Genomic DNA, 70812 nt, shown 5'->3' on the forward strand with positions numbered 1-70812 from the left:
ATAAAATCTTCAATAGCATGGAGTTGAGACTTAACAAACCTCACTAATCTTTTGTGCTGAAGACTTCATGCTTGTCCAAGCTGATTTTCTCTACAGTTAACTTTGCCCTAGAAACCTGGAAACTTATGTTCTGAACATCGAGAGGAACAGTTAGTTCTGCTAATACAATAAGAGGAGTCCAAACTTCATTACAACTTAGCTTGAAGATTTCTGTATTTACAAGACTAGCTCTGATTAAATCCATTTCTCTACAATGAGTAAAGATTGTTTCCTAAACCAGAACTGCTCAGCTCCTAATGACAGGATAGCTGAATGCCCATCTCATACATACCACATGCTTGGCCTTCAAGTCTAGTAGCCTATCCACTGATGTAGCCACAAAGTACATTAATAGGGAAAGTAGTTAATGAATCCTGATACTTTATTTTTAGCTTCTTTATCAGTCCATTAAACAGGCATGACTGTACAAGAAAAGGTCCCTTTCCCTCCCACTCCTCCAACTAAGATGGTTTTCTGTAATTCTAAAGTTCAAGTTGAAGAACTATGGGGCTTGGACTAGTCGTCAACCTGACAGCTCACTCACTGCTCTCAGGATCTGCAACTGAGTGTGACTTCCACTTCTGCCCAGTCTGAAATGACTCAGAGAGAGAGCAGAGCCCTACTCGGTAGGCATGAGATCAGAGCCTGCTCATGGCCAATGAACAGACTTCTCACATCTGGGGGAGAGACACTTCAGAGCTTGACAATGACTTGCAAGAGGCATTTTAGCAATCAACTACTTCCACCCTTCTGCAATAAAAAGTGGGGGGGAACTATATGCTCTCTCTGGTGTATGCTTTAACTGTTTACATCTTGCACACTTTTCAGAACAAAAGAATTATAAACCAGAGCTGGGTGCTTAACTCTGAGATCACTCTACACAAAACAGCAAAGCTTTCCTTTGGAGACTACGTCAGGATCAGCAGGCCCATCCACAATGGGACTTCCTATATAGCCTACAAGGCTTTCAGCAACCAAACCCCACAAATTGTGCAGACATGACACTTCACAACAGCAAATCATGTGCCACTAGTTCAAAGGTTACCAAAGTTAATCTATTAATAGGGCACCAAGGCATATTGCCACTTGTAGCAAATCTCACGTAAAGACACAGCAATCTCTAGCTAGATGTGTTAACATTTAGCCTAGCTTACCAAGGAGTAGGGACTCAGAACTCAACAGGTTTTGCTGCTCACGCCATGCAGCAGCATGTTCTGTAAGCTTGGTGAGATGAATGATAAGAGCTACCAAACACTTTAGACACAAATGCTTTTCCTGCCCAGCCAGAACTGTTCCCTGGAACATTTCCTCCATCTGTCTTCTTCACAATGGATTTATTTTTGCGATGAAGCCCACATATAGCTACATCTAACTGCTCAAGTTTCACCCATATTTGACCTTGATGGAGGAAAGTCACTTGCATTTTACTGTTTTGTTAATTAAGTAGCTATTAACAAATCTTAAGCTAGCACACTAGTAGTCATGTTTCCTTCACGTGAAGAACTGATTACACAGTTATGCCAGCATATCCTGTTCCTGCAAACCACAGCTCAAGAAATAATGTTTAAAATATTATTTCAGTTGGGTCTGCAACTAGGGCAGATGGGGCAGGAAACCAAGGGCTGATAGAGCAGGAGGCCTGCAGCTCTGTACCTCAAGAGGCACAAACATCCAAACCACTTTCTGTGGGATCTGCGGTGTGCAACACAGTCTCACAGCAAAGCAGTTGCATAAAGAATTATCTCCTCCAGTTTTTGAAAGCTCCAAAAGCAGAACTGCTCTGTCAGAACCAGAAAGCAGCAGACTGAGACCACGAATCCAGCCTAGGGTGTGTCTGCAGACATAGAGGCTGCAATGGGCACCTGGTAGCAAGCCCAGCATCAGGTTTGGATTCAGCCTCTTGGTGGGAACCCTGCCCACCTGTTTCAGAACCCTCTCTGCAACACACGTTCAGGATTTCTTGGCTGATTCACAGTACCAAAGACACTCCTCGCAACTGCAGACTGGCTAAAAGGCTTCAACTGCAATTTACACAGAAGTCCCCCAACTTCAGCTGCTTCTGTTAACCTTGATCAACTTGTTGCCTCTATTTTTTTAGGAATTACATCTTCACTAGTCACTGCTGATGTTTGAAGAAAGCTTCAGAAAACACCGTCCTAGCCTTTAAGTGGCTTCACTTTGATTTCCTTTAAGATATTGATGCTTTAAAATAATAATCCAGCTATTGTCTCAGAGAGCTGGCATTTCAGACAGCAGGAAAAGCAGAATTCAGTCAGACAGGCATTTAATAGCTATTTTAAAAGTAATAAAATTAAACTATCTGGAAAAAAAATAAATTGGGGTGGATTCCATTTCAACTTCCACTTGCACAGGGGTGTGTTTTTGTTTAGGGTTGTTTTTTTTTCTTTCCTCTTCTTTATGTAAACCACAGACTCTTCGCTTAAACATTAGATGTTCTTAGGCCGTTTCAGATCACTCCCAGGGAGGAAACATCCAGAGCCTTCCAGCCTGCTCCTTCCTGTTTTATCAATGAAGGGCTAGGACCAATTCTTTTACTCCAACCAGAAGTTAAATGGAAAAACCCCATGCTCCTCATTAGTCACCGAAATCCTGCTGCGAGGAGAGTCAAGTACAGACTTGACCAGACTTTCTCAAGTACTAAGATCTCTCCAGCCAAGAAATACTTCGAGTCAAGCTGGGACAAGGCTCCCTAACAACTCAAGCTGACTAATTACAAGTTGTGAAAACCCCAACTTCTCTTCCTTACAGGGCACATAAGAAGCGGCCATAGAATTCATTAATTCCCCAGCAAGCTCCGAATGCTTCACCCAGCGCGTCCCGAGCCGGGCGGGCAGGGCGCAGGCTCCGCTCCCCCAGAGCTCTCGGGGCGGGGAAGCAGCCCCGCCAAGCCGTTGAGCCAGCCGCCCCGAGCGGGCACCGCGGCCCAGGCGGAGCCACGGCAAAGCCCCCTCGGGCGGAGAGGCCGCTGCCGGGAAGGGAGCGGCCGGGGAGGGGAACACAAGATGGAGGGGCGGGCGGCTCTGCTCCCCTGCCTCCCGCCCTCCGCGCTCCCCAGAACTGCCTCCTTCCTACTCTCCCCTCTCCCTCCGGAGCAGCCGCCGGCACCTCCCGGGCCCCAACGCCGGCCACAGCCGCTCTCGAGCGGGGCGCAGGCGAACCCAGGCGAGAAGAGTCTCCCGGGCCGGGGGGCAGCCGGGACGATGCCATCCTCCCCTACTGCCAGGCCTGGGTGCCGCCACCGCCCTTCCCCAGCCCCACGCCCCCGTTCCGGGCGCTAACCCCACTCGCCTGCCACCGAGAGCCATCCCCGAAGCGGGGATCCCCCTCCGCTCCGGCGGCACTCACCGTTTTCGGCATCTTCCCGGCGGGCTGGGCACGGCAGGTCACTCCTCCTGCGCCGGTGGGCTCTCTCGGCGGACTCCGCGCTGCTTCTAACGGGACTCGGCGCCGCGCCTCTCCGCCCGCCCGCCGTGGCGCAAACCCCGCCCGACCCCGCCCCACGGCCCGGCTCGGCCTCGCTCCCCGCGCCTCCGTTCGGGGCTGGAGCTGCGGTGCCCCCGCCCCGGCCTCTTAAGCAGGGCGCGGCACGGAACAGCCCGGCTCAGCTCGGCCATGCGGCGCCGCCGCGGAGATTCCGGCAGGCCTCGCTGTGGGGCGAAGCCTTCGTGGGCCCCCGTAGAGGAGCGGTCCCTGCGCGGCGGTCTGGGCAAAAAGTGGCCTTGGAGGCAGCAGCCGAGTCCCACCAGGGCAAAAGCTGAGCACTCTAGGTGCTGAGAAAGCCCCCAAGTGTATTCACGCATCAGGTGTCACTGGGAGTGCTGGGCCATGCCAAGAGCATTATTTTAAAAGTCAAGCTGTTTCGTGGGCGGTGGCACTGTTCAAAGGAAGGCCACCGCGCCGAGCGCGTTAGATCCTTTTGTCTCATGCAGTGTGGTTCGTACCCGGGGTGCAGCTCAGGTACCCAGCCAGCAGCCTCCTTGGCGCGGCCAGCAAGCTGCTGCCATGGACCAGGTTTTCACAGCTGTTCAACTAAAAGGGACACGTCCAGTTCTAGGGGCTTCAAAAGCACGGGGGGCTGCGGCTCCTCAAGGCATGGTAGGCAAACCATCTCCAGTCCTCAGCTTTCTCAGAGGCCACCACCATAATGACCTGGTGTAAATGAGCAAGCAAATTCAGGGGTGAAAATAGTTGGAGGAGGAGCTGCAGACAACTTGCCAAACCTTCCCATGCCATCTGTGTTGTGGAATCGCTGAAGGAAGGAATCGAGGTCCAACATTTTTGTGGGGATTTAAAGAAATCATCTCATCTCATTTGCGACTTTGAACATATCTGTTCAACAGTGATCCAAGTCTATTTTCTCCCAGAGAAAAAAAAGGCAATTGTATTTTAAATTTACTAACCTGTGTTCAGAAGAAGGAAATTAAACATTCTCAACAAATTAACGTCTTGGGTTTTAAGGAAAGTAGAAACCTGTCTTCCTATTTTATCTTGAATTTGTGTCTTCTTTTCAAATCCACTAAGCGTGTTCAGTCTTTAATTTGTCTTGGTTGATGGGAAGACCATGCATTTAGCTGTACCTCCCTTTTTTTTCCCAGCATATTGAATAAATGAAGATTGTGCTAACATGAGAACACATAAATTCAGATTTAAAGCAGGAAGAGAGCTCTACTAGGCAGTTCAGCACAGACTCCTGCTGAGTAAACTGTTTAATTTGATTACAGGATTCTGCTGGGATTAATATTAAACTGAAGTATGTTGGGAATTGACATCAGATTCATAATAACACTTTTTATATCTTTAAAACTGCAGTTCATTCAAAAGACCTCAGAGTGCCTTGTAAATAACCATAATTAAATCCTCAGAATCTGCAAAAAAGGAAATTTCTCTCTCTTTTTTTTTTCCCCCCAAGGAATAATGTTGTTGTAAATCTATATGTAATATGGCACAAATAACTTTAAAACCAGAGGCTTGTAAAATGTGTTGATTTGCTTTTCAATGTGTTGTTTCCTCACCAACCAGAGTTATGTGAGAAAGAGAAAATCCAGAATAGTTCTCACCCTATAAAAAAAAAAAAAAGGGAAAATTAAGTTTGTAAGAGACAAGGCCTTGCCTCACTCCACAGTAAAGCAGGAGTAACACTCCAGAGAGCAATAAAACTATTCCTATGCCCACCTGGCAGGAGATGGAAATGGGGGTCCATAAGCTTTGTTTGCATCACCTGAATATGCAGGTTGCTCCTGAACTAGAATCTCTGTGCTGTGTCTACATAGGCAAAATCATCAGTGGCATTGGACTGATGTCAGCTGGAGTAGAGGCTCTTGTACAAAGTTTTCTTCCTTTTCTGACACATTTTTAGACTGAGACTTTTGTAGCCTAGGCCAAACAAGACTGCTCCACAAGAGTGTTCCTCTTGTTTCCTACAGAAATTGATATTGACAGAAGAGATCCAGAGTAATAAATACACTTTCTTGTGATCTTAGCAAATTATAGATGGCATTCAAAGTGCCAGGTCTGGATCCAAGATAGTTAGGTGTGAATTTTCTCACTGAATTCAGGTGGCTCTGTGAAAACGTATTCATTACCATCCCAACAACATCGTCTGTGATAGGTAGAGCCTGACTCTACTTCTACTGGGATTTCTATTCCAACATTCCTGCCTAAGGCTGGGGTAACTGAAGGGTTTAATCATTCTTTTTCACAAAGATGATAGAACTTCAGATGATCAAAGTCTGGCTACTTCCCTGCAAAAATGAAGGAGCCAGAGTTTAGCCTTCTTCATAGTGCTGAGGACAGGAGCCCTGACACAAGAGGAGCCCCATTCTAGTGAAACATCAGATCCAAAGCAACTGCATTCCCCACTCACAATGTGCCAGACATTGGCCATGTGCACAGAGAGTCGTAAACCACATGTCAAACAGTCTACAAACAGCCTGAAGGAGTGAGACAGCAAAGGGAATTCTACAGCATGACAATTTTTTCTCACCCCAGCCACTTCTCATGTCCTTCTTCTCAATTACTCACAGCAATAGTTAAGCAAAATGCCATTCATGCCACTCTCCAAGACAAGGGTTCCCTGTGACATGCATGTGAGTTTCTAGGTTTTATTTCCTCTCCTGCTTCTTCCTTTCCTCTTCCTCTTCCCTGCTGAGAGCACAAGACACCAGGAACATCTGAACCACATGGTGCTCCAGCCTCAGTGTGGTGAGGAATTCCTGCTGTGGAGGTGCTGCACCAGCATCTCGTCTCCCCCACAGAGCTCTAGCGTGGCAGCTGCTGAGGAGGAATGGCCTGGCCCTATCCAGCAGCCGTTTGCTGAGCCCTCCCTCCCTGGCCATGTGTGAGAGCAAGCACACCAGTAGATTCCTGGAGAGACACAGGCAGGGGTTATCTCTCCTCCCTGACTGCAAGATGAGATTCCAAGAGGTAAAAGCGTCTGCTGACTGAAGATCCTCCCTGCAGGAGGCTGTAGAGAGGGGTAACATTACCCAGGGCCTCAAGAAAAAAATGCTATTTCCAGGCTGCTCAGAGCCCAAATAATATTAAAGTACTTCAGAATTAGATTAGACCAGGACATGGGCTAATGACATTAAGCATTCTCCTGGGAGGAGGTCTGGTATTTCACTGGGGATTTATTGTCTTGGTTTCATTTACATCAACCCTTTTGTAGTACCTTCTTTTAAGTAGAAAAGGCATGTAAATTATTTGTTCTGGAACACCAGAATTATTTATCATGAACATTTAAACAAGGAGCCATTTTTCCTTTTTTTGGACTAATGCTGGGTAAATTGAGCTGTGCTTTGCATAGTTTTGACAGAAGATAGAGGTCTTATTTCATCCAGCTTACTGCAATGTAAAAAAAAAAAAAAATAAAGGAAGGTGTTCTGTACAGAAGATGTGTTTTCAGAGGGCTGTAAGAAATTTAGTTTGAGTCTCACAAGCAAAGTGGGGCAGAAAATTTTCACCATATTATGAGAAGTGCACCCTGATCACATGGTAGTCCTGAATTGTCCTCTAAAATCATCCAGTCTGTTTGTGAGCTCTTCTTTGAATGGCAGTTGATCTTCTTTCTCCTGTTTTTGCAGTTTCCTTCTGCTCAGACATTAGTGGATCACTTTTTAAAAAATTATCTTGGTTTGGCTGGATACAGCCTTGAGCAGCTGAGTCTCGTTGAGAGCTGTCCCTGCCCATGGCAGGAAGGTTGGAGTAGATGATCTCTGAGGTGCTTTCCAACCTAGGCCATTCTATAATTCTAGGATCATGGATCATTTTAGTATTTGGTTGTGTTTAGAGGTAAAAATCATCTTCTCTCCCAAAGAAACACAATCACTCTTTCCAAAGAGCCATGCTTCTTCAACACCTCTACGTCTTGAGCATCAGAGTGATCTTCTGTAGTGATTCTCAAGCTGGGAGGATGAGAGGGACAAAGGAAAGGGAGAGCATACCACATCTAGGGAGACAGGATTTTAAATTATTGAAAATAATTGGAAAAAAAATTAATTACGCTCAAATAATTCTTTTCCCACTCAGCTGCTGGGACAAGGCAGAAGCTGCTGGGACAAGGCAGAAGCTGCTGGGACCGTTGAATGTGTGACCCCCATCTATCTGTCCCCTCTTCTGCCGCCTCAAGGAAGAGAGCTCATCACAGTGTATGGTCCCAGCTCCTGGACTGTCCACCCTCCAGAACAGAAATAGTTTAGAAGTACCTGGAATTTTCAGGAATTTGAGTCTGCAGATACTCTGTAAAGCCCTAGTTCCTAGTTCCCTCCATGAGGGTCCTGTGAGGAAAAAGGGAGAAGGCAGAACTGGGGACAGTGTCTCCCTGTATGGCCCACACCACCCACCTCACCCTGCGTGTCTGGGGGTGTGCTGTGTTTGTGCAAGAGCAGACTTTCAAACAGAAAAAGGGTGTGCAAGGTACGCAATGGCCAGGTGGTAAGAACCACCCATCTCCTAGAGTTGTCTCTTCTTCAGTTGCTCTTTCTGTGTTCCAGTAGGAAAAAATGTTCCTCTTGTTTGCTTTCTACACCTTGTACAGCTTGCAGCTTTGGGGGGAACACAGGGAAATCTATTGGATATTCTGGGACCTTACTCCAAATATTTACAGCCCAAATAACAGATGACATAGCTAGCAAGGACAAAACAATGAAAGAGGATATATTTTGCCAGTTCGTGTGAAAAGTACTGATGTAAAAATGCTCTGAAGTCTATGCAGAATTGGAACAATGTGTGAGCTTCAAAGGCTGATCCTGGCACCTTCTCCTCAGAGCAAGGAGATGGGGTAGGTCCTGCTGGTCTCTTCCATCTCAGAGAAATTATTCCTGTGGGTTATGGGAGGAATCAAGCTAGGGCTCTCAGTTTTAGGGGGAAAAAAGATCTAATCTGAAAAGTAGTTCCAATGGTATTTATTCTGACAGGCTTGATGGTGTGATGTGCATCCAAAAGGAAACACACTGACCCATAAGCATTTCTCAAAGGCCATTGAGCATTTACAGTAGTCATGGTCAACTAAAAACAAACTGGAAACAGGGAGCTAGAGGTAAAATGCTACACTACCCACTGCGTTTTAACCCCCTGAGGCAATCCACAAAGCCTGTGGGACACATGCCAGAGCTATCTAGACCAGCAAAACCTCACTGTAAACAAACCATGACAGAAAAAAACAGTGAAAGCTTCAGAATCTAACAAAACCTGTCAGTCCGTTCTTCACCCATCTTACTTTCTCAACAAGGACAATCCAAAGCTTTGTGGGCATAAAATCTAGCAAATCTTGTATTCAACAGGGCTCAGACCAGCAAGAGCTTACACACTAAACTAATAGGCTTTGCTGCAGAAGGGGAGGCAGCTTGGAGTCTTCATGAAAGCTCTTCACAGTTTCAGTACTCCAAAGAAGCACTCTTTCTGTAAATTTTTTCTCTCTCCCTCCCTCTCTCCTGCTTTGCCTGCTTCTTAGATGGCTAATGTGGAGCCAAGATGATGATGACGATGAGTGTGATGACCATGTAGGGCCACTGCCTTTCTGACTCAGAGACTGGGAACTCAGAGACTGTAATGAAGGCCACCAGGCGTTTCCTTCCATGCCTGTCAGAGAATGTGAGTGCCCAGTCCAGCCTACAGGGCTGAGTACCAGGCTCCAGATGGCTCTGATACAGGTAACCACTGGACAGGAATCTATCAGGAATAAATTTACACACTCTGGGGTTTTCTGAAGGCTTCAACATGTCATAGTCAGGAGTAATTGTATGCAGAGTCAGTCTGAGATGGTGAAAAGGGCCACAGAAGGACCAAACTGAGTGTTGCTGAACAGCAACCAGGGAGAAGCCAGCTCTGAGAGGGATTTTCAGGTCAATATGGTTTGGGTGTTTAAAATGAAACCCCTCCCAAAGGCATGTGGGTCTCCAACACCCACAGTGTTACCACAGCAGGAGTTTCTAGCTGCAGAGCAAAGGTTCTGATCATGAGAGGAGATAGTGAAGGCAGGCCAGTGGTGCTGTGACACGTTGGGCAGAGCGTGGTGGTTTTTACATCACCCATAAAAGTTTTAGCTCATGCAAAACTGCAGAGACTGGCAGAGCTCTTTGTGTTCCATTCATGGGGTGACAAAGGAGGAGCTCTGCAATCAGGGAGGAAGGAGATCTTGTGAAATGCTTACTTTGTATCTCCACTGGAATCCACAAAATCGTATCAGGGCTGAATTTGGCCCACTGAGAAGCACCTCCCTCTCCATGTGCCCTCCTCAGGGAGGGACCACTCAGTATTGCAGCACATCCACTTCTGCATCTTGATCGTCCTCAAAACTGTGTGGTGCAGCCTGTTGGCTTAAAAACCTCCTTGCTTATTTGCAAGATTCAAAACTAAATCGAAGAGAGAAGTCACAGATCATGACATTGCTCCCACCTGCTTGTGTCAGCAGTCCCAAGGGCAGCAGGACACAGTCCCTGGGCTGTGCGAGCCTGCATGTGTGGCTTAGAGAACCAGCCAGCGAGCGGCAGAGGAGGAGCTTGCTGCAGCCAGAGCAACCGTTTCTACAGACCATTAAGTTGTTGCCATCTCACCACCAGCTTTCCGCAGAAAGCCGGAGTTTGAAGTCTGGGTCCGTGTTAAACTCCGTGAAAAACAGCCCTGCAGCTCCCGGGCAGGTCTCCCTGCCCCCTTTTGCTTTAGGTCCAGAGCGTTTAGCGCCCTGGGGCAGCAGCACGTAGGCTCTTGCAAGCACAGCCTGCTCGGTGACCCTGTTTGGTGTCTGCAGAATGCTGCTCACCACCTGCCCCACACGCCCAGGGAGGCCCAAGCGAACATCTCATCACTTCAATATTCCCAGCCTAAGCTTTTCTCTCCTTTGCAACCATCAACAGCATATCAGGGCTTCTGTGAGAGAGGGAATAGAATTATTCCTCCAGGAATCATCTGCCATAAACAGCAGTTATGTGTTTGGGAGTACAGCCAGTGAATGGGCTGTGTGCTAGCCCCAAGCAGTCCTGCCACTGCTGTGGTTGGTGGTTTGGGCTGTAGCATGTTCTGCTGCAGGCCAGTGTGGTGTTCAGGCTGGGTTAAGGTGTTTTCCCACACCCCCATCATCACCACCTGTAGCTCTCCTGGAGGTTACCATCTCCTCATGCATCTATGGTAGCTTTTTAGTTCAGATCAGGAGTTTGGGTTTGAGTGAATTTCCTATTCACTGCATTTTGCTTCCCACCACTCTGCAGTCTCATACCTTGTGATCTGAATTCTTCCTGGGTGAAAATAAGCCAGATGATGTGCTCACAGGGGTCCGTCTGTTGTGCTCCAGCTATTGGCAAGCATTCAGTTAACTGGACCAGAACAGAACAAGTCCAAAACAACCTCCCTCTGAAACAAATACAATGTGGATGCTAAGTATTCAGCAGCAGCTTTGTTGTTTTCCAGATCTGCTACTTGTTACACTGCTAATTATCACACTGCTTGTTATAGGCATGCTTACCTCTCTGTTTTAGCAGGATGGATTTCAACTTGGATCAGAACTGAGTTAGTGAGCAAGGAGGCATGCAGGTTTCCTGACACCTCTGTGGTGACAGCAACCTCCAAGGAAGACAGTCTCAAATGCAGCCAGTATAACACCTTCAGCCTCAGGCTATCTGAGCCATCCCTGGAAGCCAGGCTAGCCCATGAATGTACAGAATACCCATGGATGAACACCAAATGGTGTTTCTGAAGTTGGCTCCTAAATTCTTCTTCTCTCATTTGCAAAATGCCACAGGCTCAGCCATGAACTCAGGATTCACTGACATTAAATTCCTCCTGGAACATAAATGTGTGCCTCCCCAGAGGTTAGCCACTACTTGCACTCATCTCTCCCTGACCTTCTCTCCTGCCTGTCATTGTGATTAGAAAGCCTTCTCTCCTTCACACACAGCAGCTGCTTATAATCTAACTTCCCTCTTCTTCTCCAGGACTCCAAGACCGGCTCAGTGTTCCAGGCACTCCAGCTCCTACAGAGCAGAATCAGAGCAGGGATGAATCTCTGTCTTCCACTCACATTAAGCCCATTCTCCCCACTGTACTGAAACTTGGTCAAGTGAATCAGTGCACTGGAGCATAGGGCTCAGACAGCCATAAAGAGGGAAAAGAAAACTGGCCTGTGTTTCCAGGTAGTGTTGTATAATGTGGAAGATGATCTCAGCACTAACTGATTCAGACAAACTTTACCAGTTCTTTCCATCTAAGTCTTGGCTCCATTCATTTTGCCTGAGACTTAGACCTATTTTTGGAAACTTTAAAAATATACAGGGAGTTGCCAGCAACTTTTATTCCAATGCAGGAACATTATATACTGAAGACATTACTCTTGGCTCCTGCTCAGATGGCAATTTTTTCCTAGGTCAGGACCAAACCCTGACCCATGATGGTGTTGTCTAGGTAAGTATTGCAGCAGTTTCTGAGCAAGAACGTGAAGGAGATGAAAGAAACCCACCCATAACATTATTGTGCAGGAGATGCCTAGAGCAGGAGTCTAATCTGGGAGTGTTCATACTACCTCTCCCACCCAGCTGATTCACTCACAAGTGAAGGGAATTCCTTCCCACCCTGTTAACCCTGCAGGGTGTGATCTGCAGTCAGGGTTGTGTGAGTGTGAGAGCCATGCACTCATGGGCAACCCTAACTCCCACACACTCTCTGTATCTTCTTTTCCCCACACCAAAACATGATGATGCAGCACACAGCACACACCCCACACACCCCTGCCTGCTTAGCCACAGGCTTCACAGATGACATCATTTAATTTTCCTAGAATTTTGCTAAACACATGGCATCTCTGATCCTAAAAGGCAGAGAATTGAGGCATTTAGCCTAATTTGTGCTACCAGGAGGAGTAGGTTATATATATAAAAAAACACAACAACAAATAAACAAACAAAAGGAATGGATAGGTGGGTGGATAGATAGGTAACAGATAGCTAGATGGGTAGGTAGGTAGGTAAGTAGGTAGGTAGGAAGGTAGGTAGGTAGGGAGGTAGGAAGGTAGGTAAGTAGGTAGGTAAGAAGGTAGGTAGGAAGTTAGGCAAGTAGGTAGGTAGGTAGGAAGGTAAGAAGGTAGGAAGGTAAGAAGGTAGATAATTAGGTAAGAAGGTAGGTAGGTAGGAAGGTAGGCGAGTAGGTAGGTAGGTAGATAGATAGATAGATAGATAAGTAGGAAGGTAGACAAGTAGGTAGGAAGGTAGGTAAGTAGATAGATAGATAGATAGATAGATAGATAGATAGATAGATAGATAGATAGATAGATAGATAGATAGATAGATAGATAGGATGCCAGGAACCACTGCAACAGGCTGCCCAGAGAGGCATTTGAGGTCCCCAGCCTTGGAGATCTTCAAGGTCAGGCTTGACAAGGCTCTGAACAACCTGCTCTAGTGGAGGATGTCCCTGCTGACTGCAGAGGGGTTGGTCTAGATGTCCTTTGGAGGTCCCTTCTAACCAAAACCATTCTATGGTTCTTTGACAATAACATACTACTGTATTAGCTGTTCTCTGTCCCCTTCAGCAACAGACACAGAGAAGCAGACACTCAGTCCCAATTATGCCTCTACTGTTTCAGGAGAATTTTTCTGTCTTCACAGGGAACACAGACTTCCACTTCCAAAACACAGCCATAACTTTTGGTCATCTTTCAGTTTTTTTCTCTCACTCAACCTGTTCTGTTTGTTTGCTTTTTTTTCTAAGAAAAGAAAATCCCCTGAGCTAAAATGACAAGGGGGAAAAAAATTGTCTCCAGTGTCAAAACTAGTTTTTCAAGCCCCAACACATATTTTGAGAAGATCCTCAAGCCTAGGAGCCTTCCCTTTTCCCCACCAGAAACCTCCACCCTCAGCAATCCTGGGGACAGGGAGGATTAGCTTGCTGATGTTTGTACAGTGCTTTGAAAACACAAAAGTTCTCTGAATAATTCTGTTTTAGAAACAACACAACCTTCAAGATATCAAAGTCCCTCTCAGTGGAAGGCTAGTGTACAGCTAAAAGTAATCATTAAGGAAAAAGGATAACTCTTCAAGAACGCAGGAGATAATCAGAAATCCTCACGGAATCCAAGGAAGAAGATTGCCTTCTAACAGTCCCAGGGTTCAGCTGCAACATATTGAGCTTGTGAGAAGGAGTTTGAGCTTCTTTGTTTCCCAAATCACTGTTTTCATGCTTAATGAAAAACTCTGCATCATCATCATCATCATCATCATCATTATTATTATTATTACTACTGAATTTACTTTAAAAAATAATGTGAGAAACCCACACAAGAGCTCAGGTTCATAAAAGATGCTAAGGATATTAAAAGCTCAAGAGTAAATAATGAAAGCTGGTAATATTGCTTCACTTTAACCCAACAGACTCCAAATTCTCTCCTGATACACCTTCAGAATTACAATCACAGAAACTTTGGCTCCATATCTCTGACTGTGATTAAACTCCCACTCCTTTGGGAAGGAGATTTAGTTTGAAGCTTTATGCTGTATTACATACCCTCCCTGAAGGATTGGTCCACATTGTTGGCTGTATTCAGTAGTCTGAAACAAGCCAGTCTCCAGTAAACCATTAGGGATTTCATAAATCATGAGGTTTGGCTTTTTTAATCATTGTGTCACTTGCTAGCTGGCTCCTTGACCTTAGTATGAGATGCACATCAGCACCACGAAGAGTACCAGCTGCATTTTTTCAGAACTGCAGCTGAGATTCTGAACTGGCCATGGGAGTCCACCAGGTGGGTGTGCTAAGGGGGTTATCTCTGATAAGAACAGCAGAAAAGTGAGCAATTTATCTTCGTCTCTCCAACCTCTTAATAGGATTTTTTTTCCCCATTGTGTTCTTTAGGAGCTGAATAATGAATACCAGACACTTATTAGGGTTTATCTTCCTCCATTCTAACAGATGCTCACTTTCTGCTTTAATTGATATATGTGAACTGTTAAGAAACTTCCCTAAGCCTTATTTGCCTCTGGCCACAGCAAAACCCCAATGCAGCTGTAATTATAGGGTTTCCCTCAGTTCACACCCATCCTTCCTGTTTCCTCAAGGGGTTTACACCAGCACAGCTGAACTCTACAAGAACCATTTTTCCTTTTTACTTGGAAAGATCAATAGCAAGGAGAGCAGAAGCAACAGCCCCTTAGATTTTCCTTTGTGTGCTGGCATTCACCCACACAGTTGTGCTCACCACAGATTGTTCTGCAGTGGGAGCTGCCAGTGGTACAAGTGGAATGCAGAGTGGAGGTAAGAAAACCAGAGGGTTGCTGGTGTTCCCAGAGGAGACTTATAAATCTCCCTGCTTTGATGCATGGAAGAGCTGTGTATTAGGGAAGCCAACCACCTTCTTTTTATCCAAAACTGCAGGAAGCTGCTTTCTTGTTTGCTCTTGCAGAGTCACAGAAACAGAGAAGGGAAGTTCATAAGGGGCCTCTAAATATCATCTAGCAATACCTAATAGCCACCAGTGGCCTGCAGAACATCATACATGCACACACTGCTTGACACTCAGGCCACAGAGCACAAGCTGTGTTTCTGTGAGCCCTAATACTGGACCCACAGAGTTCTCAATCACTATCAGCAAACTTTTCATCTGCAGCAGGCAAGGACATTTCTGCCTGATTACCTAGGTCATCTTGAGTTTTGCTGACTTCCTGCTTTAATGCTAGCACACTTCAGCAGAGATGAGATTTGATCTGGCATATATCTATAGGGGCATGGACAGGTGATGTTTAACCCATCCTCCTGGGACAGACAAGTTCAGCAATGTTTTTGTAATAAATTTGAACCAGAGGAAAGTGTCACTTCTGAGCTGGCTCCTTGTATCACCAGGCTAATGTGTTTCTGCTCTGATACTTGGAGTCTTAAACCTGGATTTACTGCCCTGATAAAATACTGCTCTTCTAGGCTCTCTTCCACTTTGTTTTTGCCTGGCTTTCCACAATAAATGGAGTCAGAGTTTCCAGGATGATTCACCCTGGCTATAAGCAGGGATAATCCTCTACCAATCACTGGGAATCAAGCACACTTTGTTGCTCTCCCAACCTAAACTGCTGTCATTTCTACTTTGTCATCTTTACTAATTTCTCTATACCACTTCATATGTGTCATAAGGGATGGAGTATGCTCATAAATCCCAATCACACTATGTCATGGTACTGTGCCATTTTTAGCTTTTTCATACCAGGGAACAAGGCATTACATAGAATCAGGGTTGGAAAGGACCTCCAAAGGTCATCTAATTCAATCCCCCTGCAGTGAACAGGGAGATCCTCCACTACAGCAGGTTGCCTAGAGCCTTGTTGAGCCTCACCTTGAATATTTTCAGGGATGGGGCCTCAACTACCTCCCTGGGCAACCTGTTGCAGTGTTCCACCAACCTCATGGTGCAGAACTTGTTCCTAACATCCAATCTAAGTCTCCTCTGATTTCAAACCATTGCTCCTCATCCTATCCCTGCAGGCCCTTGCAAACAGTCCCTCTGCAGCCTTCTTGTAGCCCCCTTCCAGGTATTGGCAGGCTGCTATTAGGTCTCCCTGGAGACTTCTCCAGCTCCCCCAGCTCACTCAGCCTGTGGTCATAGCAGAGGTGTTCCAGCCCCCTGATCATTTTCCTGGCCCTTCGCTGGACCTGCTCCATCAGGTCCATGTCCTTCCTGTGCTGAAGGCTCCAGAGATGGACTCAGAACTCCAGGTGAGGTCTTATCAGAGTGGAAAACCAGAAAGGGAAATATTTAGCATCAACAGCTAGCTGTGTCATGAAATGATGTGACACTAACCAGCCCTGCAGAGAACTGAAGCAGCCTGCAGTGCCTAAGCACAAAGTGAAGAGCAGTCTGGTGTGGGCAAGTCATTCCTGTGCTATGGGAATGAAACGAGACTTAGCACATGATCCAAACTTCCTCCTGCACAAACAAGGATCAATATCCCACAAGTATGCAAGACAGCATCTTAGATGAACACTCACACCACACAGAACTCCACAACTACCCTCACATGCAGAACTTCACTCATCCATCTGTCCCTAAGGTGCTCAGCCCTGCTGCTGGCATCCCTCTCACTTAGCAGGTCCTGTGTTTTCAGATAGCTCAGCAAAAATCCCAGGGACAGAAGGACTGCACATGAGACTTGGTAAATTCAGTGCTCAGAAGTGACTTCTACCCTCCATTGCCAACTCCACAGGACAACCTCAGCACTCTGAGCAGATACAGAATAACAAAAGTTAATTTAAGGCCTCAACATCGCACAGTTGTCAGGGTGGTGTCTGAGCTCTCCTGGCGCTTTTCTCGCAGCAGAGCTGGGCATAGATCTGCAGGTTCCTGATGCTGTCATCAGAACCTAGCTCTTGATTTCATTGGACACAGAGTCCTGACATAGTTGTGCATAAATTTCAGTTCACTTCAGTTCCCAGTGCTGCACCCTGCAGCATAGGGAACGAAGAGCAAACTACTTAACGAGTGATAGTCATCTTGTATATATAGCTTTGGAAAGAGCTGGGCAGGGTGAAAAATTGAATGGCTTGGTTCTCCTATCCAAAAATAGCTCCTGGGGAACAACCCACTTTTGTTTTCCAGTAAGTCCAAGTGAGAGAATAAGAGCAAAACTTAAAACAACCTTATTTTTTCTGTCCAGCAAATTCCAAGACCATTCTATTTCTTTTTCATCCCAGGTGTGCTTTATGGTAACTAAAATCCAATTTTCTGATGCTGTTTGGAGGGACAGGATTAGTTTAAGCCCACATCAAAAGACATTCTCTTCTGTAAGGTAGTGGCTCATTTAATCTCAGTGGCTGAGTGTCCTTACATGTAACACAAAACCACTAATTTCTCCCTTTTCAAGGACAAAAAAGTTACACTATAATTACTGATGTTTGCCAGGGCAGTTGACAAGTGTGGAAGGCAGGGTTTGAGTCCAAATGATTACAAATACAGCAGCGTATTTTTGAAGTGTGTTACCTTACTTATGAAAACAAACAAAAAAAACCCCAAACGTTGCAGATATCCCACAGTGGTGTCTCTGAAAGAGGCTGTAGCTGAAGGGTGTGGTGTTGATTCAGCCTGGGTATTATCCTCCCCCAAGAAAAGTTATGAGAGTCCATCTCTGTGAATCTGATTCTGTACTTCCTTACAGTGGTGCAGAGTGAGAGCAGTGATTCAGGATTAACTGTAACTGAGACACAAATCTGACCTGTTGGGTCAAATTCCAGGAGAGTTCCTCTACACTGGTTTAGAAGAGCATGGCTCTTCACTTTCTGTGGGAATGTCTCTATTGATTCAGGGCTCAGGAAAGAAGGAAAAATTGACAATCTCTGCTATAGTCAGGATGAGCGTCACCTTTCAAAATGGTCAAATTAATTCCACATTGGGACTGTTTTATATAAACCACAGCTTCTGACTTAACCACCTTTTTTTGTGGGGTGGTCTAGAAACAAAGTGAGTGCTGTAAAAAAGTGGATGTCTACAAAATATGAACTCTATTCAGGATGAGCTTCACCCTTCAAAATGATCAAATTCATGCCATGTTGGGACTGTTGAGTATGAACCACAGCTTCTGACTTAAACACCTTGTTTTGTGGGGTGGTCTTGAAACAAAGTGGGTGCTATAAAAAGTGGATGCCTACAAAAGGTGAACTCTATTCAGGATGAGCTTCACCTTTCAAAATGATCAAATTAATTCTGTGTTGGAATTGTTGTGTATAAACCACAGCTTCTGACTTAACCACCTTTTCTCGTGGGGTGGTTTGGAAACAGAGTGGGTGCTATAAAAAAGTGGATGCCTGCAAAAGATGAGCTGACATGATTTTGGTGAGGAGCTCCTCTGTGCCTGTCCTGAGCTAAGAGCATTTCTAGTGTTTCAGCTCTGCCTCTAAAGTATCCATGGTTGAAGGCATCAATGTTTCATGAGGCATAAACGGTTCCCCTTTAGGAAAAGTAAAAGCAGTTTTTCCTGTTTGTGAAACCTCCAGGTTGCCAAGAACAAGAAAGCTTTCGAAACTCTATCTGTGCTGCTTGCAGAGCTTCACTGCCTTATAGGGTCTGAATCCCCTGGATTCTCTCTGGGGGCGGGCTGGGACTGCTGCCTTTTCCTCCTTCTGGGTGATTCTGGGAGGCCCGCAAATGATGTCATGGTACATTTTAGGCTACAATAACAGGAAATCATCAAGTGTTTACACTGGCAGACTGGGCTGTGATGTGATTTTCCTCCTCTTCCTCTCTGCCCCCTCCCCCTCTTCCCCCGCCCACCTCGCCCCTGCCATCGACTTCCTTGATATATCTGCTTCCTCTGATTAAAATACTACAAGGTGACAACACTGAGGGAGGAAAAAGGGAAGTGGGAGAGTGAGACAGAAAGGCATGGTTTCAAAGGATGATTCCTCTTGTATCTACACAGAGCACAATTCCCCCCAGCTCCCCACACAACAGCCCAGACACACATCCAAAACTTGGGCTGCTGAGGCACTGGAGGATGCACCTCTCCCAGCTGCAGAAATGAAAAAGAAACTCTCCCTTCCCTGGCACAGATGAGTCACAGTAAAGATCTCCCTAGCACAGTTCTGCTTCTGAACTTCCCTGCGGCTGAGGAAACTGTGCCACACAGGCACAGCTGAAAATGGACAGCACAGGCTGATGGACTCTGAGGAGGAGGAGGCCACACTTTCAGGGTCAGAAGAAGGATCCAAGTGGATTTTACCCCAGAGACTGTGACACAATTTGAACCCAATATCAGATTTCAGCTGGAGGTGAGTGAAGGTGCTGGGTTCGAGCTGGATTTCAGGGACTGCTTGGTCCAGGGATGCACAGCATCAATGTTAGATACTCTATCCTTTCCAGCTTGCTGATATGGAGGGAAGAAGGATGAATATGTAAAGAAGCATGCAGAAGACAAGGGATTCCAACAAGGAAAAACAGGAGCACTGCTGGACTTTGGGGCAGTTCATGTTTCCCTGCAGGAAACACCATGGCTAAGTCTTTCCAGCTCATTGCTACTGCACTGGGCTAGCAGAGTGCACACAAGATGCTTGGAGGTGGGGGATACTATGGAGCAGCTAGGGGTGGCTAACCCTGGAGCAGCTATCAGGACTGCTGGAGCTGAAGGAGGATGTATGAAGAGAAAGGTCATTTACAGCAGTGTGGAGTCTGATATGAGAAAGATGCCAAACATTAGAGCAGTGTTCTGTAAACACATCACAAAACAAGGTATCCAATGAAACTGAAAAGAAAATTCACTTTAAAGGTGATATTATTATTATTATTATTATTATTATTATTATTATTATTATTATTATTATCACAGTATGCAGTCTGGCACAGAGTATCACAGAGACCACAGGACTGGACTTCTTATAGGTCAGCAGGTCCCTGGTGTATAACATACAGTAATCCCAAAGACAAGTGGTAAGACTTTACTCACTGGTGAGTTGCATCTTTAGGAAGCACTTTAAAGATGAAGAGTCCTGTGCACTCTAATTATTACTATTCAATATACCTCCAAGGCAGCAAAGTGAAAGGAGAGAATTGTGCACTTCATCACAAGCTCTGCAACAAACAACAAGCAACAGCCTGGAACTACAGTTTGACCTATGCTATAAAACCATACTGGCTGCCAAGAACCACAGGAGTAGGTATGGGAATGATTCTTACCACTGGTAACACAGAGGGCACAGAGAGTCAGCTTGGTGCAAGGCTGGGGTGAGGTTAGGATATTCACTTCCTACTTTGCTCCTAAATGAAAGGCAAGATGGAGATTAATTTCAAAGATACCCAAGCAAGCAGTAGATTAAAGTCACCCTCAGTACATCATTCAAGCCTTCTTCTTAAATGGTAACAAAGTCAACCTCACTGGAGAATGACTTCTGGAAACCAGGAGGGAGGGTGGCTGCAGCTAAAGCCTTTGGTAGGCAATTATGAGAAAGAGTTCCTCCCCACCAGTTTTCCTCTGCAGAGCAATGGGCTGAAGGTAGGATACTGAGAGCATTAAGCAGGAAGGATTTAGCCTTACTGCAAGCAGCTGTCTCCTCCAGACACCACCTTTAGGCTGAAAAAATATTTGTTCAGCAGGGGATAGCATCACCTGTACAACGATAGCATCACTTGTACAATGACAGCATCACCTGTGCAATGACAGCATCACCTGTACAGTGACAGCATCACCTGTGCAATGACAGCATCACCTGTACAATGACATCATCACCTGTACAGTGACAGCATCACCGGTACAATGACAGCATCACCTGTACAATGATAGCATCAGCTGTACAGTGACAGCACCACCTGTACAATGACAGCATCACCTGTACAGTGATAGCATCACCTGTACAATGACAGCATCACCTGTGCAATGATAGCATCTCCTGTACAATGACAGCATCACCTCTACAGTGACAGCATCACCTGTACAATGATAGCATCACCTGTACAATGACAGCATCACCTGTGCAATGACAGCATCACCTGTACAGTGACAGCATCACCGGTACAATGACAGCATCACCTGTGCAATGACAGCATCACCTGTACAATGACAGCATCACCTGTACAATGATAGCATCACCTGTACAATGACAGCATCACCGGTACAATGACAGCATCACCTGTACAATGACATCATCACCTGTACAGTGACAGCATCTCCTGTACAATGACAGCATCACCTGTACAGTGACAGCATCACCTGTACAATGACAGCATCACCTGTACAGTGATAGCATCACCTGTACAGTGACAGCATCACCTGTACAATGATAGCATCAGCTGTACAGTGACAGCACCACCTGTACAATGACAGCATCACCTGTACAGTGATAGCATCACCTGTACAATGACAGCATCACCTGTACAGTGATAGCATCACCTGTACAGTGACAGCATCACCTGTACAATGATAGCATCACCTGTACAATGACAGCATCACCTGTGCAATGACAGCATCACCTGTACAATGACAGCATCACCTCTACAGTGACAGCATCACCTGTACAATGATAGCATCACCTGTACAATGACAGCATCTCCTGTACAATGACAGCATCACCTGTACAGTGATAGCATCACCTGTACAATGACAGCATCACCTGTACAATGACAGCATCTCCTGTACAATGACAGCATCACCTGTACAATGATAGCATCACCTGTACAATGACAGCATCTCCTGTACAGTGACAGCATCACCTGTGCAATGACAGCATCACCTGTACAATGACAGCATCACCTGTACAATGACATCATCACCTGTACAGTGACAGCATCACCGGTACAATGACAGCATCACCTGTACAATGACAGCATCACCTGTACAGTGACAGCATCACCTGTACAATGATAGCATCACCTGTACAATGATAGCATCTCCTGTACAATGACAGCATCACCTGTACAATGACAGCATCACCTGTACAATGATAGCATCAGCTGTACAGTGACAGCATCACCTGTGCAATGACAGCATCACCTGTACAATGACATCATCACCTGTACAGTGACAGCATCACCGGTACAATGACAGCATCACCTGTACAATGACAGCATCACCTGTACAGTGATAGCATCACCTGTACAATGATAGCATCACCTGTACAATGATAGCATCTCCTGTACAATGACAGCATCACCTGTACAATGACAGCATCACCTGTACAATGATAGCATCAGCTGTACAGTGACAGCATCACCTGTACAATGACAGCATCACCTGTACAGTGACAGCATCACCTGTACAATGATAGCATCTCCTGTACAATGACAGCATCACCTGTACAAAGAATGCATCACCTGTACAATGACAGCATCACCTGTACGATGACAGCATCACCTGTGCAATGACAGCATCACCTGTACAGTGACAGCATCACCTGTACGATGACAGCATCACCTGTACGATGATAGCATCACCTGTACAATGACAGCATCTCCTGTACAATGACAGCATCACCTGTACAATGACAGCATCTCTTGTACAATGACAGCATCACCTGTACAATGATAGCATCACCTGTGCAATGACAGCATCACCTGTACAATGATAGCATCACCTGTACAATGACAGCATCACCTGTACGATGATAGCATCACCTGTACAATGACAGCATCACCTGTACAAAGAATGCATCACCTGTACGATGACAGCATCACCTGTACAATGATAGCATCACCTGTACAATGACAGCATCACCTGTACAATGATAGCATCAGCTGTACGATGACAGCATCACCTGTGCAGTGACAGCATCACCTGTACAATGATAGCATCACCTGTACAATGATAGCATCACCTATACAACGACAGCATCACCTGTGCAGTGACAGCATCACCTGTACAATGACAGCATCACCTGTACAATGATAGCATCACCTGTACAATGATAGCATCACCTGTACAATGACAGCATCTCCTGTACAATGATAGCATCACCTGTACAATGACAGCATCAACAGTACAGTGGTAGCATCACCTGTACAATGACAGCATCACCTGTACAATGACAGCATCAACTGTACAGTGGTAGCATCACCTGTACAATGACAGCATCACCTGTACAATGATAGCATCACCTGTACAATGATAGCATCACCTGTGCAGTGACAGCATCACCTGTAAAATGATAGCATCACCTGTACAATGACAGCATCACCTGTACAGTGACAGCATCACCTGTACAATGATAGTATCACCTGTACAATGAATGCATCACCTGTACGATGACAGCATCACCTGTACAATGACAGCATCACCTGTGCAATGACAGCATCACCTGTACAATGACAGCATCACCTGTGCAATGACTGCATTACCTGTACAATGATAGCATCACCTGTGCAATGACAGCATCACCTGTACGATGACAGCATCACCTGTACGATGACAGCATCACCTGTACAATGATAGCATCACCTGTGCAATGACAGCATCACCTGTGCAATGACAGCATCACCTGTACAATGACAGCATCACCTGTACAATGATAGCATCACCTGTACAATGATAGCATCACCTGTACAATGACAGCATACACATTCCCATCACCCAGTCACCAATGATCTGCCATCACTTCTTTGCAAACTTGGTGGGATCTGAATGAAAACCTTTTCAAAGGTCAACAACATTGATTCTCTGTCCAGGGGAGCACAGAGACACAGAAATATCTGGAAGGGGCACTACTTGCATTTCACTCAGCAAAGGTTTAATAGCACAATGGTCTTAGAGCCAATGTACCTCCTGAGGCTGCTTGTTCTCGAATCTTGAGAAACATCCAGATTTGGGAACATTCTTTCAGTTCCCAGATAAGTCAAATTCATTTGCTCTCTGTGAGTCAGAGCCTGGGGCTTCACCAGCCTGTGACTTCACCATCCACAGCTGAGTTTCCCTTTGCTGCTGAGTCACTCTGCCCACAGCCAGGCCATACAGATGCCCTGTGTGCACAAGCTGAATGGCTGTGGGAGTGTGCTTCACCAGACCCTGGATTTTCCATGGCCTGAGGGCCCAGGAAAGCTGCTGCCTTCACTTGCACAAGAAGTTCTCACCAGTCATGATGTTGGCAGTACTCAGGGTAGCTGAGAACATGACTTGTTTCTCTGAAAGTGTCCTGAGCTGCACCAGTGCCACTTCTCATCCCTTTCGTGCGTACAGTAAGTCTGACATCCTACCCCTTCTGTGAACAGCATCTGTCTCTGTAACAGCCTTTGTGTGGGATGAGAGGAGCAGTGGATGGGGTCTGACCCTACCCATAATGAAACACTTGACCATGAGATTTCTTGCAAGGGGTTCTTCAGCTCACCTTTGGGCAGGTTGGGTCCAATAACTGCACCATGTTCAGTGGAGAGGGGGCACAGAGTTGTGACAAGCCCCAGAAACACAGCAGCATGCTTTAGAGTATTTGGGGATGGAGTTAAAATGGCTAAAATCACTGAAAATTCAGCCCAGTGAGTGCATGCAGTGTCAAGAAGAGAGACTCAGAAGAAAGAGACAGGAATACTGAACTTGTAACTGCTTCCAGGCTGGCACTAGCTGGGAAGCAAACAGGAGTAAACATCATCTAACAGTGACGAACAGCCACTGCGAGCAGTCCTCTGCCTCAGTTTGAATCCTGCCGACCTCACAACCCCTCCAACTCTGTGGAACGCACACAGGAGATGAAATTGCATCAGCTACTGCGCTGCCACTCTGTGGCAAAAGGGATAGGGAGATGAATCATGAAACTGGCTGTAAATCCAGGCAAGAAAAGGGGTGTGGGACAAAGCACACTTGACTACCTTGGTCAGGTTCCCACTTGCAGCTGCAGCAAAATCCTCACTTTGTGCAGCTACACCTCAGAATTTCATTCAAACAAGAAAACTGATAATCAGGATGGCTCATTTTGTCTTGCTGCAGAAGGTTTTATTCTTGCTCTCCCTACTGCTCCTGATGAGTGCACAATGCTAGGCCAAAAGTGCTTGGCTGGGATGGGGACCAGCCAAAGGCACACTTCTTTAGAAAGCTAGCTTGGAAACCAAGCTCACACAGGAGTGCCAAAGGGGGTGAGGGTCTAACAGACACCTCATGACTAGGAACTTATTTATCATGGAGGGCATCAGAAACAGCTTTGTCTTTAACCCATCATAAGACAATTTGTCTTAAACACTTTATTTTTAAGTGAAAGAGGAAAGGAGCAGGTCATAAGCATGGATATGCCTCAAAAACTTCCTTTATTGGGCTGCTCTGGAGTCATCAGAGAACTGTCCCTCAAAATGCTCTTGCAGGGGATAGCATCCTGCAGGCAGCAATGCTTTTCCCTCATCACTCAATAAAGCACAGCTCCTCACGGTTCTCCTCTTGCTTGGGACATCTGCAGATGAGAGGCTCCACAGGAGGGTCAGAGATGAGAAGGGACTTTGCTTTGGCAAAGCTGTACTACCAAGAACTTTGGCACTGTGTGAAGCTGTGTTGGTTTACTAGTGACGAGCAACTCCTCATCTTTCCACACTGGGGAGCACTGGGAACACGAAAGGAGGGGAGCTGTGTCTATTTCACATCGATTCAGAGGTCAGCACAAGTTAGCAGCACTGATCGGCATGCAGAAAGGAATTTTCTGCTGGGAAGATCTAAGCTGTTTTGCTTTTTACTGATACTTTCATGGAAGAAGTCAGAGTGCTCAATGTCATGTGATTGAGATAGCTCTGCAAGAAGCAGGGAGTTGGACGCAGTGACCTTTATGGATCCCTTCCAGATGGGGATTATGATTCCATGATTCTGCCCTGGTTATCTCACCTCACTTGGCTCTGTGTAGCTGTCCAAGGACCCTGCTCTAGCCGTTGTGGGTTTATGCCTGGTTCCTTGACCCTTCAGGAGCTGCTGGCCCCCACTGCATCCTGACAATCTGATTCTTAAGAGCTATGCAGGTTTTGACTTTTTATTCTGTTTCAAAATAAAAGCACATTGCTGGCTGCCGAGGTCCTGTCTGGGATGGGAAACATCACAAAATCCACTCTGACTGCACATGGAAGGCTTTTACCTGAATCCCATTTGGGTAGTTAGTACTGGAGAAAAGAACGTCTTGTAATGCCCAGTGCTCTGGACTGGGAAGCTGAAGGTTTGGGTGGGAGCAGGCACTGCTGAAAGTGCCCCCAGTTTCTCTCGTTCCCTGTTGTGAATCCCCAGCCTCCTCACTACTGAAACCTGCTGCAGGCTCTTTTACCTTCTGCTGGCACAGCTTGTATCCTCTCCCCTTTTTTCAGGACAAGCCAGCCATGCCCTCAGCAAGGGTCATGTGTCCATGGCCCAGCTGTGAGTAAAAGGAGGGCACAACCACCAGGCACCATGACCAGCCTGTGCTGGAAGGCATCTCCTCCATGCTTTCTGCCTCTGGGACTCCTCACCAAAGGGCAGGTTTCTGCACTGGGTGTGTGGCAGGTGAGCTGGTGCATTAGGGATTGTTTCAACCTTGTGCCTGCCTTCATCTGGGAGCATGAGATCTTCCTGTCTCTGTCCAGGTGATTCAGCTCATGGGGCATGGCTGCTGCCCTGGGTATGGGCTGCACACACTCTGACAAACACATACTGGGGGTGGGTGGTGAGGTGCAAGGGGGCTGCCAGGGCTCCCTCATGAGAGCAATCTGGGGCCACTCTGTGCCAGGACCCACCACCTGCACTGCTGAGCCTGTCACCTGAGCTGGTGGTGGAAAGGGGCAGAAGAATCAGTAGTGAAGGAGTGGGTTTGTAGCCCAGATAATGTGTTCTTGTCTTTGGCACTTTGAAACCTGGCTGGATGATTACTCTCTGGACTGAATTATATCATTCACTGCACTCTTCTCTAGACTCAGTGTATCTTTCAGTGATTGTTTTCCTCATACATATATAATAGCACTTTGACTCTCAGAAAATGAGACTCTTTCCCCAAGAATCTACATCTGCATTACGAAGATCAAGAGTGAGGCATTGAAATCCAACTAAAGCTTAGCAACACTTCATAGATTATTATTTTCCATATGCTGCTCTCTAACTGAACAACAGCTACTAACCTAACCAATTATCCCTGCCATCAGCACCATGAAGGTGTTAGAGCTGGGCTGGCCACTAGACAAGTGACAGACACTCTATTAACCCCTCTCTGTTCCTAAGAAGGGACAGAAGAGGAATAAGGGAGAGAGGCAAATAGGCTGGAAAACAAAACTAAAACAGCTTTAATGAAAATAATAGCAATAAAACGGATACAAACCAATAACAGTTCTGACCCCCTGATGGCAATTAGTCACAGTCACCACTGGTGCTGTGGGCAGGCATTGGGCAAGTCCCAGACTGGGCTCAGTGACAAACAGGAACCAGATTCAGGAGCTGGATTCAGAAACACATAGACTAGGATCAAAGGCAGAGTCCTTCTTGGACAGTGGCCACTGAAGAAGAGGCTTGACCCTCATGAGCCCTCAGCTTTACACTGAATATGATGGCCATGGGATGGAGTCCATTGTTGGTCAGTTTAGTGTCACCTGTCCTGTCTGCTTCTCCTCACAGGTACCACCTTTTGCTGACTGCACCCCAAAAGGTTTAGCAGTGACCTTGGTCTGCACAGAAGCAAGACTAAGCAAGAGCCTTCCTGCACCCCAGCCCTCGACAGTGTCTCTGATCACCCACATTATCGCTGCTAGAAGCAGACACTGTGTGAAAACATGCTTTGAAGTTCAGAAGTGCTGTCACTGAGGAGAGGCTGAGCTGAGAAGTCAAATCACTGAAGAGAATCAGCTCTGGTCTAGCTCAGACCAGGACCTTGTTGCAATTAATATGAATTAATATGTATATGAATATGAATTTCCAAGAAGATTACAGCACAGGACCACTTTGATCTAATGAAGAACAATTCCTGTACACCAGCATGCATGGCTTTAGCCTGCTCTCTCCCCCATCTCCTACATACAGCAAAGGTGGGTGGAGAGCACCTTCCTTCCATTGCCAGGGTCTCTCCAGCTCCTCACGTGCTTTGTGCTTGAGATGTTTGCAGTGTTTTTACTTTCCCTTCAAAGAAAATCTAATTAACTGTAACTGCATTGGAATACAGGGAGGCTACCTGGTGTTTCAGAAAAAAACAAAGCATCCTTAAGATGTTTCTATCCTGAACAGAGAAGTCACAGCGACAGAAAAACTTACTCAAAATGGCAGTTAAAATACAGTCTTCATGAAATTTAAATACATGAGTGTTATTGACTCCAGGCACTTTTAATCACTAAACAAAATAATACCAGCACATCATCCTGTTAAATAATGATTGGGATATGGTGTTGGTTTCTTTTCTTTTCTTTTCTTTTCTTTTCTTTTCTTTTCTTTTCTTTTCTTTTCTTTTCTTTTCTTTTCTTTTCTTTTCTTTTCTTTTCTTTTCTCTTCTTTTCTCTTTTCTTTTCTTTTCTCTTCTTTTCTCTTCTTTTCTCTTCTTTTCTCTTTTCTTTTCTTTTCTTTTCTTTTCTTTTCTTTTCTTTTCTTTTCTTTTCTTTTCTTTTCTTTTCTTTTCTTTTCTTTTCTTTTCTTTTCCTTTTCTTTTCTTTTCTTTTCTTTTCTTTTTTCTCTTTTCTTTTCTTTTTTCTCTTTTCTTTTCTTTTCTTCTTTTCTTTTCTTTTCTTTTCTTTTCTTTTCTTTTCTTTTCTTTTCTTTTCTTTTCTTTTCTTTTCTTTTCTTTTCTTTTCTTTTCTTTTCTTTTCTTTTCTTTCTTTTCTTTTCTCTTTTCTTTTCTCTTTTCTTTTCTTTTCTTTTCTTTTCTTTTCTTTTCTTTTCTTTTCTTTTCTTTTCTTTTTTTTCTTTTCTTTTCTTTTCTTTCTTTTCTTTTCTCTTTTCTTTTCTCTTTTCTTTTCTTTTCTTTTCTTTTCTTTTCTTTTCTTTTCTTTTCTTTTCTTTTCTTTTCTTTTCTTTTCTTTTCTTTTCTTTCTTTTTTTTTTTTTTGGTACCTCAACAATATTTATTATGCCAAAATTAAACATAGGTAACACTTCAAACTATCCAGTTAAAAGATAAATATTCCTAGTTTATGCCTAAAAGGTATTAAAATGATAGTAGTGTAGATCACATTCTTTTTTTGAATAGCAAAAAAAAACATATAGATATTTTGGCTAGAGCACAGGGATTTCTTTTTACTGTTGAAATGTGTTGATCCACTGGAAGCATCCAGAGAACCTGAGATCTTACTGGGCTCAAAGAATATAAACTACAACACAGGAGGTTCCACCTCAACACGAGGAGGAGCTTCCTCACTGTGAGGGTCACAGAGCACTGGAACAGACTCCCCAGAGGGGTTGTGGAGTCTCCTTCTCTGGAGACTTTCAAGACCCATCTGGATGTGTTCCTATGTGACCTGTGCTGTGGTCCTGCTCTGGCAGGGCAGTTGGACTCAAAAGATCTTCCAAACCCTACCATCCTGTGATCCTGTGAAAGGTTGCAGGGCCAAAAAGAATTTGCTGCTGGAGGGTTCCCTTGCTGCTACCCAAAAGCTGCAGCAGTTCCTGTGAGCCCACAAGGCAGTGCTGGCTCTGAGGAGCACAGTCAGGTCAGCCTGCTGCCTTCTTTACATCTGAGTACGAGTGTGGGCTTGTTGATGTCAAATAGCAATGTTTAAAAACCCCATAGCCACACTCCCTCCTGGCTGTCAGAGCAGGAAGGTGCACAAATCTTCCTTCCCAGCATGCAAAACAAGGCTGTCAGGCAGTGGAGGGCAGAGCTGGCATCACGGGTTGCACACTAGCTAAGGGAATATGCTGTGGCTCCTGGTCATGGAGCTGGACTATGAGCTGCACCTTGAGGTTGAAATGCAGCACCACAGCATGTCTCTGAACAGCTGGTTGAGAGAGAGAACAGTGGCATGTAAAAAGAGCATGGGATGAAGTACAATGTGGGAAAGACCTGTGGATTTCAACAGCTCTGATCAGCTGTGTATCAAGCACTGCCTGAGGCCTCACCTCCCTCACCAGTGGTTTGAAATGTGCTAAGGCAGCAAGTAAAATGCAGTGAGAACTATTTGCACTCCCTTCTGATCAAAGGGAATAAACCAGGCCGAAGGTTTATTGCTAAAGGCAAAGGGGAACAGAGGTTCTGCAGTGCTAATGTTTCTTGTTTCTTTCCAGCTTCTGTTTGAAGACAGCAATGTCATAATAGCTTTTAAATTTCACCAGGAAAATGGGTATTGGGATGATGATAGTTAACATGCCAAATATTGCAGCTAAGGCTGCTGTCACTTGGCCAAATGTGGTGAGAGGGATAATATCTCCATAGCCCACTGTGGTGAGTGTGATCAAAGCCCACCAGAAGCAAACAAGAATGTCCACAAAGTGCAGCTCCCCTGTGTAGGAGGGGTGGCTACCTAGCAACTCCCCATAGAAAAACAGAGAGCCAAAGAAGAGAGTTTCAAAGGCCAAAATCATCAGCAGGATACAAATCTCTCTGAGGATAGACTTGAGGGTGTAGCACAGAACCTTGAGGATCAGTGGTGTTTCTATCAGCTTGGATATCTTCAGGAGCTTGAGGAGATAGATAACACGAACAAAGCCCAGCCAAAGCCCCAGGCTTGGCATTCTCTGAATCTGCCCAGCCACAAAGAGTTCAACATAAACTGGGAAGAGGGAGAGGAAGTCAACCACGTTTAGGGGATTTTGGAAGAACGACTTCTTGTCTGGGCAACAGCAAAATCGCACAGAGAACTCAAAGGTGAACCAGAGGACACAGAAAAGCTCCAGATGAAGCAAGTAGGCAGCCTGCTGGTAATAGGGTTCATGGTGGTTGTGGGAGACCTCAGAATAGCCAACAGAGGTGAAGTTTGCAGTGAAGAACTCAAATTGTGCCTTGGTCTCCTCACAGAATATGATGACAATTCCAACGATGAACAGCAGAGAAACAAAAGCCAAACACTGCAGAGGGAGGAAAGGGCACATATGTGATTAGTTTGACCAACACACACCACATAACCTCAATGCCCCTCCACAAGCCCAAGAGCTCCTTCACAGGCACAGTACATTCCCAGACTAATCTTTCTCAGATCACCATCATTTTGCTCACATGGAGTGCATTTTCTCCTTCCACATCTGAAAAAATAATAGAGAGGATCAGGATGGAAGAAAAAAAATCACCTGCACTCCTGAATCAGAGTTTGTGAGGAAGGGGAAATGTCCAATAGTTAGAATAATGCAACAGACCCACACCCAGGGTCTCTTCAGCACTGAATGTTTGCTCTAGAAATAGCAGCAGCACAGAAAACCTCTTCTGCAGCCTTTGACTTTTGTTCCTCTACCTGCCTGACATTTTAAAGAGGCATGGGGTATGCATTTTGTACAGAGAAGAGGGGTAGGAAAAGGAGAGCAGAAGGAGGTGTTTGTTAATGAGAGGAGAGAATTTTCTTTTAGCTTTTTATCCCAGACTCAGAGCATACTTATCAAAGCTATGAACCCCTGATCACTTCTCGTGGACCCCTTCCAGTAATCCCAAAGGACACAGGCTGTGTCCATCTCCACATATAGGATTACCTTAGCACTGATTGAGGAAAAGGGTTTCTCAAACATAGACCAAATCTTTGGCTGCCACCTGGTTCGCCAGCTGAAGTCCCTTCTTTCTGTCTGGACTATGAGGCACTGGTCATCATTCTGCTGGTTTTCATCCCAGATGTTAAGCTCCTCTGTCTGCACCACTCTGTTATTCAGCTTCAGCCAGCAGCAGGGTGCTAGCTGTGCCTCCCCTATTTCCCAGAAAGCCAGCTCTTCTTCCAGGACTGATCTACAGGTATCAATGGGGCAGTGGAAATGCTTGGTCCTATAATAGTTCAACACACAGCTGAAGATCTCAGCACTCCTATCAAAAAAGAACTCTTTGGTGGTGGGATCATAGTCGTAGATGCTTGGGGCATGGGGATCTGTTAGGCTGCACAGCTTGGTCCCTGGGAAGGTCTGGAGAGTGCTGCTGTAGGTCTCATATCTGACTCCCCCAATATTCAGGATGATTTTTTCCTTGGAGTGCTCCATCTCTGAGGGAGGATGGAAGTGCAAGTCCTCATAAGCTCTTGTTTATCTTCAGACAAAGAGAGAAGAACACAGAATTTAAAAAGCAAAGCAAGTTCTGGAGCAGAAAGGGTTTCAGGGTACCTCATTCCAGAGTTTTTTAGGCACTTTTTGTACCTGAACCTTGCAAGGGAGGAAAGCACTTTTGCCATTCCCCATCATGTTCAGTGGCTGTTTCTGGACTCTGCTCCATGGCCATGTTGCCTGAGCACTTTTCAGGACATCACAAAATCATAGAAAGCATTGGGTTGGAAGGGACCTTTAAAAGTCATCTAGTCCAACACCCCTGCAGTCAGCAGGGACATCTTTAACTAGATCAGGTTGCTCAGAGCATCATCAAGCCTGACCTTGGAATGTCTCTAGGGATGGGGCTTCCACCACTTCTCTGGGCAACCTGTTGCTGTGTTCCACCACCCTCATGGTGCAGAACTTGCTCCTAACATCCAGTCTAAATCTACTCTTCTCTAATTTCAAACCATTGCATCAAACAAAATGACAGACATCTGGTTTGCTTTGCTCTCCCTCTCAGCTTCTGCCCCTGGGAACAGAGCACACAGTCCAGAACCTGTTTCACAGTATTTGTCCATACACCCTTGATAATCATTGCAATAAACACAGTTTAGGTAAAGTTCTCATTCTCAAGACATTCCTTCCACTATCAGTCCTCTCATCTAGTTCTTTCATCTCTCCCTGCAATTTCTTTGTCCATAAGCAGTTTCTTGCAGAGACTTCCACGTGTCAAAAAAGCAAAACAGTCACCAAGAACTTCTCCAAACAAGTCTTTAAACATCATCTCCTGTGTGGAGCCTGGCATAACAAGTTTCACAAGACCTTGCTGCCTGGTGGGAATATTTAGTTTGTCTGGGTTATGCCCTGCATAGAGTCCTGCTGAGCCAGAGAACCTTTCCCTCTGCAGGAAGCTGCTCCTTATCTGGAATCTATATGCAGGATTGCTGGGCTAGACAAATGCAGGACATAGTGTCTCCTCCATCAAGGCTGGCTGACATCTCAGAAGAGCACCAGAACCTGCTGCCAGGGCCTCTTGCATTGGAAAGCATGTTCAGTTACTTATTTCCTGTAATACATCCCCTCTTTTGCTCTTCACAGTCCAACACACCTGGAAGAAACTCGAGTCCTGCTTTATGAACATTATTCTAAGAATGGAGGGACACCAAGGATCTCTGTATCCTCAGAAGCAGAGTAGGGACAGGATATTCTTGAGAAAGCAAACAGGGCTGTTTTTCACCCACAGGTATCCACCTCTGACTGGTTCTGGTCTGCATCTTTCCATGTGCCCTCCTCATTCCTACAAGTTTCCATCCAACTTCCTCTTATCATAGAATCATAGAACACATTGAGTTGGAAGGGACCTTTAAAGGTCATCCAGTTCAATCATCAATCCAGTAAGCAGGGCCATCCCTAACTAGATCAGGTTGCTCAGATCCCCATTATGCCCTGCATTTCTAGTACTGGCCCTTCTCTTGCAGTAGAACAAACCTGTCTCTCTGTCCTGCTTGGACTTTCTTACCCAGAGATGGCTGCTCAATGTGCTGGGAGCAGGCATACAGAAATTCCAGATGTCCTTCCTCCCTTTCTTGCAAAAAGTGTTGAGCATGAGAGCCATAGGTCACTTTAGCAACAAACCTTTCCATCCAGGAACAGCAGGGAAAACACCCTGCAGTAAAGAACTCCATGAGAAAAGGCTGGAAGCTGCATCCTGGTCACACTCACTGTCACAAGAGAATGACTGCCCATCTGCTGTCCTTGCCAAGCCCAACACATGTGAGTCTTGATGCAGCTTCACCCTTAAACTTCCACTAACTTCAACCAGAGCAGGATTGAGCCTAAGGACTAAAAGTGTGCAGGCATTGCTTAGTGCTTGCTGCACAGGAATCCACACAGTGTGATTCTAAGCAGGTGAGAATAATTCAGCACTCAGCAAATCTGGAGTTGCATTATTGGCCTGTGATGCCCAGCTCTTTCCAGAGCACAGTGGTTTTTGAGCTGCTATCTAAGCTTGCCTTTGTCTGCTTAGAATGCCAGATACCACTTGCTCGAGCACAACACTCCCCACATGAGAAATGAGCCAAGAAGTGCCATTTCATATTCTTACCTTGGTGCTATTGCAGCAACTCTGCAAGCAGAGGAAAGGAGAAGAGACTGGGAAGATCAGAGACAAATCCAGTGAAAACAGGATGTTGGATGGCTGGTCTCCAAAGCTCAAGTCTCACAGATGCCAGAAAACAAAACCAGCCAATAGCACTGAAATGATGCAGAGGCCCCTCTGCCTTGTTCTCTGCCCTATCAGCAGTCGCTCTCCCCACTCCAGGGAACAACACTCAAACAAGAAGGCAACAACTGCCAGGCCACCCACTGCTCTACCAACAATCTCAGAGGGCCATGGTGTTTGGGAAATATGTGGAGCTCAAATGTCTTAGGACCCATCATAGATTAAACTATCAAGCCACCAAAAAAGAAAAAAAAAAGGTAGGCAAAGTATTGTTCTTTCTTGGCTGTGCCTTATTCAAGTTTGAGTTCAAAAATAACCAAAAAAACAACAGGAGTGAGCAAACAAACCACCTGCCATCCCATCTTCTTGTCACACTCTCTCCTTTTTTTGGCTTAAAAGACTTTTTCTTCATCTCCTAACCTTTTGCACCCACTGATTTTAAATGCATGTTTTGTCATTGACCACTCCAGGAAGAAAGTTGGCACCAAAGTCGTTAATCCCAGCCAAGAAAGGCATGCTCAGTGTGCACTTCCCTTTCAGATGACATTCCAAGGCTGTTTCTAGGTATCACCTCTGCTTACTTCAAACTCTCTGGAAAGAAAGTAGGAAAAGAAATGTCCTTATTCCCAGCAAGAAAAAGATATATTGGGGAAGGCTCTAGGGGTTTCGTTTTCAGTTATATAAATGAAAAGCAGGTTCTTGTCTCTTTAGAGGAAGCATTATCACAGTTCACCTGCTGGATTCTACATTTTAACCCACTGTCTACACTACTCTGACACACTGAAATCTCTTTTCTTTTAAGAAAAACAGGCTTTACATTTAGGCCTTTTACCTAGAGAGTGGTGTGGTTCTTTGTTCTTCATTGGCACCTCATCTGCAGGTGCAAGTAACCTCACTTACCCTAACCATTCAAATTCCCCCCACAACAACCCTGGCCTCTTTTCTCAACCAACACTACAGCAAGGCTGCAGGAACTAGAATGGTAAATTGCTGCCAGTCTTATGAGGGATATTCTTTACCCATTGCCTTCCAATTCTGTACTGAGCAACCTCATAGGCAGCCATCACGAGCAGAGCCATGGCACAAATGTAACTCCCCTTAGATCCAGAATCTGAAAGCACATGAAGCTTGTGAAATCTGTGCTGGTTCAGTCCTTGCTCCCTTCCATCTCTGTAACAGACACCAAACCCTTTGCATCTTTCTCTCCACAGAGAAAAGAATGAACAACACTCCTTTCAATTTAATTTCTGAGGTTCTGGGAGCAGGTCACCTGATCAAGCTTGATGGATCCTATCTGTTCCACAGCACTGCAGTATTTGGCTTTTACAACCTTTGCACTGCAGCTGATTTCTGGAACCCAGAAATAATCTGGCAAGCAAAATGACACATGGTGTTCCTATGCTCTGAATAAGGCCCTTTGATTGCAGTAAACAGCTTGTCCTTTCAGAACATTTTTTAAGCAGATGAAAAGTGCAACTCCATTTAAAGAGAACAGGGCCCTCTTCCAAGTTTTCTCCCTGCCTTGTATCTTCTGAGAATTCGCTTTCGCTGCATGAGGCACCGCAGGAGTTTGGCAACCCCTGTCAGATCTGTTCCCTCTGCCTTGCACTTCTTTTCAGCAAGGAAAACTCATTTCAGTGTGGCCCAGCGTTAATAAAAACACTAAAGAACAAGATGGGCTTCGTGGGGGAGGCAGTGGGAGGGGATTGAAGCTGGAATGAACCCAGGCATTTTTCAAGGATGGTACTTTAACAGCTCGTTCAGCATTTCTTTTCTGTAATCTTTTGAGGTATTTTGTACAACAAAGAAGTTTTAGAATTTTTTCCTGCTCACTCCTATTCAAATGCACACAGTCTCCACTATGCATTCAGGCACACTCATGCAAGTCTAAATTAAAGTGGGCTTTGTTAACTGTATTTGTGCTAGAATACAAGAGGAGCTTTAGCTTTCCAGGGTCAAGCATTTCTTTACAGAACGTTCACAAAAAGCTAGTGAGGATGATTAAGTTTTGCGAATGAAATCTTGCTTTGGAACATTGAAAACAAACAAACAAACAAACAAAAAAACCCAAACAAAATGAACAACCAAAACAAAATCAAAACCAAATCAAAACAACCAATCAAAACCAAATCAAAACAAGGGGCCAGGCTCTTTTGGGTGGTTCACAGTGATAAGACAAGGAACAAGGGGTTCAAACTTGAACATAGAAGACTTCACTTCAACACGAGAAACTTTACAGTGAGGGTGACAGAGCACTGGAACAGGCTGCCCAGGGGGGTTGTGGAGTCTCCTCCTCTGGAGACTTTCCAAACCCACCTGGATGCAATCCTGTGCAGACTACCCTAAGTGATGCTGCTCTGGCAGGGGGGTTGGAGCTGATGATCTCTTGAGGTCCCTTCCAACCTCTGATATACTGTGAGACTGTAAAACCCCCAAACAAACTAAAAACACACCTTAAGGTATCTTAAAGCCTCGAGGAAAGACCAAGCCACTCTTTATGTGCTGGAGATGGCAACGGAAACAACAGGGTTAGCTTTTCTACTGCCAAAATCAGTGCAAGTAGACTTCCACCTCCAGTGCTTTCTCCTCATCCCACATTTCAGTTCTACGGCCCCTCTAACACAAGTGTATTCCTGGGATTACACGTGCAGTGAAAAGACAAAACCAAGGTGATTTATAGCCTGGATTCTTTATTGATTCAGCCCATTGCAAAAGCCTGTAAAGTGCTGCATCTGGAAGGAAGAGAAGCCAAGTCTCCTGCAGGTGCGGATACGTACAGCCAAGGCTGGCGGGTCAGGGATGCTGAGGGGTGATAACTTCTCTTTCTCAGGCCCACGGCAGCCCCATCTCCTCCACGATGCCCAGCTCACCACGGCCACGGAGGTGCAGCCCCATGTCCTCCACTATGCGATGGCCTCCAACTCCTGCCGCGGAACTGTGCTCCACACCCCACCAAGTCCAGCCCCTCTCGGCCGCGGCCCAAGGACCGCGCAGCGATCCATTGCAGGAAGCCCCCGAACACTCGGGACCCCTCGAGCGAACCCCAAGCGCCCCCCGCCAACCGCCCGGCAGCCCGCAGCCGCCCCGCAGCACGCCCCGGAAGCGGCCGCCTCACGCTCCGCCCCGGGGCGGGCAGCGGAAGCGGGGCGCGGCATGGCGGACGGTGGCGGCATGGCGGGGGGCAGCACGGAGGGGCGCGCCGGGCTGGCCTGGCGCCGCGGGCGGCGGCGGTGCTCGTCCCCGGCTCGCAAGCGGCCCAGGCCGCTGCGGACTGTGGTGGCGTGGAGGGGCAGGGCGGAGTGGGACCAGGTGATGGTGGGGCTGTACTGCGGGGACAGCCGCCTGCAGCAGGAAGCGCTGGACCGGGTCTCGGCCTGGAAGAGCCGGTACGTGCCGCGCGCCGCGGGCGGGGAGGCGTCTGTGGGGCCGGCGCCGCCTTCTAGGCTGCCTCCTCTCTTCCTGAGCGGCTTCGCAAGCCCTCCGCTCCGGCTGTTCACTGCCTTGGGCCTGCAGGTCGCCCGGGACCTGGCCGCAGCTCCCCGGTGCTGCTCCGTGGCCGGCGTTGTGTGTGCGCCGATCGCCGGTGCTGCCGGACAGGCAGCTGCCTCTTGCAGGGCCCCTTTACGCAGCAGGCTTCGAGCCTGTAGTGCATGCCCGGAACAGGCTGACCTCTGGGCACCAGGGCAGGCAGAAGCCCTGCGTGCTCCCAGCTCCCCAGACTGCTTTCATGCTGCCTTGAGTGTGCCCAGGGCCCCCAGATTACCTTTGCCTGTTTGTGTTGCCGCTGCTATGTCCATACACAAGGCCATGGCATCTTATGTTCTGTACATCCTTAGCACATCAGTAAGTACCCATTTAACATGATTAGGAGTAGCCACATAATCATTCTGTCCCAAATGAAAGCTTTCTGGAAGGAGCCTTTACTGCTCTCTTTTTCCATAGTTTCTCAGGCTGTTTGGTACCACGGAGCAAAAAAAGCAACTTCGTTTTGTTTCGGTTTTTTGTTTGTTTGCAGGGGGAGTGGATTCTTGTGACACTGATCACCTGTTTTTCCTTCATCTCCAGGTATGGTCCCAAAATGCCTCTGGCAGTGGATTGCACCACTGAACTGATTCGTTGCAAGGTCCTAGATTCATCTGGCAAATTGAAGTCTCATGAGCTCATCCTCTCTTATGGGCTGGCTCTTGTAAGGTAGGGCTCTGAAGGTCTGTGAGCTGAGAGAGAGAGAGAGAGAGAGAGAGAGAGAGAGAGACCTGGGTGGGTAGCAGCATTCAGCTGTCTGATTCCACTTGGCATCTCTGGGACCACACTTGTGGGGGATTTATCTCAGAGCTTTCAAGTTTCTCTGCAGCTCCTGACAGGTATTTATCTTTTCTGTAATCTGCGTGCAGGTTTGTCAACTTGATAACAGAAAGGAAACAGAAAATGGTCAGCATTCCTCTGCGACAGTTAGCCAAAGAGGTAAATATTGGATAAGACTTAATTGATAAATTCTGTGTGTACAGAGAGCATCTGCATTGTCTGTTAACAGCTCTGGGGTGAATGGAGTTGCAGTGGTAAGCAGGGGGACTGCAGTGCAGGAGTGACCTGGAACAGGCTATTCCTGCCCAGGTAGAGGCTCTCTGCAGCCTTGTGGGGCTGCACACTGTAGTGGTGTGATGGGAGCTGTGGGGTGATGCCAGTGGCTGTTCTTGCAGGTGGATATCCCCATCTGGGTGGTGGATCTCCGTCATGAGCTGACCCACGGGAAGCTGCCGCCGCTGGCGCTGTGCCGTAAGGGTGAGTGCTGCCAGCCAGAGCTTGGGCTGGCAATGCCAGTGCCACAGGCCCTGAGGGGAGCACCCTCCATTTTGGGACACTGCAGGGGAGGCAGGTAGGCTTGTCCTGGCAGGGAGAATTGTGGTGAGACTTGTGGAAGCTTGGTTGATGCCCACTGGAGGTAGCTAAACTGTGTCCAGTTGTTCCAGGCTTGGTGCATCACAGGGCAGCTGTTCAGGGACTTTCTCTTTCCCCTGAAAAATACAGGAAAGTGTGGTTTGTCTCTCTTGCTTCTTTACAGCACAGGGAGTTCATCTCAGAGAAAGAGGTTTTGCTTTTCCTGGTTTAGAGATACCTGAGAGTCTGAGAAACCCCAGTTAGAGAGAAATGCAGTAGGTACTGCAAGGCTGAATGAATGATCAGCTCATGGTGTTTGAAGGGATTCCTGGGAATTTCAGGCTAAGCACTGAGGAGCCAGTTAGATAACCTTCAGCAGGCCCATTAAATTGAAGTAGGTAGTGAAACAGCAATGCAGCAGTGATCTAATGGATGGTTAGTGGAGCCTCTGAAAAAAAAGAAGTAATGCAATTGTTACAGATACTATGTTGATCATGGTGATACTAGAGAGGTGACTGATTTGTCTCATCAGAACACTGCTGGTGCTTAGTTTCTGCTTAAACCTGGCCTAACTTGAGCAAGGTGCAGTGCTGTAGAGATGTCCAATCTCTGTTTTTTGTTGCCACCAAGCCAGAGAGTGAGTGTTACCAGGCCTGTCCCATGGGGTTGTGGATGGGTGGGGTTTTTTTCCTTGCGTTTTTGAAACTTGTCACATTTACATTCATGGAGTTGAATGAGGTCTCAAGGTTCAGCAGCATGTCTTGTCACACTGCAAGACAGCAGTGTGCCCCCTGTTTCATTTTTTCAATACCAAAGAAAACCTCTCTGAGAAGAGAATGTTTTCTGTTCTGCCTTAGGTTGTGACGTTGTGCTGGAGTGGCTGCGGAAGACGTATTGGAGCCGGCAGCTGGGGAATAACTTGTGTGAAGAAAGTGAGGATGAGGATGAAGAGGAGCAGGAAGGGATGGAAGCAAATGCAGAGTTGGGCAGTGATGCATGGGAGATGCCAAACCCACAGCACGAGGCCTGTGAGAAACACAAGGAATTCCATGGTAAGTGTGCCTAGAGCAATGGCAGAAACAAGGATTAGGTGTGTCCCAGGCTAGAGAAAGCTGTTGGAAAGTGGCATCTCCTATCCCTAGCAATCCTTCAGCACAGGTTTTGGGGTTCCTCTTTGGGCCATGGTGGATTCACAGAATCACAGATTTGTCTGATAATCTTCCTTGAGTGTACATTCAGCAGAAGTAAGCAGCTTGTCCAGATTTAAAAACAAAAAAATCCCCCTCTGTAGTTGATAACATTCCCTGATTAAATTATTTACTTACATTTCTTTGTAGAGAAAGTCAGAGATGTGCTGATATCCTACAAGAATGAGCAGTTTCGGGTAAGCACAGTCTGATCATACCACTTTTGATTCTCCTCATTTCCTGCTTGGAGCCAGAAGTCTGTCATCCTTGCCCAAACTGAAGGACTGCTGCTTTTGACCAAATGCCTGAGTGCTAGTGGGACTAAGTTGCCAGGAGTTTATTTCATACAACTAGAGGAATCCTGTTTTTTTTCTCCCTTTCTTGCCACTTGGGTAGGTTTTGAGCATGAGTAGAAGGTGTGCCTTGCCTTCCTGGACAGACTCAGATAAAGTCTATATCAAACCAAAAATCTCACTAACTTTAGAGGAGTACTAACCTCCAATAGTCTCTCTTCCATTCTTGGTACAGCCTGCTGGCCTGTTTTGTGTATTGCTCCTACTCATCAGATGCTCTCAGCTGATTTCAGGTTGCCTGGGCAGCTGTGCTGATTTGACATTTTGACCTACAGTATGCATAATATGGCTGGCAAAACCTTATCCTGGGGAGATAACCACATCCCCACCCTTCATTTGGAGCTAATAATTCAAAATGAGTCTCTCCTGCTTTGTGCTGAAGCCAGGGAGAGGAAGGTTTAGAACCAGGGGGAGGATGCCAGGACTGTGACACCTTGGTGCTGTTGCCTTTTTAATTCAGGCCTTTTCCAAGTGTGACATGGCCTAGATTAATTCTTAATACTGCCAGGAAGGGGAACTTCTGTGAGTTTTTTTGAAGTGCTGTTGATGAAGTGCCTATGACATTTCCAGCTTTTTGTAGCAGTGCCTTTCTGCTCACCACTGGAGCATATTTGTTGTTAATGTTTGGAGTATTCCTTCCCTCAGGCTATGCAGGCTGCTCAATCTCTTTCAAAGTCTCGAGAAGCATGGTCTGATTCCTCTTCAGAAGTAGACTGGATGTTGGCTCAGATCAAAGACCTGATGCAAGAGAACAGGTACAGCTCTGATAAAGAACTGAGGTGAAAGGCACAGTGCAGAGCTGGGCCTGTAGACCTGTTGCACTGCCTTTTTACTGATCATGGAGCAAGCAATCATGGTTGATTTCCTGAACATCTCTGAGGACTGAGTTGTTCAGCTGTGTTGATGAGTAATGTTTCCCATGTCAACAATCTCCAAGGTGTTGTTCCTGACTTAGCTGTGCTGGCCCCAAGGCATGTCAACATCTTTAGTGTCTTCAAAAGCCCTCCCAACAATTTTGTGGAGACTGATTTCACAGTAACCTTTAGAATGCTTCACAATTGCAGGGCAATACTTGGCCTCTTCTGTGCTTTCTGGGTGTTCTTCCTCATGATTCTAAAGGATGCCCCTGAGCAAATAGCAAATACACTGGGGGAAGCCTGTGCAGGCCTGCTTTGTAGTGTATCTGACCACTGGGCAAGTAACCAGGAGTTTGTTTTCCTGCAATCAGCCTGGCACCTCTGAAACAGTTCAGTGAGTTTTATTTCAAGCGTGGCTTGAAGCTGCTTCAGTGCAATGCTGTAGTGTGCTGTCACCAGAATGTGGCAGCCTTTTTTTGCATTACTGTTCTCTTCAGGAATCTCTGGTGTGGCAGGTGTAGAGAAGACTTGTCAAGTAACCATTCCACCCCCAGCACCACCTCTAGCTTGGGAGGAATCTGCACAGTTGTTGTGTTCTGTTAAACACCTTCTGTTAGTCCAAAAGTGCCTCTGTGAGCATCTTTCCTTCTGCAAAGCTGTTATTGGGGATGAGCAGTTGAGATGCTTAAGTTATTGCAGTGTGTGGGCTTCTGTCCTTATGCTTTGCTTAGTCACATTCCTAGGTTCATAGAATGGTTTGGGTTTGATCACCAAGATCATCTGGTTCCAACCCCCCCTGCCATGGGCAGGAGCACCTTCCACTAGACCAGGTCACTCAAGGCCTCATCCAGTCTGGCCTTGAACACCTCCCTGGGCAACCTGTTCCAGTGTCTCACCACCCTCACTGGAAAGAATTGCTTCCCCATCTCCAGTTCAAATCTGCCCTCCTCAAGCTCAGAGTCATTTCCCCATATCCTATCACTACAAGCCCTTGTAAAAAAATCCCTTCCCAGCTTTCTTCAAGCCCCCTTCAGGTACTGGAAGGCTGCTCTAAGGTCTCCTCCAGAGTCTTCTTTTCTCCAGGCTGAACAGCCCGACAACTCTCTCAGCCTGTCCCCACAGTGGAGGTTCTTCAGCCCTCATCATCTTCATGGCCTCCTCTGGACCTGCTCAAGCATCTCCGTGTCCCTCTTATGCTGGGGACACCAGAACTGGCCACAGGAGTGCAGGCAGGGTTTGACAAGAGCTGAGCAGAGGGGCAGAATCTCCTCCTCCATTCTGTTGTTCACACTTCTTTTGATGCAGGCCAGGACACAGTTGCCTTCTGGGTATAATTTAAGGACTCAACTTCTTCCCTTCATTTACAAGAGTTTTTTTTTTATTAATTTATTATTCTCTCAGGAAAAATAGACCACATGGGAGGGAGGAAGGCTGACATGAAATGCATTCTGACTTCATTAGGTTCAGAAACTTGGATTATGGAGTCAGGGATAACAAAGTTCATGCATTCCCTGGGGTATCTCAAGTGACCTATAAAAGTGCTTTTTAAATGTAGACTGCCTGTGTAACTCTGAATAAAGGCTTTCATTTCCCCTGTCAGCAAACCCTGTCTTTTGGCTTGTGCAGAGGCCAGAAGATTCCTTTAGACCCAAAGCAAAGTGAGCTCACTGCAAAGGATCCTCTGCTGCAGAGAACTGACCCAGAGGACCTTTCTTAGTCAGATGTTCTTCTGTTTAAATAGCTCTCTACTGAAGCTGCCATCTGCATGGAGGTGTCCTTAATAGTTGCTGTTGATCAGTCACTGCATAGGAATAATGGTAATTGTGCTGGAACAGATTCCAGAGCAGGGGATTGAAACTGGATTTTGTTTTTAGAAACAAATTACATTCTGCCACTTGGCCTCTGATCTCCCACCACTTAATCTACTTATGACAAAGTGGTGTGGTGTTTGTGTGTGTGGTGTTTCTGCACTCTTGAGCTCTTCAGCTGCTGTTGGTGCTCATAAAAATGCTGTGCTGGGTCTAAAAATCTATGGATTTTGAAGTCACCTCTATTGGAGAGGACAAATCTGCTCATCCACTCTATACCAACATATATCTGTTTGGTATGGCTGCTACCATTCCAAATCCAGGGAGTCTGAGAGTTGGGTCTGTGGGGTTTATTCAGGGTTTGAAAATGGCCACCTAGATTTTTTTTTTTTTTTACTCTGTTAAGTGTTTATTGTAGTGCTCTATCTTTGCACAGATATAGAGGCTCCTGGATAGAAGCCTGAACAGGAGAACTCAAGAGAATCTCCTAGCTGGATAATTGGGGTAGTTGTGGGAATTTTACTTCTGTCCCTTTTGCTGTGTTTTACTTTCAGGTGTCAGTTCAGCTCTCCCATTTGCATGAAGCCAGCCCAGCACGAAGTGGTCCTCTGAAGTTCACATGGTAGCTGTAACAGCAGGAGACATCCAACAAGCAGCTGTAGGGAAGAGCAGTTGTGACCCTACTGCAATTTATTTGCTGAGCAGCTGTGTGAGCTGCACTCTAAGATGTGCCTTGCCAGCAAGGCAGAGCCAACAGAATTGGCTTTTCCTATGAAATTTAACTTAGATCTGTGGGTCAGAGGTCCTCAAATCTTGACCAGCCTGCTGGTAGAAGACCTGGATCACTCTGCAAATCTTTTCCTCTGCTTTTGAAATGCTAAGATATTTGCCTTCTCAAGTGGAAATATTTCCTCCAAGGTTCTCATTCTGTCCCCCTTGGCACAGCTGCATATTCCCTTCAAGTCTCGTGGGATATATCCATCCCAAATCTGGCACAGGACTTTAGTGCCTTACAACAAGCTGCATCACCTCTTCAGCATTCCAGTCCTTTGGCTCTCAAACTTGTTTCAGCAATGTTGCAAGCAGGGTTTTGATATATGAAGGCATCACTGGCATTAATCAAACTCTCTGATTGCTCTAGGGAGACAGTGGCTGAGGTTCTTCTCTATGATGGCTTTCTCATCCCAAAGATGGAGTGTCTGGAGATGCTAAATATCAAGCATGAAGGTTAGTGTTTTGGGCAGCACCTGAGTAAAAAGTGTATAGCTAAGTGTTATGGCCAGGTCTGTTCTTTTGTTGTTTGTTTGGTTGGGTTTTTTTCATTAATTTGAAATCTGTCATTCTCTGCACATTTTTGATATGTCTAAGGTCTTAAACATTGCTTGACCTGTTTTGCAGACCTCTTTATGGCCATACTTAGCAATGTTCTGGGTTTTTTTTTTTTTGCATAAATCTCTTATCATGGAAGAAGAACTCTTCAGCACCAAATGCTGCCTGGCCAAAATGTCTCTCAAAGCTTCCATCTCTGCCCTTACCTGCAGTAGTTAATTGATTTCATGAACTCCCACTAGTGTCTTTTCTACAGTGAAGGTTAGGAGCAAATCTAAATGTTTGGGGGGCTTTAGCCTCATTCACCAGCTGCCTCTTAGTTCCATGCTGCTGTCTGTACATATGGAGTGGCATGGATTATGTGCAAGAGGTCTCTGGATACCTAGAGACAAAAAAAATTACTCATTTGTCTGCTTCCCTGGGACTTCTTGGAAACACCAGCCAGAGGACTTTCTAAGGTCCTTAGATTTCTCTGATTATATTACAGCAGTAAAAATTCAGGAGCTTTTTGATTCTGTGTTGCTCTGCTCAGTGTTGCTTCCCTTGCAGTGTGTTTCTAGGCAGAGTAGCTTTTCATTACATGTAAAATGAGATGCAAGTGGAAGGAGATTAGCAAACCAGGTAGATTTTCCTATGGTTTACCACATGGTTAGATCAGGCATTGTGTTTTTTGCTTTCATTGAGCTGTTGTGTTAATTATCAGTTGGCTGCTTGTTTTACTTCCCTAGCATAAGAGGAATAATAATTCCACATTCAGTGAGGATCCCAGAAAACACCCTAAAACCAGTGACTTCAGAATGAAATCACAGAATGGTGTGGGCTGGAAGGGACCTCCAAAGCTCATCCAGTCCAACCCCCCTGCAGTCAGCAGGGACATCCTCCACTAGAGCAGCTTGCTCAGAGCCTTGTTGAGCCTGACCTTGAATATCTCCAGGGATGGGGCCTCAACTACATCCCTGGGCAACCTGTTGCAGTGTTCATGGTGCAGAACTGTTCCTAACATCCAATCTAAATCTCTGATTTCAAACCATTGCCCCTTGGCCTATCACTGCAGGCTAAAATACAAACTAGAGTACTTCAGTCTGTAACAAGTGTCACACCTGTGGTTCACCAAAAAATGCAGAGCAGTCATTTTTCAGCTTCTCTTTCTCTCTTCTTATGGCAGCAAATAAAGACATGTGGCACTTCAGAATTCCTGAGAGTTTTTACTGCTTTTGGCAGCCTTTGCTCTCAGGCCTCCTGTCCCGAAGCTTTACACAGATCCTACTGGAGAAGATGTTCCTGGAGCTGAAGGAATGTTCAGACTTCTCAGAACTCCGGCCTCACTTCTTGATCAACTGGATTGCTGAGATGCTGGCTGGCATTGCCAAAGTGAACACTGGTGAGTGTGGCTGGAGCTTCCCTGTGTGAAAAATGTCTCTTGTGTCCTACCTGGGAGACTGGGAGAGTGGTGTGACCTTTAGGTGGGAAGTACAAATCACCTGATTGTTACAGTTTTAGAATCATGGAATGGTTTGGGTTGGAAGGGACCTCCAAAGCTCATCCAGTCCAACCCCCCTGCACTCAGCAGGGACATCCTCCACTAGAGCAGGTTGCTCAGAGCCTTGTCCAGCCTGACCTTGAATAGCTCCAGGGATGGGGCCTCAGCTACATCCCTGGGCAACCTGCTGCAGTGTTCCAGCACCCTCATGGTGCAGAGCTTATTCCTAACATCCAATCTAAATCTCCTCTTCTCTAATTTCAAACCATTGCTCCTCGTCCTATCCCTGCAGGCCTTTGCAAACAGTCTCTCTGCAGCCTTCTTGTAGCTCCCTTCAGGTACTGGCACACTTCTATTAGGTCTCCTTGGAGCCTTCTCTCCCCAGGCTGAACACCCCCAGCTCCCTCAGCCTGTCCTCACAGCAGAGGTGTGAATGTGCAATGCTCTGGCATGTGAGTGTAAAGCCTTTATTGTTGCATTTCTCGCACTTTCCAACCTCCAGTCTGTGCCATGCGTTTCTTAGCAGAAAATTGGGATTGTTTTTGGCAGCTTTGCTGTAACCTACTTAAGACAGGAAACCCCAGTCTGCCCCATGAAGGATCAGGCCTTTTAGTGCTGTTCTACTTGTGCCTGTAGGAAATAACAGCAAGTAACAATTAAAGATGTTCTATGCAACCTGTTACAAGTTCCTTGTGCCCAGTTCTTTCCTCACTGAAGTCTGCCTCTAGCACAGGATTTTTATGCCATCTAAACTTGCATAAGAGCAATAAGTAATATTTTTATTTCTGTTGCTGACTCCTTGGAACTGTTTAAATTGACAGGCAGGAGATCTCACTCCAGAGAGAGGTGCATAGAAGAGCTTTAATTATTCAAACCCTGTCACAGGAATTCCGTTAACAAGGCTTTTTGATACTGCAGTAGAGCATATCCCTGAGGAGATTTCCAGCTGGTTAATTTTGCCTCCTCTTCTGTTCTCTCCCAGTCTAGGTCAGTCTGCACTAAGATTTTGCCAGTATCTGTGGCATCCATGGGTTGATGTTTGATGCTTTCAGTCATCCCTGATGGCAGTAGCTCCCAGCTGTGAGGTCTCCTCATGCATTGCTATCCAGAATGATCTCCAGTCCCAGGAGCAGAGTACTGCATTTACTTGGGACAATACTTTGCAGACACATCCTGGGGCTTTCTTGGCTGGAATGGTGCACAGAAGCAGCTTGGGGATGTCTGCACCTCCCTGTGGTCACACCTTGTGGAGTTAAGCTATCTGTCAGTGCATTGACAATTCCCTTGTGACAGCCTTGATGTATTTGGTCAGTACAGCTGGTCCTGTGCTGGGGTTGGATTGCCAGCCTTTTTGGGATGAGTGTGCCAGGGAACATGCAAAGTGGTGAAGGGCATAGTTTTATGATTTTGAGGTGCCTGACTGTCTTCATTATGTTCTTTGAAGGGAAAAGGAAACAGCAATGCAACAAACAGGTGACAGGGAAGGAGCTGTTTCTCCACAGAGTTCCTCTGCAGTGGCTCAGGCTGACTGATAACTGCTTGGAAGCTCCCTGCTGGGCAACTCCACACCTTCTTCAGATGTAAGTTTCCTTGTGTGACCTAGGTAAGGGGCAGCAAACAGTGGTCTGTAGCAGCTTTGGCCAGTTCCCTTGTGATACATTGAGTTGTAGTTGCTCTCCCTTCCTTTGCACCTAGTAGAAATGGTGGCAGGTGCATAGAAAGCTTTGCTTGGTGCTGCTTCAGAATGAAAGTGTGGATTGCCTGGGGAGATTCTAAAGCAGCAGCCTGGCCAGAAGTGACTTGATAGCAGAGATGTGACTTCTTAAAGAGGTGATAACTTTTTCCACATGCAAGCAGCAAGTCAGGAATTCACTGAGAGTCCCTCAGGTCCTTAACTCTAATCACGGAGAGGGAGTGTTCCAACATCCACCCATCAGGGAGTAATCAGGAGATACATGGGCCAGGAGGAAACACAAAAGGCTGCTCAGATGGCTTAGAGCTTCACCTGAAGTATTTTTGGCTTTTAAGACTCCTACATTGCCCTTTTCCTTCCTAGGATCCTCACAATCATGACCCCTCCCCTGTCACGTTCTTCGCAGAAGAAACTTCTCTACCTCACTTCGGTTTACACAGAAGGAGTTGGCCCTGTGTCCAGTCCAGGCACTTCCTCAGATGGCAGTGAACACCCAATTTACACCATAGAGAGCTTGCAGTGGAGGGCCAGGCAAGACAGTCAGGTTAAAAATCAAGGGCAGACTGTGGAGCAGCCAGAAGATGTGCTGGAGAGAGATGATGGTGTAGAAGAGGTGGAGGAAGAGGAAGAAGAGATGGTAACTGAAGCAAATCCTTTGGAAGGAGCTGCTCATTCTGGCAACATGATGGCCATTGCTGAGAAAAGAGCAGCACTGCAAGGGTCCCCCTGGCAGATCAGTGCAGGTAAAAAATGGCTTTGTATGACTTAGTCTTTGTCACTGGCAAGTGTTGGTTGAACTGCAGAGTCAGAGCAGCCCTCGAGGCCTGGCCAGAATTGGTGTGTGCTTCAGAACCATCTAGCTGACAAATCCCTGAGGATTGGGTTTTCCAGTCTTCTGTTTAAGTGCAGGAGTCATCTCTCTTAAACTCTTAAAACTTTGGGAGTGCTTCTTCCGGGAGCATTTGTTACTGCTTCATTTATTTATTTAAGGTCAGGCTTTTCCAAACTGCTTAAAATCATAGAATGGTTTGGGTTGGAAGAGACCTCCAAAGGTCATCCAGTCCAACCCCCCTGCAGTGAGCTGGGACATCCTCCACTAGAGCAGCTTGCTCAGAGCCTTGTCAGCCTGACCTTGAATATATCCAAGGATGGGGCTTCAACTACCTCCCTGAGCAACCTGTTACAGTGTTCCACTACCCTCATGGTATAGAACTTGTTCCTAACATCCAATCTAAACCTCTAATTTCAAACCATTGCTCCTCATCCTACCCCTGCAGGCCTTTGCAAACAGTGCCTCTGCAGCCTTTTGGTAGTCCCCTTCAGGCACTGGCAGGCTGCTATTAGGTCTCCCTGGAGCCTTCTCTTCTCCAGGCTGAACACCCCCAGCTCCCTCAGCCTGTCCCTGCAGCAGAGGTGTTCCAGCCCCCTGATCATTTTCGTGACCCTCCTCTGGACCTGCTCCATCAGGTCCATGTCCTTCCTGTGTTGAGGGCTCCAGAGCTGGACACAGTACTGCAGGTGAGGTCTCACCAGAGCAGAGCAGAGTGGCAGAATCACCTCTCTCCATCTGCTGGCCACGTATTGTCTCACAGTGGTTTTGAAGAGCTGCACTGTGTCAGTTGCCTGATGTCCCCTGACTTCAGCTGTGTCCCTGTTGTCTCTCATACTGCAGTGACTTTTTTGGGAAGAGATAGTGAAGCTGGAAACAAATTGGGTTGGAGCTGTGGTTCAAACTGAGTTTGGCTGAATGGCTGAGTTGCATGAGATGGTGTTTGTGGACTTGGGGGGATCTTGGGTTTGGAAAATCTCTCTGGGGATCTAAGACTTCTTGTTTATGTGCTGTTCTTACCCAGAGGATGTGCAATGGAAAGATTTTCCTCTTGGGAAGCTCCCAGGTCAAACAGATGACCCCGATGGCCTCCTGCTGGATAATTACTCCATGATGTCCTTGCTTGATCAGCCTGTGAGAGATGAGTGGAAGTCTCCCAATACAAAGTGAGTAATGGCATGGGAAGGATTTTGTCAGTGACCCATGAAATGCAGTTGTCTCTCTGTGCCTTGTACTGTAGGCTGTGAAAAATTAAGGATTAGATTTCCTTTCGTGTGTGTTTGACATAAAGAGTGTGCCCCAGATGCCTGCTGCCAGCTCTGACACCAACTAACTGTGCTGCTCCTGGATTTTCCGAGTAATCACACAGAATCCCAGGATGTCAGGGGTTGGAAGGGACCTTGAAAGATCATTTGGTCCACCCCCCCTGCCAGAACAGGATGACCTAGAGCAGGTCACACAGGAAGGACCTTTGCAGTGCTGGTGTGATGGCATGACACTTTGCTCTTCAGACTGCTGACAGCTGGCAGTGTGGTCTGATGCTGTCAGTAAGACACAATCTGCTGATCCCTCAGCATTGCCAGTCTGGAAGTGCAGGAGTTATAAAACAAACTATGGAGAACTGGTGCAGAATTTACCTGGTGAGGCACTGGGATGAGTAACTTGAATAGGAAGAGCTGTGGCCTTGCAATGAAAGCATTCAGAACTAGAAGCCTTGGAAGTCATTTAGGCTCCCCCAGCACCAGTTTTCCTAGACTAGCTAATCTTGTCTGGCAAGGAGGAGTCATTCTGAAACACTGTGGTTTGCTGAATCCCTTTGAAGTGCATTGGTGGGAAAGCCTGAGGATGAGGAGAGAAAGTAGCCTCAGGAAGTGGTTGGTTGCAGATGACTTGTGTGACACCTGAGGAAGGAATTGGCTGCACAAAACTGGGGTGGTGAATATGCTGAGAGTTTCACACCAGGGAATGCAGGTTTGTGTCTTTACTGTATGCTTGAAACACAGACTGCAGTAATCTTCCTGAGTAAGGTCTGTGCCCTGTGGTTAACCCAGCATCAGACAAACTCTCTTCTCACCCTCCCCTACCAGAACAAGAAACTCCTCCTGCTTGCTTGTACTACCTTGGTCTAACTGTGTTTGTGTTCCTGATGGATGCAGTCAGACAGAAGTGTTGCTACCTGTGTTGCTGTGACAACTCACCAGGGTCACAGGAAGCTGCTTCATGAAGCCCTAACAGTCAGTCATGCTTCAGAGCTGACAGAACAGACTCAACACTCTTTACATTTGTCTCCTTCATCTTTTCCTGTCATCAAGTCTGAGAGCTGCTATTTGGAACTGCTGCTGTTCCCATTCCCTTCTGGGAATGTGCTTTAGCTTTGTACTCCTTGGGTCTTTTGCAGTGTCTGGAAGTTAAATGCAGTGGTGTAATTTGCCATCAAAACTGGATTTCCATGGTATCCTTTGAGGGAGCCAGTTTATCATCTTATCATCTTCACTGCTCCTGTTCTTTCTAGAAGAAACCACTGCAAGGATTCTGAGATTCTGCTGTGAGCTGCTGGGAGGTGATTAGGACAGACTCACCAGATGTGAAAACTCAGCTGGGGCTCTGATCCTCAGCCACAGCACGTTAGCATTGCTCAGTGACCTTTTCAGAGCTGCAGCTGGTAATTTGAGCTGTAGATCTGACCTCAGATCTGCACAGGTTGTCATGGAACTAAGGGTGGTATTATGTAAAGCTTTAGTGAGATGATCTTTATTACTAAATGAAGCTCAGCCAATTGAACCCTGCCACTGAAGGAAGGGGTGACCCTCTTTTCCTAGGGTCATTATTTCCCACTTTGAAGTCCAAGGAACATGAATGCTATAAACTGTCAGATCAGTTTTTCATCACATACACAATAGGAGATGGCTTTATGTGTATTTTAATCCAAGGAACCCTCCAGAATGTAGATGAATGGCAGTTCAGAGTTTTCTTACACACTTGATAGGATAACTTTATAATCAGTGGCTCTTCCCCTGGAGTTGTTGAGCCCACTACAGTAGCTTCCAAACCCTGCAAATAAGAGTGACAGTCATGCAGCCTGGAATATTGCATTGGGAAGAGCTCTTCCACACATTCATATTTTCACTCATTCAGAGTTGTCTTCAGATTAGCTTCCAGTTTTAAGCCTTCCAAAGAGCAAGGGTTCCATTTTACTCCATCCTTTCAGTCATCCTCCCCAGGACTGGTCTGTTCTTCTGTCAGCTCAGGCCTGGGTCTACTTGATTCAGCCAATGAAATGTAAAAATACCACCTCAGAGCTTGCTAGCAATCCAAAAGAGACTGTCCTCTCCTTCTGCTCCTCTGTCTGGTGGTCCAAAGACTTCATTTGCACTCCTTGGTTCCACCACTTCTAGAAGAAGCAGGACTCCAACTGGCCTCTCTTGATATCCAGAGGTGAAATGAGTTGTGTGAATGTGTTTGGAGAGAACACAGGATGCAGAAATGGTGCTGCCTGGATTTTTGCAGCTGCTGTGCTCACCACAGCTTACCCTTGCTTCTTTCATCCCTTTCATACATTGTGTGGTCACAGCAGTGGTTTGGGATCTCTGGTGATCTCTCTCTCCTTCTTTTACCTCTAATCCTCTAACTGCAGGTGGCTGGAGAGATGATGTGGTTGTTTATGTGTTGGTCTCCCAGCCTCTGCTGCTTTGCCTTCTTTCTGTCCCTGTATCAGTGGTCATTCTGCTGCAGGTTCCAGCTCTGTGGTGGTGAGAGTGAGCAGGTGTGTGTTCTCTTGCATACAAGTGCCACCACCAGTGGCAATCTGCTCCTGCACTCTCACAGGAAAGGTGAAGGACTGAGATTTATCACCATGACAACAGATTCCTTAAAAGTCTGTGCCATCAGTCCACTGCTGGCTGCTCCTGCAGCTGGCAAAGCAGCTTGGGGGTTCTGTTTCTTTGTCATCAGCAAGGCAATTAACTGTGAGCTCATTGCTTTTGCTTTGGTTTTGGCTGATTTCATTTAGTTCCCACTAAATCTTTCTGCTACTGCTACAAGTTCTGCTTGTTAGCCCTTCCCAGGAACACACAACTTGAAAGCAAAACCTTCAACCACTGGATGCACCTGGTCCTGCTGCACCTTCAGGGTTATTGTGTTCCTTTCTCCTTCTTAGCAAACACTTGTGGCTGCTTTGGTGATGCTCAGGTGTGGCAGTGAGCCATGTGAGGCAGGTTTAGAGCACTGGCAAGCAGTAGTTGAATGTTACCATTAAATAACTTGGTAAAGCTCCCAGCCTGTCACCTCTTGTGACTTCAGAACAGAGGGGATGGAATTACTTGGATTTTGGAGGGCACACGAAGGTAATAGGAAAGTTTTGAGGAGGTAAAACCCCTTAGGATTTCTGCAAATCCATTGAATGTCCAAAATGGGCAAGATTCCTGGTTTTCCAAAAGTTGGTTGCTTGATCCATGCTTCAAGAGCAGAGCATCACAGTGCCATCAACATGGCAGCTGGAACTGTGGCTGGCTGTGGAGGTGCTTGGAGCTTCTTGCAAAGACACGTGTTGAAAGGATCTTCAGAAGAAGCTCCAAACACAAAACAAACACCCACACACCAACAAGTGCATCTAACTACCAGGCTGACCTTTGACTCAGCAACTTTGATTCACAAGCTGCTGGCAGGTGGGAGGGTAATTGGGACCCCTGTTCCTCTGTGCTTCTCTGCTTGCTTATGCACCTGCTTTGGAACATAGCTGGAGACAGCCAGCTCAGACCTTTGATCTCAGCTCAAATTCCTTTGGGGAATGTTCTCTGGATTTTGCTTTCTAGGAGTTCTTTGTGATTCTGTTGCTTGCAACCAGTTAGTATAAGTGAGCCATGCTTCTGGATGTATGAAAAGCAGCAGCCAGTCACACAGAACAGACATGGCTCTGGGGAAATGCCAGGTCATAGAATCATTAAGGATGGAAAAGGCCTCTAAGGTCATTGACCACTAAACCCTATCCTGAAGCACCACATCCACAGGCTTCCTGAACACCTCCAGGCATGGTGACTCCACCACCTCCCTGGGCAGCCTGTTCCAACACCTCACCACTCTCTCAGTAAAGAAATTTTTCCTCATGTCTAATCTAAACCTCCCCTGGCACAACTGAAGCCCATTTCCTACCCCTGTTTACTTGGGAGAAGAGACCAACACCAACCTCACTACAACCTCCTTTCAGGTAGTTGTAGGTCAGCCTGTTTGTACTCAGAAGAGCAAATCTGTTTCTGTAGGATAGGAAAAAAAGTCTGTCAGGCAGCTGTAGATTTCCAGGAGGTCCTTGGTCTCCAGGCTCAGATGAACTGTACAAATTTCCAGTCATTTCTGCTCTGTACCATGCTTGTGTTACTGCAGTGGGAAGTGTTGCTGAAGATGCTTAGCAGAGGCAAGAACCTTGGAAGCAGCCTGCTCTGTGCCACAGTTCTTGCCTGCACACTTGACTTGGAGAACAAGCTGCCAGCAACCAGAGCAGAAATGTCTGCCAAGGCACATGGCTCCTCTGTTCCTGGCAGAGACAAACCTCATTTGCATGAGAAACTCTTGCTCACATGTGCCTAAACCTCCTGATATCCACATGTGGACAGCTGGGTGGACCTGGTTTTCTCCAGGTTTTGGGGTTTTGTGATGTTGCCATGGAACTAGCCATCAGTGAAACCAGCATAAGGATGTTAGGAACAAGTTCTGCACCATGAGGGTGGTGCAACACTGCAACAGGTTGCCCAGGGAGGTAATTGAGGCCACATCCCTGGAGATATTCAGGGTCAGGCTGGACAAGGCTCTGAGCAAGCTGCTCTAGTGGAGGATGTCCCTGCTGAGTGCAGGGGGGTTGGACTGGATGAGCTTTGGAGGTCCCTTCAACCCAAACCATTCTATGATAAGCATCTTGCAGTTGAGATTAAGAGTGTTACTCCCTTTTTACCTACAATGTTCTGTTCTTATCATATACCATGGAGATAAGAGGGGAAAGGACATGCAGGATGTGGCTGAATTCCTGAAGCAATCACCTCAGAGCTGGTTCCTGCTGCAGTGCAGTGCCACATGATGATGTTACAGAAGCAGAATGAGTCCCCACTAACTGCTGCATTGCAGACCTGCACAGAGGGCTGTGTAGCATAGAATCACTTCCACTTCTTGAGCTCTGACTGCAGAGAAAACCAAACCAATTTACAGAGTAGGTGCATAAGGAATCATCTTGGTTAGTCATGAGTTCAGCCACTTCTTGGGAGGAACATGGTAGCAGCTAAGACAAGCAGAGCAGAAGAGTGCTGGGGAAGTAGCATCCTGGAAACTTAAAATAGCAAAGGTCATACTCAATTTCTACTCTCTCTCCACTTCTTGTCATGCTGCCTTGAGAATATTCTTCTGCAAAGAGTGCTGCATGATGTCTTTTCATATTTTAAGGTGAAATAATTTCAGCAAGGTGACATGGCCATAGAAGTTTTTAATTAATTGCTTCCAGGAATTAGGAAATTGTCTTGAAACCTGCTTCAGTCAGAATTTGCTGCAGGTACTGCAAGGCTGCTGTTAGGTCTCCCTGGAGATTTCTCTCTTCTGGAAGCAATTAGTACTAAGCTTGGGATTTTTATCTTTGGAGAAGGCTTTGCCCCTTCCTGAGGGGAGAGGGAGGTTCCTGGATTTATTAGGAAGTGACAGGAGACAGCTGGAATCCAAGAAGATAGCAGGGGAATGTGGAGGCAGCTTCAGGGTGAGGTGGAAATGATTTTCTGTTGCAGAGTGGATTGGGGTGAGCAGGAAAAGTGATCACCCCAGCCCAGTCTGTGTGTGTGCAGCACACATTCCAGTGCTGGGACAGGTTTTGCTTGCTTCTTCCTACCCTAGATACTTTCTGATACCCAACTGCCCAAGACTCTTTGCCTTGTGGTTTCCACTACCATCCACAACTGTTTTGTTGAAACCAAGCAAAGGACACTTAGCTGAGGACACCTAATGAATGGATGCTGTGAATGCATTTGATTCCAGCAGGTTTTCCCACAGACAGGCATGCTGTTTCCACAGCAGAGTGGAAGAGAAGCAAAATAGTTCAAAAAGAGCTGAATCTATCCAACCCCAGTGAATTCTGAGGCTGTACTCCACTCTCACATAATTAGCTGTCTTGTTGGGAAAAAAAAAAACCACAACTGATGGCAAGCAAATGTCTGGAGGACAGGTTAGCACTGGTTATGGAAAAGGAGCTTTCTGCCTTCCATCCCAAGTGGTCAAGGGCCATTATTTTGCTTGGCAATGCTCTGGTTTCATCCTTCCTGAAAAGGGGCTGTGATGAGCTTGCTCTTGGCAACCTTCATCCAGAAAAGGCAAAGAATGATGTCACTGTCTGTCCCCTGAGTCCCTGTCCTGGAATGGCAGCAGGTCTGTGAAGTCATGGATGATGAGGAGCATACAGCACAGGGGAGGAAAAATTACCCCAGCAGCAGGCTGAGTTCAGGACAGCTTCCAGCAGCCAGGGGAAGAGCTCTGGGTTGTTGACAGTGGGTGTGAGAGCTGTGATGATTCTGTGCTGGCTTTGTTTGCAAAGCCTCTGGCAGTGTTTCCTCTGAACAGGGAGTGTCTGAGAGGTGTTTTGACCTTAGAGGAGAAAGGATCTGTCTCTGAAGAGCCCTGAGCAGCAGCCTCTGCTATATAACCACTTCCTCCAGTACTGAACATCTGGCAGAGGCACTGAGTTCTGGGTGTAGAGCTTGAAGCTGCTGTACAAATAAAACTTTCCAAACACCTCAGCCTTGTTTGCAGGAATTGTTTTCTCTCTTCAGAGGCTTTTTGTTTTGACATGAGACATAAGTTCCCATGATGCCTTGGAAAAAAACTGCAGTTCCTTCCCCCCTGGTCCTAAAAGGTTGTGTTCTTTGGTGGTTTTTCTGGTCCATATGTCCTGTCAGAGTTTGTGTTTAGCGTTGCTGTGGCAACCACTGAAGCTTTGAATAGCTGCTGCCATCCTCAGGCAGAGGGTTTGGGGGTTGTGATAAGCACCTGAGCTTTTTGTTTGCTTCCATTCTCATTTTGACCTGACACCAGGGGCAAATTTGGCCACTTGTCACCATTTGCAGAGTTCCCTGAGGGTGCTGTTGCTGACTTGCAGTTGCTGTAGGCAACACACTGAGATTTCAGAAATGGAATTGATCATTTAGTGGCCATGGGTGGCTAGGGTTTGTTGTCCTAAGGATGAGATGCATAAGCAGGTAGGTGAGAGGAATGGTTAAGGTGTGCTGAAGGGTTTAGACAGTGAGCAGGCAGGGATTGTGCTTTTGTCCTGGAGGAAGCTGGGTTGTGGCTGGGAGTGCACAAGCACACGCCCATGTCCTTGGGCATAAGGGGACAGGGAAGGTGAAAAACATGCATGAGACACCATGAGCAACCTTCCAGCACCTGAAGGGGGCTACAAGAAGGCTGCAGAGGGACTGCTTGCAGAGGCCTGCAGGGATAGGACAAGGAACAATGGTTTGAAATTAGAGGAGATTTAGATTGGATGTTAGGAATAAGCTCTGCATCGTGAGGGTGCTGGAACACTGCAACAGGTTGCCCAGGGAGGTCATTGAGGCTCCATCCATGGAGATATTCAAGGTCAGGCTTGACAAGACTCTGAGCAGCCTGCTCTAGTGGAGGATGGCCCTGCTGTCTGCAGGGGGGTTGGACTGGATGAGCTTTGGAGATCTCTTTCAACCCAAACCATTCTATGGTTTTCCCTTTTTCTCTTCTCAGTGTCAGATACCGTGTTTGAGCTGGGCCCTTCAAAGATTGGTTTTATTGATAGAATTGAGCTTTCACCTTCAGCATTCTTGTAGCACAAACAAAACTGATAAACCCTTGCCTGGCCTGCACCATTTACATTCCTTACAGAGCAGGACTTTGGGCAGAGGAAGGTTTCTGTACGTTCTCCTGCTGCTCTCTGTGTTTGGCAGTGCCTTCTGGCTGCACACACACCATCAAACCTGCTTGTCCTGCTCTGCTGTATCAGCAAGTCATACCAGTGGGTCCCTGTTCAGGGCATCTCCTGGGACTCTGCCCTAAACAGGCAAATTCTACCCTGGAAAGGGATTTTACACCCAGCTGAGTGAGCCACCTTCTAAACCCAGAAACTGCTTAGCATGCTGTGGGTGTCACCAAACAACTTCCTTTAAAGCCCCTGTCAGTGCACTCCTTTCTGTGGCTTCTTTGCCAAGGGCACTGCAGCAGCTGAAAACGAGAAGTGACGTTTGGATTTGGAAACAAAACTCAATTCAGCTTTAAAAGGGCTACCAAAGTTCCCTTGGTGCTGTGAGCTGAATCAGCTCATGCTCATGTGCTTTATTTCTCTCTCTCTCACAGCTCTGCAGAATTGAACGTTCCTGTGTCAGGAGGATTGTTGTGGACCCAGAATGACTTCCATAAAATAAAAAGTGGCCTCCAGCTCTTCTAAGGCAGCAGAGTGGTCTGAGGCTTTCAGCACAGGACAAGTGGGCTGGAAGAACAGGTGATGGGGAAAGAGCCACTCCAAGATACTCTTTTTTTATGAAGATTTACTCTTTTTTTTTTCTTTTTTTTTTTTCCTAACCATGTAAAATAGATATTTTATAAAGGTGGTGTGTTTGAAGGTCCAGGTGTAGTAACCATTGCCATGTGTAACCACTGTCATGAACTTTTAGCTCCAGCTGATGTTTGCCAAACACAGAGCACTATGGAATCCCATGGTGTTCCTTAGTTTTTGCCCTGGTCAATAAATAGACCTCACTGAAGGCAAACCTTCTGTCTGGGCCTTGGTTTTCCTCTTTCACTCAGGTATTCTGGAAAGTGCCCTCCAGTTGCTCTGGTCCTGGTTAGCCAGGCTGCTGAGCCCTTCCTCTGTCTGTGCTGTTAATACTGTGCTGTGCCTGATTTTTCCCATCTAGGCCAGGGCAATCCTAGATATCAATCCAGCCTGGGGGGTGATGAGATTGAGAGCAGCCCTGCAGAAAAGAACTTGGGGGTGCTGGTGGATGAGAAGCTGGACATGAGCCAACTGTGCACTTGCAGCCCAGAAGGCCAATGGCATCCTAGGCTGCATCAAAAGCAGTGTGGCCAGCAGATGGAGAGAGGTGATTCTGCCACTTTGCTCTGGTGAGACCTCACCTGCAGTACTGCACCCAGCTCTGGAGCCCTCAACACAGGAAGGACATGGACCTGATGGAGCAGGTCCAGAGGAGGGTCACGAAAATGATAGGGGGCTGGAACACCTCTGCTAGGAGGACAGGCTGAGGGAGCTGGGGGTGTTCAGCCTGCAGAAGACTCCAGGCAGACCTAATAGCAGCCTGCCAGTACTTAAAAGGGGGCTACAAGAAGGCTGCAGAGGGATTGTTTGCAAAGGCCTGCAGGGATAGGATGAAGGGCAATGGTTTGAAATGAGAAGAGATTGGATGTTAGGAGCAAGTTCTATACCAAGAAGGTGGTGGAACACTGAACAGGTTGTCCATGGAGGTAGTGGAGAACCCATCCTTTAAGGTCAGGATCAACAAGGCTCTGAGCAACCTGCTCTAGTGGAGGGTGTCCCTGCTGACTACAGGGGGCTTGGACTAGACCTTTGGAGGGCCCTTCCAACCCAAACCATTCTATGATTAATTCACAGGAGGAACAATTTTGTAGCTGCTTTGCTGAGTTCCTGGGGAACAACAGCATTGGTGTGAGTAATCCACAATAAATAATGCACAGCTCATGCTGAATGTTTATGGCTTCAAAGGCAAGTCTCCAGTTGCTGCATTTGGTACTGCTGAGGTCAGGCAGTGCAAACACAACAAAGAATTCCAAAAGGAAAGGGTCGTGCTGGAAATAGTTTGCTTGGTCAAATTTGTTCTCAGTGTGCTAACAACTTTGCATTGTTGTGAGTGGGGACAGAAAAGCAGTGCTGATGTGTTCCTAAATGACTTGATTTTAACTTGGGCATGACTCCTTCACTGTAAGTTAATCTTTCCATAGAGATTTCTACTGTATGAAAAAAAATTCCAAAGGGAAGCTTTGGAAAGGATTGGAGACAGAAGCAGGGACTATATGGAGTAAATGATGCAAAAGAATTGCTGAGTAAGTTAGGGCCTGGGCCCACTGCTTTTGTGGCTTGTTGTCCCTTTTGGCTTTTTCTACTTTTTTCTTTTCACTGTTCAGTAATTGGGAAGAGTAGTGGAACCTTGCTAGGATAAAGACTTGAAGAGCCAGGAAAAAAGTTTCTACTCTGTTTTCTCATCCCCAAAGGCAGCCACTCTAACAGGGACGTCAGCTCTACACAGAGGTTGCAGTTTTGGGTAGAGAAGTGCATCAGTAAGAGCATCCTGTGAAACTGGATGCAGAGTTGTTCTGGGGAGTGCTTACGATGTAAATTAAACACAAAGGACCTGGAATGAGGGAAAAGCAATTCTCTCATACAGGTATTGGATTGGTTTGGTGCAGTCTTCTCAATCACCTGGGTCCTGGCCAGGTGGTGGTTAAGGGTGAGAAGTTCAGGCAGATCCTAATAGAGATGCTCTTTGTATTTCACTTTCCTTAGCCTTACTCTTCCTCCTCCTTCCCCCAACAAGTTAAAGCCGTTGGAGTCATCAAAGCAAAGGCAATGAAAGGCATCCTATCACCTCCCCCACAGCAGGGGGGAAACGAGGAAGGGTTTGAGTAGCAAAAGAAAATGTGTGCAATGCAGAGGATCTAAATAGTACTCTTGCCTCTGCTTTTTTAAAGGAAAATCAAAGGGTTTCCCTGTTCCTTCACAGATTAAAGCACAAACTGAGCATTATGCATGATTTCAGAACCTGAGGGTTTTCAGGAGATCAGCCTTGACAGCTATTAAGTAATAATTTGGACAGACCACAACAGCTGTTTGGGACAAAGCAGCTTTTATGGAGCTCTTGCCTAAAGACAAGTTACAAAATAAAAAGCTAGAAACAAACAATCCAATGGCTCTCAGTTTTATTAAATAAGCAATTTTTTAATATATATATATATATATATAAAGTATAACATGTTTCATATTATTAAATAATTGTGCAAACCTTTAACACAGAGCAGAGGGGGAAAACAGGCAAGAGCCTGAACTTCTTTTAGATTCTTCTCTCCATTTACACTTTAAATACTGCAGACCAAAAGCAGAGATGCTGTGTGATGGCTGGTCAGAGGCTAACCAAACATTGGCATGAGAGTACTGTCAGGGTGCACTTGTTCTTTTCCAGTTGAAATATTGCAAGAAGTAAGCAGGGCTCTGTCACACAGACAAGCCAAGAGGATTATTAAAGCTCACCACAGAAATAAGGGCCAGATCTAATGACCTGACTGGGAGGTGTCCTCTAGCACTAAATGCTTCAGGTATTTTGGCAAGCCAAGCTCAAGTAAAATCTCCCTCCGTGGAGCAAAGTCTGACAGAACTCACAGTTCCTTCTCTTTAGCATGGAGCTTTAAAAGCTCACTAGAGTCAAAGCACGTCCCTTGAGCCGCTCCTGTTTGTGCTTTGTGCACGCTGTGTGTCACCACCGCGCTCCTGGGCCAGCTCCTCTGCGTGCTCTGACCTCACAAGGTACGACTTGAGGCCTCAGAAGCGCGTCGGGGGAACTCACCTAGACGGATGACTTGGGTTTGTTGTTTTTCCTTTGTTTAATGTGAAGCCTTCTGCTTGTTCCAAGCAACCCTTACCCACACCTTCTCTTTTGAAGTGTAGAGTTCAAGCGTTTCCACAGAGGCAGGACGGACTTCGTGCTAGTGAATGAGTCACATGCAGCAGCAACTGGAGCAGCGCACGCTCGACTACCACAGAGCTTCACCAATACCACGGACTGGTGTCACACCCATTTGCACTCAGTTTGTCATTAAGACTTACATTATATTTGGGTCAACCAAAAAAACCCAAAGAGATTTATAAAATTTTACAACCATTCAACAGTTAAAATGTTTCATTCTACAAATGAATAAAGCCAACTACTGCAGCTCAATAGGACGAGAGGACTAACAGGAGTGAAATCAGCGATATGTACAATTTAATACATTACTGACTTGTCATTCTTACCAAAAGGAAAAAAAAAAACAAAAAAACCCACCCCAAACCTTAAATAACTTAAAACTGACATCCCAGAAAGCATGTGAGTCATGAATGGAAGGTTCTACACTTTTTAAAGTGACAAATCATAGCTAAAGATGAAAGCTCAGTAAAGCACAACTCTCAGAGAACACTCTGGCTCCAGTAAAGCATTCAAGTCTACTGCTTTAACTCCTGCAGGTTGCAGTAGGCCAGGATTTTACCTTCCCACTCTTTGTGTTTTTTTTTTTTCCCTCATCTCGAATTGTTGATTTCATGGATTTTTATTAAAATATAGTTTCTAGAACTGTTCTCTTACAGTTTTAAAAACATTTAAATACCATGCTCTCAAAAAGAGCATTTATACAAAGTCTTCTATTTACACTATAGACAGTTGTGAGCAGGTGGTAGTAAGAGCAACTCTTCCATGTTAGAAGAAATCTAAGCTTATGAGCTGAAGATGAATTGAATGTGTCAGTGTTTTGAACTGGCTTGTAAACATAGCTGAAAAACAGATGTGGGTGACTGAGTTAATCACCGAAAGGAGCTGATTAGGAAAGACTACATCACGTACAAAAGCAGGGTTACCTCTAAGGAGAGCTACACAAGCACAGAATTTGCAAATTATTTCCACAAGGCTACGTTGCCCAGTCTGTAACTCTGCACATGATGGATGCTGAGAGGTCTAAAGAGAAGACAGTTTGCCTCCAAAGTGCCTTAGGGAAAGAGGGATGCTGGGTTTGTATTGGCAGAGCATTCTCATTGCTTAAAGAGGAATTATTCTATCAGTAAGACAGCAAAATAAAATGACTAGACAAATCCTACAGAAATGAGTATCTCCATAAACCACCCAATGCTCCAGACAGAAATTTCTGCTCAGTTTTCCACCTTAGAAAACATCAAGAAACACCTTACTAACCCTCCTTACAACAGCTTATCTCTAGAACTGGAGAAAAAGGGAACAAACATTTTTTTCTACATACAAATATTTAATTCCATGCAAGATGGAAAACGTTGAGTGCACAACATACTTCATTTAGTACCTAAATAATTCATAAATTAATCTGTTGAGAACGAAGCAGGGCCTCTAGCAATCCTATTGTTACATTTTTCAACACATGCAGATGAGTCAACAGCAACATCTTTACATAAAGTTTAGTGCAAGAATGTGTCTGCTTTAAATAAATAAGACTAAAGATAACTATGTAGTAATGCTTGAGGTGTACACACAGCATCTGTGCACATAATAAACCTGTTCTGAAAAGTTGTCCTTGTTTGTCTTATAAACTACAAGTGCCCATTTGAAACAAAAAACAAAACAAAACAAGATCCATAATTACTCATGGGCTACTACTTCCCTGTGACACATGGTGTCACAAATGTTGTGGTGGATAAAATGTTAATACTGAAGTTAATCTAGAGATTATTAGTATTATTAGTATTATTTTTTTTATACACAGTTTTTATACAATCAAGAAAAAAGAGATACAATTTGTATCAACAAACAAAAGGTCATTTCTGGTTATTTGAGGCATTGCTCTCAGCTGCTTATACCATGCAAGAGAAGAGAAGAATTAATTGCAAATTAAAAATAGGAAAATGCTGGTCGGTGAGAAATGTTTTTGAAAACTGGTCAAGAATTAAGTTTGGTTTCCCCAACTACTATAAATGTCTGAATATTAATTTCTGCCCTCCCCCAATTAACACAGATGATAACCAGCTCATTGTTTTTTAAATGTCAAATGTAAAAAACAGAATCACCTTTGAGTTAGCTCCTTTTAAATACATAATGCCACGTGGTGTATTTAATGGTCATTATGGGTGTTCCCTGCACCGACACAAGATTATTGATCCTGTGTGAAATGATACAGGTATCAAATCTCTCTAATTGTGCTTTGGTGGTGGTTCTTTTTTGTTTTTTTTTTTTCCAATATGATAGGAACCTATTTTGCCACATGATAAAGAGCCCACAGGATGTTTTGAATCAACCCGTTACAGTAACACAAGTGGAGGAAATGATATAAACTCTGTTCCTCAGACAGACAAGATAACTAGAAAGCAGCATGCAAGCCGTTATCAAAACACCAGAAACAACCCTGACTGCAGCCTCACGTTCTGTGTGTTTCACAGTAAGAAACATTTAGGCAGTGTCACACCTTCTCATGAAGAAACAAAAGGCCAGAAACCAGGCCTTCTCAACTTTCATGAAAAAAACTACAGTAGAAGTCAACAAGTCCTAGCTCGAGCCCTGTCGAGTTAGTCGTGGTTGGAAATGCTGAAATATACAATGGAGTCAAAAAAGGGCGTCCAGTCAGTGCAGCTTAAAAAAAACAAGAAACGCCTCTTTTGGAGACATTTAGCTACAAAGGTTCCCACCCTGAGCAAGATAACAGTTTGCGCAAACAATGCCACACAAAATTAGCTCACCTGTTGAGACAGGAACTCTAGAAGCCTTCATGAGGCAAATGCACACCTCTGCGTGGATCTGAAGAGCAAACACAAAGGCCAGCTTTGCCACAAACCCCAACTGTAGCAACTCTTTTCAAGAAGCAGCCCCTTCTCAAGTGGATCTTCTGCAGCCATCACAAATACGGGGCTGGCTCGAGCATCAGCCTCGCCCCCAGAGGAAGGGCTGTAGTTGCTGATGAACTTCCACCTTAAAATCCAAGGTTGAATCATCCCATTCACATAAAACTGCCAATTTCCTTTCAACTTATCCAGACATCTGGGCCAGCAGCTGGCTCACTGCACTGCTGAGAGGCAGTTCTGAAGAGAGAAGCTACAGTTGAACTTGTTTGAGTTTATTGAATGGCTCTTACGCCTTCAACACTCCTTAAAGTTTTGGTCCCAATTTAATCAAGTATTTAGCTTTTGTTGGACCGAGCCAAGGTATTGGACAATAGATACTCAGCCTCCTGGGGAACAGTTTTGAAATTCAAGTACCAGCAACAATATTGACACTTGAAAACTGAAATCAGGTTTTGGGGCTTTGGTTTGGTTTGTTTTTTTTTTTTCCTTTTACAAATTTGAGTAATTTTTGTCGAGTTTACTTTTTCATCACTATTTCACAATGCCGATTGGCAGTGTCAAACGACAAAGCTGAAGCCCTACAAGTCATCTGGGTGTGTATAGAGCATATCCTTTAAAGGCCAAATAGGTATTTGTAAGCAAATTGAAAAGTGTACACTAAGACATGCAATATAATTGCTTAACAGTTGTTTAGTAACACCAAATGTGACGTCGTAGTTCTTAATGAGCTATCCATGCAGCAAGGTATGCATTTCCTATAAAATACTATTAAAAATCCCTAGATTGAAAATCTGGAAATTTACAATACAATCAACTCTTAAGATAGTGCCTCAGCATATATATGATTGCTACTGTGTACAGGATTTGATACTATCTTAGTAGAAAATATTTACAAGGGATTGGCCCCTTCCTCCTTCATTTGAGTTTTCCTGCGGGTCCTACACGCCGTAGTTGCCTTTATCCAGAGGAGGCTGTAGCGCTTTAACGCCCTGTTCTTAACTTGGCAACAATCATCGCTGCCAGCTGCTGTGCATCTGTCATGTGGGGATTCTTTTCCATCACAGAAAGGACAATGCTTGGAGGGAAAATATTGCAGAGGTTCTTGTACGTTTGATACTGATGTTCCGGGATGACGTGAGGTTCCCGCGGCTCACCACATATCCCAATCCAGGGATTCCTCCAGAGCTGCTCCATCTTCTCAGGCATGCTTCTGACCATGACAGGCTCGTAACACGGCTGCATGAGGTTGTTACTCAGTGGGTACGAGTGGTAAGTGTAGGAGTCTGATGCACATGGCAATGGGTCCCAACTAGCGTGCTGCTCTCGACAGAGAGGTGGTCTCCTCTGCCTCGTGGGGTTGCTCTCGTAAAGCCGTGAGTCAGAGATGCTGTCCATCCTCGTCATGACCAAGGCACGGCTTGGCTGGGCAGTTGATGGATGAACGTTTTGAGGCACAGGGTATTCTCCTGGACAACTGGACCGTGCTCCAACAACTGGATGCTGGGCATGTAGCCCTAAGTGGGAAACTGACTGTTTGCGAAGGGATTGCTTAGGCTCTTCAGTTCCGTAACTCTGAACTCTATTTAAGGCTTCATGGTAACCATGGGAAAAAGGCTGAAGACGATTTTGCGATGGCAGTCTGTGGATCTTCACATTGTCTTCTGGACTGGCATCTGCTACACCCAGATACAAGTCATTGTAAGAGGAATAAGAATCATTACTTGTATGGCTTAAGCAACTGTCAGGACAGGGGCTTGAGTTTCTAGAATACATCCCCTGGTCCATATCAGCCCCGTAATAATCTGTGTTACGGATACTACTTATGCTCAAGTTGGAGAAATCACTGAGTAAGGAGTAATAGCCATGGTCCCCCAAGGACTCGTATTTGGGATACTGGTCAGTATAGCTAACTGAGGTGCCATGGCTATTGGTGACTAGTATAGGAGGATATTGCACACTGGACATATGTTCCAGTGAGGATTTCTGATGCATGAACTGTGAGGAACCTGGCACCGGGCTGCTTGCAGAACGTGTATTTAATGCACCAGCTGCATGGCTTTTTGGTGGAGGGAGCGTTGGTACACTTAGTGCAGAAACCAGCGACGGGACAGAGCTGGCCTCGGACTTCCGGGCTACTGACAACTTTTCCTCAGGCTCCACAGCTACTGATCTAATGCTTGGATCTGACTGGCGTTTTGGGGCAATGCGTTTCACTTCAGAACTGATTTCTCCTTTGGAGCTGGATGGCCCTGTGCCACATTTGGCCAAGGCTCCCTCACTCATAGTTTTCACAGCAGATAATTTGGCACTTATTCGAAGCTCATCCGCTACTGACCTTTGAGGCTGGTTTGCCCGTTCGGGGTGGTAATATTTACATTTGTGCCCATAGGTGCACTTTTTACCTGGAAGAGAAGTGTTTTTAAGGTTAAACAAACCAAAAACTAATCAAACACACCAGTTGCTAGCTTTTTTTCCTTTGTATTTTTCACCACTTCTCACTCAATAGTAGTATTTCTGTACTGACCCCCTAAAAGAATAATTATCTCTATGTATCTTTATCTATTATATATATCTAAATATATCTATTGTATATACAGGCAACCACAGACTCTGCTACCTGTATCTACGGATATCAGTGCATCAAGAACTAGATACATCAGTTTTCTTCCTGCTGGCTCATGACTTCAATGCTGACAACATACACATTGCTATATAAAACCAAACAGCTCTAACATGGTTTGTGTAGTTATGAATGCCCTTCCCTAGACACAAAGCAGAAGAAAATAGCAAAAAGCTGTGTTACCCACAAGGTACACTTGGTAATCCTGCATTTTCTGCTATATGACTTTTATTAATATGTGTACGAAGGGTATGAAAATGGATATTTATAATGCTTGGATGGCAACGTGAATCCTAGAATGGTTTGTGTTGGAAGGGACCTCCAAAGCTCATCCAGTCCAACCCCCTGCAGTCAGCAGGGACATCCTCCATTAGAGCAGCTTGCTCAGAGCCTTCTTGAGCCTGACCTTGAATATCTCCAGGGATGGGGCCTCAACCACCTCCCTGGGCAACCTGTTGCAGTGTTCCACTGCCCTCACGGTGCAGATCTTGTTCCTAACATCCAGTCTAAATCTACTCTTCTCTAACTTCAAACCACTACCCCTTGTCCTATCACTACATGAAAAATTACTTCTATTTTTTTTTTCCCACTAATGATAAGGCATTAGTTAATTGCTCCTTTCACCTGCCACTGAGTGTAACAAATCCACCTGTCTTGGGCACCTACCATAAGGACACGGTTGTTTCTTATGTTCAGGAATAACTGGCCTTTTCCTTAAGAAATTTTCAAGGCTTGGACCATGGCGTCCTAAAGGATCATCAGGAGGCATAAATCTAAGGAGAAAGAAACAGAGTGTGACTTGCGGTTCTTACCGAGGATTCCGAACTAGCAAATTCCTTTGCTTCTGAAGAAAAAAAAAAAAAAACAAACAACCAAACAAACCCATACTTGTCATTCACAAAAGAATACATCAGCAGCCTCTCCTCTATGAACTTCTTCCACTCTGGTTTTTCATTCTGAAGGTCCCGATAGTTGTCGTTGGATACGATGATGCCATCCGAGTCGAACGCCAGTTTCACTATGAATCGGTCGTCGTAGCAAACCACTCTCCTTCCCTGAACCCTTCGAGATGGGGTGAACACAAGAATTTTTTCTTTCTCCAATTTCCGTAGGATTTCTTGATCTGTAAAATCAGTTGAGTTGAACAGCTTTTAAAACAGCTTTAAAAGAGAAAGGGTAGCTTTGGAAACGTGAAGTTTCTTGCTGGCTTTTCTGACAGTGTGTTTGTAACTACATTCACGTACAGCTCCCATTATCACTAAAAAACACCTAGATGAAGGGAGCCGTTTTATTTCAAGGTGCTGGTTCAACAGTTCATCTTCATGATCACTCTATTCCTCTACAAGCAGCCATGTGCCTATGCTCAGTCTTCCTGAACACACCAAGAACTCTGTTGTTACTGTATTACAATAGCCTTCTTGTTAGCCTGGAATAAAACGTAAGTACTATGGGTCAAAACGTGCTGCCTGTTCATGGTGATCCTACTAAATGAGTCCCTGGCCTGACAGTCCTTGCTTTATACTCACCCAGCAACTAACAATCAGTTCCTGTATGCTTAAAAACATTTGCTAACGGGAAAATATGACTGCTGCTTCTCAAAAGCATTGAGTTACAAAAACCCAGCACTGTTTCCAGGCGCAGTCACCCAAAAGCATGTTTCCTCACCAGTGAAACTGTTGTGTTTCCAAATGGACCTAACATCCACAGTCCAGTCTGTAGCACCCATCAGAATCACAAAATGGCTTAGGTTGGAAGGGACCTCCAACTCTCCTGCCACTGGCAGGGATGCCTCCCCACCAGACTTGGCTGCTCAAAGGCCTCATCCAACATGGCCTTGAACACCCACAGGCAGGAGGCATCCAAAACCTCCCTGGCAGCCTGTTCCAGAGTCCCACCAACCCCATACTGAAGCACTTCTTCCTCAGATCCAGTCTAAATCTACTCTCCCTCAGCTTCAAACCATTTCCCCTTGTCCTATTGCTAGACACCCTTATGGAAAGTCCCTCTCCAACCTTCCTGTAGGATCCCTTCAGGTACTGGAAGGCAGCTCTAAGGTCCCCCTGGAGTTTCCTCTTCTCTAGGCTGAACAGCCCCAAGCTCCCTCAGTCTATCCTCATAGCAGACGTGCTCCATCCCTTCGATCACCTTTGCAGCCCTGTTCTGGACTCACTCCAACAGCAATGTCCCCTTCTTATGATGGGGATACCAGAACTGGAGGCATTATTAGAGGTGGGGGTCTCACAAGAACATAATAAAGTGGAAGAATCACCTCTCTTGACCTGCTGGCCACACTCCTCTTGAGACAACATGGTTGTGTATTAATGGAATACTTTTATTCTTTTTTAAACCAAAAAGTCAAAGAAAATCTTGATCTGTTACCTGTAATTGGTGCATCAGGTCGAGACTGTTCTTTTCTCCATGCAGGCACAAACACAGTGATATCTTTGTGTCCTTTTTCCAAAAACCAATCCACAGCTAGCTGAATTCCCCGACAGGAAAATCCTTCTTTATTCCCATGGCTGAAAAACATGAAAAAGTTTCAGAAACAGCAAGGACAAAAAGTTATTTTTGGGTTTAGTTTTTGTTGTGGTGGTAGTGTTTTGGGGGTTAGATTTTTCTTCTGCTAAAACTGCTCTGGTCTAAGGATACCAGGGAATTACAAAGTGTCTAAAGATGAGTAAACCCTTTAATTCTTTTAATTAGACCAGCTTATGAAATTGGAAAAAAACAATTGTCCAGCCCTGTTCAGCCACAAGATTATAGCAACTCTAGAAATGGTGAGATTCCACTATCTCGAAAGCAAAAGCAAACAAATGTGAATTTTTTTCCACTTCTTCATTTTATTAGATGAGCTAATGAAAGAAAAATCACTTTCCCTGATAAACTGAACTTACAGAATCACAGAATGTTAGAGGTTGGAAGGGATCTCTAGAGATCATCCAATCCAACTCCCCCTGCCAAAAGCAGGATCACCTAGGGATCCTGCTGTAAATAGTACTATAAAAGTTATCAAGAACAAAAAAGAAATGAATGATGCTGGCTGCCATGGGTGAGAGGTGCTTTTAAACATCCAGATTAAAAAAAAAAAAACAAAAACCACATTTCTCTACTACTAAATATTCTGCATTTTTATAAGGGCTTTTTTAAGGGAAAGAGTAACTCAAAATTGTTTAAGCCCTGCTCCCATGAAAACTGTGTTTTCTGAAACACACATGAGTCTCTAAAACAGCACCAAGGTAAAAGGGAGTAATTTTAAAACTAGCTTACGAAGTTTCTGCAAGAAAAAAAATTAATTCTTCAGAGGTTTGATAGAAACTAAGGAGAATCTTTACTAAGAATCTTACTTAGTGTCCCTCACAAGTGGACCTATCTTGATTAACTAAACAAAGCAAACTAAAGAATCAGGTTTTAAATCCTCTCAAGAAACAGTTTAGGAATGCCTGAATAGTAAATAAGCACATACACAGAGAACACAACCTTAAGCTATGATATCTTTAGAAATTAGTCTAGACAGGTAGGGAAAGGGGGAGAGGGGAGCTGGAATACTGATTACATCTGAAGGATTAACAGCATAATCAAAACCTGGGCTAAAGAGTCCATAAAAAGGTGTATTATCAGTGTAGATATACTACATGACTTAAAATGACTTTGCCACCAAGCCTGGGTTTTCTCATATGTATTTTAGTGATTTATTCTTTTCAAATGTTGTGGCAGGGAGACCTACCTCATAGCCACATTGCTTCCATCAATGACAATTGGCCTCAAGTTATCACTGTTATCCACAACTTCATCTTCAAGTGACAGTTCAGGGCTTGCTATTTCCTTTGGGCAAGGGCCTCTTGGCACCAGAGTACTAGTGGTACTGCTGGCACTGCTTTGTCCCTCCGATTCACTTTTGTTGCCAAGTCTCACAAGCTCTGCCAGAACATCATTGATGAGTGCATCTGCTCCCAA

General features: G+C 45.7%; 3 protein-coding genes across 3 annotated transcripts in view; 1 reads left to right on the forward strand and 2 right to left on the reverse strand.

Annotated features, from left to right (window-relative positions):
* Positions 1-30081: 30081 nt before the first annotated feature.
* On the reverse strand, positions 30082-31999 carry LOC128972624 (potassium voltage-gated channel subfamily C member 3-like). The gene is made up of 2 exons (XM_054388700.1): positions 31508-31999; positions 30082-30895 (listed from the first exon to the last, which is right to left on the reverse strand). Exons 1-2 carry the CDS (start codon positions 31997-31999, stop codon positions 30092-30094), a joined length of 1296 nt encoding a protein of 431 aa, XP_054244675.1. The 3' UTR covers positions 30082-30091.
* Positions 32000-37562: 5563 nt separating this feature from the next.
* On the forward strand, positions 37563-58195 carry LAS1L (LAS1 like ribosome biogenesis factor). Its single transcript, XM_054388624.1, has 13 exons — positions 37563-37651; positions 38331-38456; positions 38657-38726; positions 38963-39044; positions 39998-40192; positions 40478-40524; positions 41326-41435; positions 44487-44572; positions 45840-46055; positions 47599-47734; positions 48211-48590; positions 49701-49842; positions 58019-58195. Exons 1-13 carry the CDS (start codon positions 37578-37580, stop codon positions 58107-58109), a joined length of 1755 nt encoding a protein of 584 aa, XP_054244599.1. The 5' UTR covers positions 37563-37577; the 3' UTR covers positions 58110-58195.
* A 7024-nt stretch (positions 58196-65219) lies between these two features.
* The window catches only part of ZC3H12B (zinc finger CCCH-type containing 12B), a 5974-nt gene continuing 381 nt past the window's right edge, over positions 65220-70812 (reverse strand). The window contains exons 1-5 of the mRNA XM_054388698.1: positions 70583-70812; positions 69238-69377; positions 67747-67981; positions 67525-67631; positions 65220-66640 (exon numbers count right to left, since the gene is read on the reverse strand). The exon at positions 70583-70812 is cut by the window's right edge and continues 381 nt beyond it. Coding sequence (XP_054244673.1) covers positions 65220-66640; positions 67525-67631; positions 67747-67981; positions 69238-69377; positions 70583-70812 — 2133 coding nt within the window. The remainder of the gene's footprint in view (positions 66641-67524; positions 67632-67746; positions 67982-69237; positions 69378-70582) is intronic.

The sequence above is a fragment of the Indicator indicator genome, chromosome 17 (assembly GCF_027791375.1).
Source record: "Indicator indicator isolate 239-I01 chromosome 17, UM_Iind_1.1, whole genome shotgun sequence".
NCBI lineage: Eukaryota > Metazoa > Chordata > Aves > Piciformes > Indicatoridae > Indicator > Indicator indicator.

Coding starts and splice junctions, on each gene's coding strand:
- LOC128972624 (XM_054388700.1), bottom strand. CDS start 31,999: ATGGAGCACTCCAAGGAAAAAATCATCCTGAATATTGGGGGAGTCAGA. Junction 30,896..31,507: donor TTTCCTCAATCAGTGCTAAG/GTAATCCTATAT, acceptor CTCCCTCTGCAG/TGTTTGGCTTTTGTTTCTCT.
- LAS1L (XM_054388624.1), top strand. CDS start 37,578: ATGGTGGGGCTGTACTGCGGGGACAGCCGCCTGCAGCAGGAAGCGCTG. Junction 37,652..38,330: donor GTCTCGGCCTGGAAGAGCCG/GTACGTGCCGCG, acceptor CTTCATCTCCAG/GTATGGTCCCAAAATGCCTC. Junction 41,436..44,486: donor GACCTGATGCAAGAGAACAG/GTACAGCTCTGA, acceptor TGATTGCTCTAG/GGAGACAGTGGCTGAGGTTC.